Source organism: Eriocheir sinensis, unplaced genomic scaffold (genome assembly GCF_024679095.1).
Source record: "Eriocheir sinensis breed Jianghai 21 unplaced genomic scaffold, ASM2467909v1 Scaffold286, whole genome shotgun sequence".
Lineage (NCBI taxonomy): Eukaryota > Metazoa > Arthropoda > Malacostraca > Decapoda > Varunidae > Eriocheir > Eriocheir sinensis.
In genome coordinates this window covers 52,911-124,553 of record NW_026111594.1, presented here as the reverse complement: position 1 = coordinate 124,553, position 71,643 = coordinate 52,911, and the positions used below count along the sequence as shown (strand labels likewise).

The following is a 71,643-nucleotide window of genomic DNA, read 5'->3' as shown; positions in this document are numbered from 1 at the left end:
ACCCTTCCCGAAGATAGGTGCACTCCTACAGTGATTACAACTAGGTATTACAATCCTATCAGAGCCTGTTGGGTTAGCGTTGTAACGCTGGGAGGTACTTCAGCAGGGAAAGCCAGGCACCCTGCTTGTATTGAGTGGTAGAGTGGTTTGTGTGTCTTTTTGTGGAGTTGTCTTGGTGTGGTTCATGTGTCTTGCAGAAACTTATAAACGTTGGGTGCAGTAAAAGATCACTGTATCACAACTTGATTTTAGGATGGGTTCAAGGACAGGGTGCTAGGATGTGTTTTAGGATGGGTTCAAGGACAGGGTGCTAGGATGTGTTTTAGGATGGGTTCAGGACAGGGTTACTAGGGATGTGTTTAGGATGGGTTCCAGGACAGGGTGCTAGGATGTGTTTAGGATGGAGTTCAAGGGACAGGGTGCTAGGATGTGTTTAGGATGGGTTCCAAGGACAGAGATTGCTAGGGATGTGTTTTTTAGGATGGGTTTCCAAGGACAGGGTGCTAGGATGTGTGTTTAGGATGGGTTCTAAGGGACAGGGTGCTGGGATGTGTTTTAGGATGGAGATGAAGGACAGGATGGTAGAGTGAGGATGTCTCTTTGGGCAATCCTGCATCAGCTGACAACTTCCACCTCAAGTAAATTCAGGTTATAAAATTACAAGATTCTTCAAACAATGGAATTTTGTAAGACATAGCTGCCCCCTTTTGTGTTACATATTTGTTGGTAATATTCCTCACAGTGTCACCACCTCAGAATATTAACAAGTGTGACAGACTGTTTACTGAATCACTGCACCAACACTCTGGCACTTATTACTATGAATTTTCACCATTTTCAGGAATTTGGACAACTATATTTCAACTTACAAAATCCCCGTTATGCAAAAATAAATTTTATACTGGGATTTTTTCAAGACCAATTCAGACTCCTGGACTTCCACAACACCAACAGCAACACTCAAGGCACTCCATCCACTTACAAATCCCCTGCACTGTCAGAATCCGGACGCCTAGATTTCAGTGTAATTTCACTCCTTAGTAAACTGAGGCTAAACGTAGTGATTTCTAAGAACCAATTCTTGACTAACCGAACTTCACTATCTGGAGGCAACCTCAGCACTAACATCCAGGCCGGAGCGCTTGGTGGAAGCCCCTCTGACAGAGTCGCCGTTCACCAGAAGCGCTTGCTCAGCGGCAGACTGCTGAGGGCCGAGGGCGTTACACATGGCAGGCCAACACACAGGTCCAGAGTGTGGGAGGGGTTTCTGCAGGGAGGAGGATAAAAAGTGGCTTTGATTATGTTGGAGGCGTTGTTGGAGGCTGCATCTTCACCAGCTACCTTCCCTCTAATAACACTTCTGAGCTTTTATTTAATTACTTTATCTGTCAGTGAACTCATCCCTATGAGCCTAGAGAGGCATGAAAACAGCCTTCATTAAAAGCAGGCCAGCAATGCTGCATATCTAAATGATTCTTTACCTGTCAAGGGCAGACAAAAGTACATCAATCAGTGACATAACAAAAGCACTGCATAAGGAGGAGGGAGTAGACACTTTCTCCAGCACCCTCAGCCTGTTATCTCTTTGGCAGGAAGAGGCAACGTGAGGACCTGGCTCCCTTACCGCCCCACTCCTATGATAAAGCTCATCCCACCATGTGGGTGAGGGAGGGCAAGGGTGGTCCCAGGAAAGCTCCTGAATATGCACACGTTAAGGTTGGCCTTAATCCACGGCACGCGGAGGTCTAGAAAGATTGCAGCATACAGACTTACACACATCATGCTTTTGGACTTTTCATGTGAGGAGTTCTAGATCAGATAATCGTTTTGAGAAGCTTGGTTACACACATGATGTCGGACTTTTCCAACATGAGAAATTCAACCTAAGGTAATCCTAGTGACTGGCAGGAGCAAAAAAATGTATATTGGTTACACACACACACACACACACACAAGTTAACTTAGTGACATCAGTAATAATCACCATCATTAGAGTACTCCAGATTCCCTTGGAGAGGATAGAGATTAAACCTACAAACACTTGCACAGCACATTCTGAGGGTGGCAGAGACACTGCTTGAGGAATATTACCAACAGTCATGTAACACAAGAGGGGGCAGCTATGTCTTTGGCAGTCATAATTATGCCTCTGAAACGCACAGTATATTCTGAGGTGGCAAGACACTGTAAGGAATATTACCAACAGTCATGTAACACAAAGAGACATATGTCTTTGGCCAAGCCATAATTATACTTGTCCTGAAACACTTTTGATATATTCCCCGGGGTGGCAAAGTGCCTGAAAAACAGCTGCTGCTATACGTAACTTGCCTGACATGCTGTAATCACGGCGTTGCCACTGCCCCAACAAGGAGCATCTTTGGGTGCGTCTCTTCACTCACCCATGACTGCATGTTTGGGGTGCGTCTCTTCACTCACCTGCTGACTGCCCCATTACTGTCAAGCACAGGTAAGCAGGTGAAACCTCCATGTAGCTGCCCTTCCCATTCCTAAGAGTTACATGAGTCGTGAGTTATGTGAGGCGTCCCCCGTGGCCATACAATACTTATGGTTGTGACTTTTACTATATATATTCTCCATTTTTTGTATTCTATTATTTTCTACCTCCAATATTAACCGGGCAAAATAAGTTTACTCTCATAATTTAATGGTCTTCCTATTTTTTTTTATTTAGCAGCAGAGGGCAAACGCTCAAAGGGCAACAAAAGATGTAAAAAATAAAAATAACTGTTCCGCTCATACCACAGCTTAATGAAAGTCTAGAGTGGCCAATAGAGGTCAATTTCGGGTGAAGAGATGTCTCGATACTCTCTTCTTGAAAGAAGTCAAGTCGGAGGCAGGAGGAAATACAGACGAAGGAAGGCTGTTCCAGAGATTTACCAGTGAAGGGATGAAAGAATGGAATACTGGTTAACTCTTGCGCCATAAAGGTTTGGACAGTATGGGACGAGCTTAGGGATAGCGGGTAAGTCGTGTGCAGCGCTTGGCGCTGTGGGAGGGGAGGGCATGCAGTTAGCCCAAGTTTCGAAGAGCAGTCAGCATATGAAAATTTCGATAGAAGATGAAAAGAGTTGAAACATTGGCGGCGGAATTTAAGAGGTAAGACTATCAACAAGAGGAGGAGAGCTGATGGGACAGCCGTAGAGGCCCTTAGCCTCCACTCTGTCCAGAAGAGCTGCAATGTGAGTGGAGCCCCCACACGTGAGAGATGCATGCCTCCCATACGAGGGCGGACAAGACTCTTATATATAGAAGCATCATCTGTGCAGGTGGGAAGAAGAGACTGGCGGAGACTGTACAAGAACATAACCCAACCTTGAGGAAGCTGATTTAGTGAGAGGAGATGTTGAAGTTTCGAGGTTGAGATTTTTAGTTAAGGATAGACCGAGGATGTTGCTAGTGTTGAAGAGGTGACAGCTGAGTGTTATTGATGAATATGGGAGAAGAGTGTTTGGAAGATTGTACCATCGAGTTGATAGGCGGAGAAAATTGAGTTTTTCAGGCATTGAGAGGACACAAGGTTCCTTTATCCCAATCAGAAATGATATGCAAAGGTCTGGCAGGGTTAAGCGTTCTGCAGCCTCCAGCCTGGAGTCATGTAATTCCTGTTGAGGAAGGGTCTTCTGTTGAAAGAAGTTGAATAATGCAGAGGATTGAGGCCATCCCAGCGTGTAAGTGGACAGGACAGTTTGTTATGGAAAGATCATTGATGAATAACAGGGAACAGAGTGGGGTGATAGGACAGGAGCCCTGTGGAACACCACTGTTGATAGTTCTAGTAAGTAATGGCACAGTCCTCTCTGCCAAGGATTAATTCTAGTTTTTCCTGAAGGAGTCTCATTATGACACCCACCTCATGGCTGCCAGTTCTATTCCACTCATCCATGTCATGCACTGGTGAGTGAGGGCCGGCCACTGCAGGCACTCCAAACTTGTAATAATGAATAGGACCTTGATCAAGCCTATCGTTATGCCACTGTCCAGCTTTCTAATGCAGTGAAGGGTGTTGGGGGTAGGAGGAAGGGAGTGGCTAGAATAATTTTTTCAGGGGTTGGTGATTTTTTTTTTAAATCAAAGAAATCAAAAATCTCATTGATCTTTTTTTTTTTTTTAATTTTCAGATTTTTATTATTATTATTTTTTTTTATAAATATATATCCACATAGGTGATTTGAAAGTCTCCATAGGTTACTTTAAGTTTAAGTTTGGAGGCCTGTAAGTCTGAGCACAGTCAAGGGATCCAGATACATACTTGTTCAATACTTGTTTGTGATTGGTACAGGAGCAGGTTTAGGACAGATAGAGTTGCCTGAAGTTGTCATTTTCATGACAGAATATTATATTATTACCACAGAAGAAGGGCCTACCTCTACTTCTGTTACTGTTTGGTTGCTAACCTTGGTTATTATTACTGATACATTGCCTGCCAAGTTAGTAAAGACTAAGGAGGGAGGAGGATTTTGGGGGAGCATCAATGTGTCAAAACTGGTCCTATCATTTCATCAAATCAGCAAAAACTAAATCCATCAAATTTTCCAGATGTTTCCATTTTGTATCCAAAACAGCTTTTTACCCTTATCTCATCAGTGTAGCAACAAGTTCATATCCATTTCAATGCATCAAAATGATGAAGGCATCAATATATCAATAAATCAAGATGTTATCAAAGCATCAAATTGTTTAAAAGTCATCAGAGCATAAAAAAAAATCAAAGTTATCAAAGCATCAAAAAGAAGTCTAGTCCATGATGACACAATGTGGGATATTACGACTTTGACAATGGTACACCATCAACAACTACAACTGACAATGGTACACCATCACAACTACTGACTATTAATGGTACCTGTCACAACTACCTGACAATGGTACACCATCCACAACTACCCACAACAATGGTACACCATCCGCGCTTCTACAACAATGGTGCACCATCTGTTATTAATACAAAATGTTTCTACATCAGCAACGAAGTAAAGTGAACGTGACACGAGGCTATGATCGAGACTAACTTGGGAACCAAATTCTCGAACTAACAAAGTGATACTCTATTCGGGAGTCCACGAAGGCAATAACCAATGAAAGCCTCAGTCATATACCCCTTGAGGCAAGATCAGAACGGGGAGCAATCTGTACCTTAACGCTTTCCAGGAGCACTTCAGCCCTGAGGTGCTAACAGAAATGTAAAGTGCCATCTATCAATAAGATGCCAGCCAACTACTCCATTATCCGGAATAAGATCCACCATGGGAAATGGACGAGTATATTCATATGCAGTTTTATCTCCAGCTGTGGGCCACACGATGGACAGGCACCTTTAGTTTCAGAGGCGTACCACACTTTCAGAGACAGATACGATTCAGATGATGCTGATGTGAAGCTGCTGTTGACTAAGAAAATCAACCTTCTCAGCTTAACAGAATCGAAATTGTCCCTGCGCTGTGTGTCTGGCACCCCCTAGAGAGAACGATCTGCTTCAGGCTATTGCAATAACTTGCAAGGTCTGTGTAGGCTGCAACAGCGTCATGAAACCATGAGGTACATCCATGTCCCTATCCTGCAGAGGGCCAGGTGCAGGAGTGATTAGAAATATTCACTCAGCAAGATATATGAAATACTGCTGCTTCATTTCTAGTTTTTGAACGCTGCTGATTAATTACAACCCCCCAGTCTTCAGAGGGAAGAATGACACTCTCAATTTTATGGTTCTTAGGTTATTTATTGTAAAAAAAAAAGTCACTTGAAATAAAGACTGATATTGATATGCTTATCTTGTTGTGCTACCTTAACACTCTTATACATCTGCTGGACCCTGAACATAATGTGTGTCGATGTTTTGCTAAGATCTGAAGATGTTTTTTGACATTTGGAAATATATGAAGTTTTGGATGCATTGGAGGTTGATTTTATCCATTTTTGATGCTTTGAAGCCATCTAGTGTTTTGATGATTTGATAACATCCAGGCAGTGTAAGCTTTTTTATAACTTGATAAGATGACAGCTTTTTGGATGCTGTGAAAAGAATAGTCTTTTGGCGTTTTGATAGGCTGACACCTTATGGAATAGTTTGATGCTTAGAGGCGCCCGATTTTTTTACCAAGTAAAAAAACATATAGTGAGTTGGCTGACATTAGAGCAAGAGGATATTGATATAACAATGTAGGATTATTTATTTATTTATTTATTTATTTTTTTTTTTTGGGGGGTATATACCGCGAAGAGAATAAATGAATCAATACATATGAATAGGTTGTTTTACTTTACCATCTTTGGAGCACATCATTTAACTTATGGAAGACTTTTAGTTAAAAAAAAAAAAAAAAATATTGATTTTTTTGTAAAAAAAATCAATTATTTAATCATTTTATTAAATAAATTTGATTTGAAAATCATTGCCAACTCTAATAATTTTCCACTATATTTTTATACTTTTTTATCGTGGTAAAATGCGCTTTAAATATGCCTTTTGGTCTTATTAGAAAGCCCAATGGTGCTGGCTGACTGATTGATAATGGAGAGTAGTAAAACAGGAGGAGGAGGAAGAGGAGGAGGAGGAGGAATACATAGGAAGAACAGACACTAGAAGACCTATCGGTCTATAGCGAAGTCGTGGTTCCACTACCCGCTACTACTAGTAATGTCTACGTGTGGTAGAGACCAAGGTTTAGAGAAAGATAGAAGGCTCCTTCCACCCACCTCTCCCTCCGGCAACGATGCAGGAAATAGTTAGAAGAAGACACCATGTACCTTTAAGGAAGAAAAGGGACATGGAAATTTTACACAGTAAAGAGAGAAATGAAAGTACTACCCCATAACTTACACTACTGGTAACCCTAAGCTGTGGGGAAATGACTTCATTACATAAGACATAGAACATGAGAAACACAGGCAGACTTGAAGAGGCCAAGTGGCCTACACAGAGACAGCCCCAGAATCCCCCTAATGCTCACGATGGGTGAGGTTGGAGGCTTGATCACTCGTTTTACCGGCAGTACTAGGCACGCACCAGTAACCTGTCATCTGCCTTACTGCACCACCTCCTCCATCTGTCATGCGGACATTAACTGTTGCTTTACTCTTTTGTTAACTTACGCTACTTTTAATCCTAGGTTGTGGAGAGAATAATTGGATTTAGGTTGAGGGTCTTGCTGCAATCTGTCTGAAAACAATGCGAAGAAGGGTCAGTATAATCTTATATCTGAAGTACTTATCAATGAAGACTTGAAGCTATTGATACTCTGTGCGCTAACTACTGACGGTAAGTCTATTCCAGTGATCGACGACTCCTATTATTGAAAAAACTTTTGCGCACCAATGTGTTACGTCAGTTTCCCTTCAACTACTTCATACCGTTGCTGCGATGTTTATTGTGTTGGTGTCTCTCTGAAATAGACTATCTAAGGAGGAGGAGGAGGAGAAAGGGAATAAAAAAAGCATTGGTGTGTGTTCCTATCCTAACAAATGCTGGCAGCAGGGTGACAGGTGAACATAATTGCTACACACTGGAGTCTGAGGCAGAAATTGCATTGCCAGGTGACATGAAGGCAAGGGTGGGTGAGGCATGGGGCACGTTACCACTCACCATCCAGGACTGCCTGGGCTGGAGGCATACTTGGCACATCCTTGTAGTGGGGCAGCAGGAGGAACCAGTGGGAGGTGTGGGGTGGAGGCCGACCACCTGGCAGGACATCTTAGCAGGGAGCTCAGCGTGTGGCCTATGAACCTTGTGAGTTGGAGCAGCGTTGGAACACTCTCTCCTCATCGTCCTCTGTCCCTGTGGTGAGGTGCTGGCCTGGCTCTCTTCCTCTGGGCTGAGTCTCTGAAATGGGAAAGCAGCATTCATCAAGGCATTACTATAGGAGACAATGCACGTACAGAGGAAGAGTGCAGTCCTTTACAAGCTTCTTTCAACAACAAGGGAGGCAACAATGGACAAAAATCACATTAACAACGACAAAAAAGCTGCTGGACGCTGCTCTCACCAAGAGAAAAAAGAGAATGAGCACACACCAATGTTTCAGGGCCAACATTTAGGACAGAATGGTTTGAAGGACTGGCTCCTTTTCTAAACACCCTCCCCTCTTCCTCTTCCTACATCTCTTTCTCTTCCTATCCCTGCTCCTCCTTCTCTTCCTGCCCCTCCTACTTCTTCTCCTTCTCTTTCTCTCTCTCTCCTCCTCAACTCCTTACCTAATATATATGCTTTGAAGAGGAAGAAAGGAGGAAGAGAAGGGATAAGGAAGAAAGGAGGAGGAGGGAAAGGAAGAAGAAAGAGGAGGAAAGGAAAAGGAGAAGGGAGACAGGGAAGAGAGAAGAGAGAGAGAGGAGGAGGAGGAAAAGGAATAGTGAATGCATCAACATAAAGCCTGCTGGACGCTGCTCTGACAACAGTAAGAAGAATGAGAGCTGGAAGATAGGCTGGCTGTTAATTTCCTCGTTTTCAATATTTTCAGAGTTTTATCATCTATTTTGTTTTTTACAGTTGAGCACAGTTGTTCATGGGCCAAATATTGTATACATTTTATTCTTCATTGTTCATTTTCAGCTAAATCATTCGTATTCATAATCTACACAGATGGATTACAATGTGTGTGTGTGTGTGTGTGTGTGTGTGTGTGTGTGTGTGAGGATGTGTGTGTGTGTGTCTGTGTGTGTGTGAACCAGAGACACACAGTGGCAATCCTGCAGACTCCTAATGTTCTTATGACTAGAAGTATTTACAGGACAGAAGGAATTTACTTCAGGGCACACAGGGACAGGATGAGAACACACAATGATATACAAGGACAAGGAAAATGGACATATGCACAAAATAGGATACGTTTAAAACATGTCCCTTACTTGGTTGGCGGTCATGCACGCCCACAGCCCTTAGTGCATGGCGGGCGGTGACGTGCAGGCTGTGGGCGTGGTCCACCCTGGCGGCTCCCTCCTCCACGCCGCTCGATGAGTTGCTGCCACCACCACAGCTGCTCCCTCGCCAGATGGTAAATGTCATCGCCAACTGCAGACGTAATTTCATGCAGTATATACGTACATAAATTCTTGGGCTATATTATGTCATATATTATATAAAGATTTCATGAGATATAATGTCATGTATTATTTGAACATTTAAACTTAAAAGCCTGCAAGATGTCAGTCAGTCTACACATCAGCAAATATTGTGGCCCAGTTGTGGCGTGGGTTGTGAGAGGAACACCAAGTAGTGACACAACTTTGCAGAGGTTTGAATGTACTATTTATAGTAAACATATAGTGGTAAAACAAAATGGTTTAGTTTAGTTTGATTTCCAAGAGCTGAAGCAAAAAGTGTTACAAGCCAACTTGGGCTCCTTTCCTCCTCCTTTTCCTTCTTGTACACAGTTATTATTATGAGAGACAAATCAGGCAGAAGGAGGAAGGCTGACACTGTGAGCTTCCACTCCAGCAGCCCACACACACCGCAGACCACAAGAAGGAAAGCTAAACAATGAGAAAACTAGAAAGAAGCTGAGATACTGTAGAAGATCATACAAGTGGAGGACAGAGAGACAAGGCAACAGATATCCCAAAATACACCTCTCCTCCTCCTCCTCCCCTTACATTCCTCCTGGCCTGGCACCGCCGCCTCCCCGCTGTGCCTGCCACCGAGGTTCTCCTTGGCCCAGAATGACGGGCGTGGGCATGGCCGTGATGGGGCAGCTGATTTGATGCAATGCAGGGCCGCACGCCGCCCTCTGCCTCTGCTACTCTGTGGGGAGGCCTGTGTTAGCATCCCTAACATTGCTGTGATGCGTTACAGTTGGAAACTCTTCTGCAATGGCCGTCCCTGGTGGCAGCTCCTAGGAGCAGGCGTCTATGAAATGATGATGATGTTCCAGCACAATGATCCTCACCAATCTGGCTTTGTCTGAAGTCTTGTTCCTTTATTTGAGACCTATCAAGCAGACAGTACAAGTGAATGTTACAATTTTTGATGGGAAAGACAAGTGGAGTACCCCAGGGCAATGTTTTAGTCTCATTATTTGTGGTATATATTTATGATCTTACTGAATATAGTGCAGTTTTGACTGGACAGATGTTATGAAAAAAAGTGGTGCAGCCCAGGGTAATGTTCTAGAGGCAGTATTACTTATGGTATCGTATATAGTGTGTGTGTGTGTATATATATATATATATATATATATATATATATATATATATATATATATATATATATATATATATATATATATATATATATATATATATATATACTTAATTACCTTAGAAGAATGGTAGTAGTTTTGACTGGACAGATGTTATGTAGGTGGTGTGTGGGGGCAATGTTCTGGAGGTGGTTTCATTATTGTGGTTTTCTTACCTACATTTCTTACCTAGATGGGAGAACCCCATCTAGAGATCAGGTGTTACGCCTACAACCAAGACAGCAAGTAGATTGTCTTACTTTAGATGATGATCTGATGGTTGGCTAATGTAGCATCACCAAGATATACACAAACCACTGCCATAACACTCTTGAGCAAGTGGCAAGACAATGCAGTCAGGTTGGCAATCCCGAGAGTGGAGACACAGCACAGCACAGGACACAATTTTACAATTCAAAAGTCATACTCAACAACCCAAAATCAATAGAAAATCACACAAAATTTGACCAAAAGAGTGTCGAGAGATGCTGTTTAAAAAGCATTAATAGGAATTCTACCAAGACAACTGATTCTGAGTAAATTATTCCAAATGCTAATGACCCCGCACTGAAGACATGAGCTCGAACATCAGTGTTGTAACAGAGGCACAAAAAAAGCTTGTCTGTTTGTGATTTTAGCAAAAGAGGTGACCTAGAATTGGGACAAAAGGAAACCCTTTCAGAATGTTGAACACCATAATGGGATCAGCTCTGATCAACCTTCCTTTAATGAGTCAAGACTCAATCTAGCCCGAGACGTTCACTACTATGGTAGATCATTGGAAACCGGCAATTTTCTTGGTCCATCTCCTCTGAACATTTTCTAAAAGCCTGGGTCATGTCACCTAACATAAACAGTGAACCAAACCACAGAGGCAAAAGTCCAAGATAAATTGAATATGAGAGAGAGATGAAAACTGCCTTCATGAAATCAGCAAGGGTACCCTTTAAATACAGTAACCAATGCCTCCATGCACTTGCCAGTGATTTCTCTCTCACATGCAGTGAAATATGGAGAGATACTACCTTACCCCCAAGATATTTATAGTTATCTCGTACATCTTGAATGGCTTGGTTTCTACTATACAACTCAGGTAGAGAGGGGACTTAAGCAGGGCATCAAGGAGATTCCTACAACAGTTCGTTCTTTGCACATTTACCAACTAGAAAGATAAACCCGTAGACACATACTCACTTCTTCCTCTGGTTTTCTCTCCTCTACACTAAGCATACTGCACTACTCTCCCCTGCCGCCTGACAGCCGCTGGTGATCCTCCAGCTTCCGTGTTGCAAGCGGCGCCCGTGCTAATGTTTACCTTCCCTGCAGATGATGACGATGATGTACGTGGGTTGGCGCCCTTTGTGAGGCTGAATCCCGTGACATTCCTGTCTCGTTTCCGTTACAGTTTGCGTTTGCTTATTCAGTATCAGTAATATTTTTTTGTATAATTTCCATTGCTGGTTCTGCTCAAAGGGTTGTTTGTACGGTAACGTAGGGACTTGATGGTCAGTAAATTGCGTGAGTGATAATTAAAGAATGAGGTTAATGGTAATTGGGGCAGTCACTGAGGAAGACAGGCAAAGCCTCCAAGAGGATTTGCACAAAATTTCTGCTTGGTTGGATAGATGGGAGATGCCCTTTAACGTAGGAAAGTGCCAGGTACTTCAAGTTGGAACAAAAAATAAGAAGTTTGATTATGAAATGCGCGGCGTAAAACTCACAAGCGTTCAATGCGTTAAGGACCTGGGGGTCAAAATCACGTCAAACCTCAAATTCTCACATCAATGCATCGATGCAGCAAATAAAGCGAACAGAATGTTGGGCTTCATTAAAAGAAACTTTTTATTCAAGAATAAAGATGTAATACTTCCGCCCTACAATAGTTTAGCCTTGGAATATGCGGTACAGTTTTGGTCTCCCCATCATGCAAAGGACATTGCTAAACTAGAAGGTGTTCAGCTTCGAGCAACGAAAATGATCCCTTCCTTGCGCAACAAATCCTACGAAGAAAGGCTTTCCACCCTTAACATGTTCTCTCTTGAGAAACGTCACCTGCGAGGAAAACTGATCGAATGTTTTAAAATACTTAATGGTTTCACGAATTTAGACAGAACAAAATTGTTTATGATTGATGACACTTTGCGAACGAGGAACAATGGCATAAAACTCAAATGTAGACAAGTAAATTCAGACTGCACCAAATTTTTCTTCACCAACGTTGTAGTGCGAGAATGGAATAAGCTCTCACCGTCAGTGGCCCAGTGTAACACGATTGACTCCTTTAAAAACAAGCTTCCTTGAACTTAATATCAACTTGAGTAGAAAAGCAACGTTTTGGAGCAATCTGATTAATGTAGAATCATTTACGTTTAAGGACAGATCACCTAGTCTGGACCATGGGGTCTGTGTGGTCTGATTTTCTATGTAATTCTCTCTCTCTCTCTCAACTATTACTCCTCCTCCTCCTCCTCCTCCTACTACTACTACTACTACTACTACTACTACCACTACTAGGAAAATTCAAATCAGGATCTTCTTTTTTCTCATACAACTGCTACTTTTTCAGCTTTAACTCAACGGCTACTCCACTTAGAGTAACCCCCTTTTACCCACACCTGGCCACACCCTTGTCCTAACACCACACCAAGTTATAATCTCCTAACTTGTAGACTTTTAGCAGGAGAAGCAAAAAAGTTGACATATATTACTAGGAAAATTCAAATGAGGATATTCTTTTTTTCTCATACAACTGCTACTTTTTCAACTATAACTCAACTGCTACTCCACCGCCAGTAGCCCCCTTTTACCCACACCTGGCCGCACCCTTGTCCTAACACCACACCAAATTATAGTCTCCTTAATTGTATAGTTTTAGCAGAAACAGCAAAAAGGTCAACATATATCACTCAAAAAACTAAAATCACACCAAATTTTTTCATCACTATCTCTAACATAAACCATTTGAACACCACCACTACTACTACTACACCCCCATTGACCACCCTTTCTCCTTCTCCTCCTCCTCTCTTTCTCTTCCTCCTCTGCCTCCTCCTTCCCTCCAGGACTTACCAGCCCTGCATCGTGCCATCTCCCAAGTGGTGCCTTTCCTTTGTTTACTATAAATGTTAGGAAATGTTACACTCATTGAGGAATGTACTGTTACAAATGATATTATATGAATATAATACAGGAATAATACCAAACATATAAAAATATGCCTCCCCAAAAGCTAGGCCACTGCACAAGATGAACATGTGTTAGGCATTGCAGTAAAGAACATAGGATGCATTAGGCCATTCATTGCATCCCTACAAAAGAGCAACTTATAAAAACATGTGTTAGGCATTGCAGTAAAGAACATAGGATGCATTAGGCCATTCATTGCATCCCTACAAAAGAGCAACTTATAAAAACATGTGTTAGGCATTACAGTAAAGAACATAGGATACATTAGGCCATTCATTGCATCCCTACAAAAGAGCAACTTATAAAAAGAGAAACCAGTAAGACAGTTGTTGTTGTTGGTGCGGTGAATGTGGACCTCTGGTAACACAGTGAGCCCCTTCATGTGTGTGTGTGTGTGTGTGTGTGTGTGTGTGTGTGTGTGTGTGTGTGTGTGTGTGTGAGGTGATCCCTCATGGTCACAGCGTCACTGCCTTCAAAACTCCTGCCTTCTGGCTTTTTTAGAAGCAAAGCCGTCGATGACATGGTCGTGTGATGGCAGCTGTTTGCCACTCTCCTGATTGATGCTGATTATTGCAAGTCCACTGAGGCCATATTGTCCCATGGGTGGTAGGACTTTATGAGCTTTAGCTCTGAAAAGCTCCTCTCTGTTGAGACCACAGTCACTGGGAGAGTGCCGGCAGTCTGTAGAGCAGTCCACAGATTGCCGTAAAGTTCTTTCAGCTGATTTTTGTGGATGTTGGAGAGAAACCCCAGTGCAGTCAAGTCATCCGAAGGCACGGGCGACAAGTTGTTGATTTCAAGAGCCCGTGCCTTTCCATCAATGTGGTTTTTATTCCCAGTGCTTAGAGTGGTAGAGAGCTGCTCGCGGCATTGCTTGGACAATGCCTCACCAGCCAGTCTTATAAAGTTGAGCAGCAGCACTCCAAATTTGTCTCTGATTTCTGCCAGTGTTTGAAAGCTTTCCTTTAATGAGTCAATGGTGGTGTCCACAATCACGTTAAAGAATTCAGTTGGTAACCTCTTGATAGCCTGGGGCTTCATAGGCAAATTGTTTATCTGTGCCTCTTAAGCATAGCATTCATCTGGTCACATACAGCAGCAAAGCTCTGTATCTTCTCACTGAGGTTGTTGCCTTCATGAGGAGGTCAAGTGCTACATCAAGCTGCAGGAGCCTGCTCCTTGCTTGGCCCCATTGTCATACGACTGTCCTCTGCAGTTGTCAGAAGGAATACTCAGGCCTGTTCAGAATCAAAGATGATAAACAAAGACCTGTGTTGTTTGGGAAGCCACAAGAAATGCTAGAAAGTGTTCCTTGAGTTCCAGCGCTCCATCAGTGTTGACGGTCCTTGTGACAACCAACATCTGGCTTGCGTCAGGAGTACCATGACTCAACAATACTTGGACCGTTTAATCTCAGCCACCACGGAGTCCAACATTTTCCTAGGGATTGAAGCAGTCAGCCCATTTTGTATCACATTTCCAAGGTAACCGGAATGACTGGACTGCCCACGATGCTTCTTCCTGGCAGGATCAGATTTGGCAAGCAGCTCCGGCCACCTCTTTTAAGACATTTCCATTGTGTTGTTGTGTTAGTAGACAATGCAAGATTTCTCTCGGCTAGAGATTGTACGATAGAGATCAGGCAGGTCAGGACATCCCTCTTCTCTGCCTCTGTCCTCTGGCATTGATCCATGGTCGTGCCGAGGCAGTTCCAAATCCTTCCATGTTGTCATGTGGCTGTGTTCTGGAGTGCTTTCATGACTTTTCAGAAGTGTGCCTGTGTTTGTCCAGTTAGAGAGTCCCTCTGCCATTAATTTAACGTCCTTTCTTGAGAATAGCTTGCAGCAAAGTACATGTTTCTTCTCAGTAGGTTAGCCAAGTTTTCCCCATTCGCAGGAAATCAACACTTTGCTCTGTGAGCGTTTATCTTCTTCAGCTTTCTTCTTTGTTCTTTGCTGGGCACCAGAAGGGTGTATTGTCCTTTTCCACGCCATGTCGCCGCCACTCCTCACTCCACGCTGAGCCTGACACGGTGACGCTGCGTACAGCTTGTTGGAGGCAAAGCACTACATGTACGTTCTGGAGGCCTGATCCAAATTTCAGGAGAATATGGCAAAATGCTTGAAAATATATGAATTTCTGGATTAATAAAGAAAATTCAGTAAATCTATTGATACACAACACACATTTTAGTAATAATAATAATAAAAAATAATAACAATGGCAGCTTGGGGGGCCTATGCAACTGTTTGCACATAACAAGAAACATCCCTGAGTCTAGGCCATCTTGAGACACATGACAGCCACGGTATAAATCAACACAGAATGATATGTTGTACAGAAAGTCTCTTTAGCAAGGCAGCATGTACGTATGAGTTTTCTGAGTCAACAAGACCTGCAGTGAGTATTTTGTTAGGACAAGTACAGCCAGCACCTTAGATCATGACACTCAGAGTGTGTTTGGACGAGAAATAGAAGAATTGACAGCTGCAGTGCCCTCTGTAGAATAGATCATAATGAAGAACCCAAACTTGGCAATAGATTTAACACATTGCAATTATCAGCTGTAGAAAACCTTCATACAATAGACTGATAGATACATAGATTGTTACATGCTTTATTCAACAACTTCATAGCTTGCAGTAATAGATAGGACATACAACATAGATATTATTATTATTACCAATTATTTATTTATTTATTTTTTCAGCATACAAGGACATTGAGGAAGAGGAGGAAGAAGAAGGAGAGGAGGAGGAGGAGGCGGATAAATAATTAGTGAGAACAAAATATCAATGAAAAATAAGAAAATGAGAGAAAAAAGTGAGAAAATGAAGGATAGTGAAAAGTGAGATAGTGAGGAAAAATATTTACTACTGAAAAAAAGAAAGAGAGAGAGAGAGATACAGAATAAAGTGAGAAAGTGACTGGACTACTACTACTACTACTACTACTACTACTACTACTACTACTACTACTACTACTACTACTACTACTACTACTATCACTACTACTACTACTACTACTACTACTACTACTACTACTACTACTACTACTACTACTACTACTACTACTACTACTACTACTACTACTACTACTACTACTACTACTACTACTACTACTACTACTACTACTACTACTACTACTACTACTACTACTACTACTTTTTTTTTTACGGGCCTCCATCTATTAGAGTTGCGTTGTGAGCGGTATATTCTCTCATATCCTTTCACAAAACAATTCATTGGCCCCACCCCGCCAATGACTGTGGCCGACAACCATCCTTATTTAATATTACAAACCTTACTAAACATATTATTTTTAAGCTAACCGAGCTTGTGGTTGATACGACTATCAACCACCGTCGCCTCAAAGTCCAGGTCGGCAATGTGGGTGGTTTTGGGTGCAGGTGACCTGGTTCCTCTCAGGCAGACCAAGGCTGACCTCAGGAGGGAGAAGGACAGCCTGCATCTCATCCAGGCGACCACACTGCTTCTTGGCTGCTACTACTACTACTACTACTACTACTACTACTACTACTACTACTACTACTAACTCTTCGTCCAACCTGCAGGATGTGTGAAGAAGAAGAGGAAGAAGAGGAAGAAGAGGAAGGCTCAGGAGGAAGAAAAGTCCCTCACTGCATTGAGACTCAAGGTAATATTGATTAATTTTTCATTTCTTCCCAATGTTTTTTTTGTGTGTGTGTTTATTTGTTTGTTCCTTCCTTCCTTTGCATACATGTAGGAGGGGCAGGAAGGAGGGAGGAAAGGGAAGGAGAGAATGAAGGAACAAAGGAGGGAGGGACACAGATAGATTTGTAGGGATCTCTCTCTCTCTCTCTCTCTCTCTCTCTCTCTCTCTCTCTCTCTCTCTCTCTCTCTCTCTCTCGATAATAGATAGATAGATAGATTTGTTTTGTGTGTATTTTTGTCTCCTGGTAGATAGATCCCTAAGACACACTTGCTGGTCAGTAAGTAACATTATGGAAAACTAAACTAAAAAGACCCTTAAAACAGCATGATAAGACGTGACCTTTCTTGCCTTATAGTGCAGCAAGTGGTTGTTGTTGTTGTGTTCCAGTGAGGGACTCCTGGAGTGTACAGACAGACCTTTCTTGCCTTATAGTGCAGCAAGTGGTTGTTGTTGTGTTCCAGTGAGGGACTCCTGGAGTGTACAGACAGACCTTTCTTGCCTTGTAGTGCAGCAAGTGGTTGTTGTTGTGTTCCAGTGAGGGACTCCTGGAGTGCACAGAGGGGAAGGAATAATGCTGTCTTCACCAGAGAGTGCTAAAGGGAGGGGTTGGGTTAAGCTTTATTATATATATAGAGTGATTTACCAAGATAACCTGGTGTTTGGCAGTAGGAGGGAGTTGCTTTAGAGCAGCGGCAGGCAGGGATGTAAGGTCACCATGCATTGTTTGGCCGGCGTTGGCTAGCTGAGGGTAACAATAATTTAGTGAGCTTGTGCCTTACTGAAAAACTGTTCTTGCCCAAGAAAAACAATAAAGTGCAGCTGTTTTAGTGTGGGAAGTGTCTCCTGAGGAGTCAATAATAGGGGCTGCAGACAGTACATTTCCAGCAGTGTTTGGTGCACCCACAAAAAGAGCTTCCACAATGCTAAAAAATGCAGGTCACTCTTACACAAACTGTACCTAATGAAGGATTTCCCTTACCTGAAAGCATCTTATAGTAGGTCATCTTTACATAAACTTATTACAAATACATCACCTTCATCATCATCATCACCATCGTTTAACGTCCATTTCTTCCTTGTGGTGGACGGGGTATGAGCCTCCTCCTCCACTGTCCATTTCCTCCGTGATGTTCAGCCTCCTCATATCTTCCTCCACCTTGGCCTTCTCTTCTGCCTCAAGGTTCAGTTCAGGATGTGTTCTTCTCCTCACAAACCACCTTAATCTGGCCTTACTCCTCCAGGCCACTCCTCCCTACCACTTCTTCATTTGAGATTCCATCCTGCCATGTGATTTTTACCTTTACCGGTGTGCCATATCCTGCAGGACGTCGGCAACCATGACACGCCACATCTCTCTATCTCGCGTTCTCTGCAGGACTTGCGCGATGTTCATTCCTGCCTGTAGATGTTTTCTCATCCAATCCAGGTATTTCTCTATTTGTCGTCCTCTGTCTCTAGTGCCTTCCACCATGCCGGTCAGAACAGTGTTCTCAAGTTCGTCTCTTCTCATTACATGCCCTACAAATTGCAGCTGTCTTCCCCTTATTTCACTCATCAACCTTCGCTGTTCTTCTGCCATACGTAAGATTTCGACATTTGTCTTCCTTTCCGTCCACGAAACCTTCAACATTCTTCTCCACAACCACATCTCCATAGCCTCCAATCTCTTTTCCATGCTCCTACTGATCGTCCATGTCTCACCTCCATATAACAATGTTGACCAGACATAACATTTTATAGCACGTTTCCTGGTTGGTATACTCAATTTCCTGTTTGTTAAAATATTCTTCATGTTCCAGAAACTTGTTTTTGCTATAGCAATTCTTCTCTTGATTTCCTTCTCCGATCTGCCGTCTGCACTCAAAGTACTTCCCAGATAATTAAATGAATCAACTTGTTTAATAACGTCTCCATTAATCCTGATGTCTATTCTCGGCCGTTCTGCTTTCTTTGAAAAGACCATGGTTTCCGTTTTCTTGATGTTAATAAGCAGTCCTTTTTCTCTACTTGCCGGTACCAATATATTTAACAGATATTGTAATCTTTCTTCTGAATCGGCCAAAAGCACTGTGTCGTCAGCGTATCGTATATTTGTGATGTTTCTTCCTCCTATACTTATTCCTTCACATTTGTCTATTTCTCTCATTATAATTTCGCTGTAGATGGAAAAGAGATCAGGCGACATCACGCATCCCTGTCGTACACCTCTTGATCTTAATGCTGTCAGTTTCGTCGGTTCCTACCTTTATTACTGCTTTTTGGTTCCAGTATAGCTTCTTGATGATGTTAATATCCTTTTTGTCAATGCCACTTATGCTTAAAATGTTGATCATTTCCTCATGTTTTATCTTGTCGAATGCTTTTTCATAATCTATAAAACATGCAAATACGTCCTTCTTTTTCTCAATTGCTCTTTCCACTAAGTTTCGCAGTACAAATATCGCATTTCTTGTGCCTTTACCGGCCACAAATCCGTATTGTTCTTCTGCTACCTCTCTTATTTTACCTCTTATCCTTGCCAGTACTACTCGTAGAACAATTTTGCATATCTGGTTCATGATGCTAATTGTTCTGAACTTGCTACACTCTGATGTTCCAGGTACTTTTGGGATTGTAATAAAGGTAGATTTCGTCATTTGATCCACAATCTCTTCCCTGTCATAAATTTTATTTGCTAAGCTGGTCAATACGTCCACCCCGATTCCCCCAAGGCCTCCAGCATCTCCACCGCCACTCCATCGTCCCCCACGGCTTTGCCACGCTTCATTTGTCTTATAGCATTTTCTACTTCCTGTCGGATTATCGGAATGCTGGGTTCTATTGCGTCATCCTCCTCTAAATCAGGTCTCTCATCTTCAAACAGATCCTCCACATATTGTTTCCATCTCTCTTTAATAGACTCTATATCCATTAATACAGTTCCATCTTCTGCTTTTATTGCTGTACCTCTCTTACTTTTTCGTTTGCCTGTCATTTCCTTGATCTTCTCATACATTCTTTGTTGGTCACGCCTTCCGAGGTCTTCCAACTCCTCACACTGGGTATTAGTCCATTCTTCCTTGGCTTTGTTGCAGAGTTTCTTGACTTCCCTATTCAATCTGTTGTATTCAATATCATTATTCTTATTCATCCTCCTTTCTTCCATTTTATCCAGAATTGTCTGGGTCATCCACGGCTTTTTCTTGACATTTGGGACATGTTTGCTGTTTCCTTCCGCAATAGCCTCCTGGATGTTTTGCCACAATCTCTCCGGTCCATTGTCCATGTCATCCTGTAATGCTTCATACTTATTTCTAACTTCAATTCTATACATTTCTTTAACTTGTGGATCTTTCAGTATCTTCAAATCTCTTCTCTGTTTCACATTAGCTTTTCCTGGAATTTTAAGTTTAACTTTGATGGTGGCTATTACTGGGTTGTGATCGCTATCACAATCAGCACCAGGGTATGTTCTTATTTGCGTGACTGCTCTTTTAAACCTTGAGTTTATTGTGATGTAGCCATGTGATTGCCATCAAGTATCTCAGCATTCTCACACCACACTAGTGCCTCCAGCTGTTTCCTGCCAGCCCAGGTCTCTGCCCCGCACACACACACACACACACACACACCTGTGCTGCCAGGTGGGATATTCTGGTTCACTAGTAAGCCTGCCAGTTCCCTCCACTCTTCCAAGCACAAGCTGTCCTGCCTCTCACTGCTGCCAGGCGGGATATTCTGGTTGACTAGTAAGCCTGCCAGTTCCCTGCACTCTTCCAAGCACAAGCTGTCCTGCCTCTCACTGCTCCTCTGTATGACATCCCCAGGTGTCCACTACAGGGCGTCACCATCCACACTTCCGCCTCTGTCCTCCAACACAAGGGAAGGCTGCACCAGCTCCATGCACGTCTCCTACACCCGAACACCTCCCATGACACCACCTCCTGCACACTCCCTCTTCACGGATATCTCCCGCCACTCTCCATTCCTATCATCGCCACGACCTTTGTCTTTTTCACCCTCAGCCCTCTTCCCCGCCCTAAACTCCTCCTCCCATTAACACCAGGTTATACAACAGCTCCCTCTCTTCTTGTGTTAGAATGTTGTGTTTGTAACAGATGTGGATTCTGAGATATTGGCAGTTGAATTTAGAGCTAGAGTTAAATTGAGGTCATTTTTGGCATGATTTTTAAGTTGAAAATAATTAAACCCTCCTGAACTATAAGGTTATGAGCACTGCCAGTTACAGGCATTGTAGGTGAGTGGTAGGAGCATCTTGTGTCAGAATATTGTGTTCCTGACTGTTGTAGATTCTGAGATATTGGCAGTTATTAGAGTTGTAGTTGTCATTGAATTTTGGATATTTTTGTGTTGGAAAGTTTTTAGCTAAGTACAGATATTTCATGAACTATAAGGTTATGAGCACTGCCAGTTACAGGCGTTGTAGGTGAGTGTAAGGAGCATCTTGTGTCAGAATATTGTGTTCCTAACTGTTGTGGATTCTGAGATATTGGCAGTTATTAGAGTTGTAGTTGTCATCGAATTTTGGATATTTTTGTGTTGGAAAGTTTTTAGCTAAGTACAGATATTTCATGAACTATAAGGTTATGAGCACTGCCAGTTATAGGTGTTGTAGGTGAGTGTTAGGAGCATCTTGTGTTGGAATCTTGTGTTCCTAACTCTTGTGCTTACCGAGATATTGGCACTTGAAGTTGACACACACACACACACACACACACACACTAACTCTGCGATGGTTCTTGCAGGGAAGGAGCCGAGATGAGACCAGACTCAGCCCTCCAGTGAGCCCAGGTGACCACCAGGGGGACACCCACGCACCTCATGGCTTAGGGGAAAATGCATGAAGGTGGTGGGTGAGTGAAGCAACGCACCCCCTGTGTATGCTCAGGTCCCAGGCTACGTCAGGTCAGGGGCTGCCTCAAGAACAGGTCATTTCTTTCCACACTTTCCTCCATTTTTCTCCTGTTTTCTCTACCTCTTCCTCTTTCCTCCTATGCCCAAAAAATTGCTTAATCTTTCCTCTTCCTCCCCCTGTCTTCTGCTTCTTCCTCCTCCTCTTCGTTCCTCTCCCATCTCCACTTTTATCAAGGTCTGTGTATTTCTCCAATGTGATTTTGGTGGTTTCATTATTTCCTCCTCCAAGTTCAAGTCCATTTTTCTCCCTTTTCCTTCCTCTCTTCCTCCTATACCAAAAAATAGCTTAATCTTTCCTCTTCCTCCTCCCATCTTCCTCTTCCTCCTCATCCTTTTCATTTCCCTGTTATCTCCACTTTTATCAAGGTCTGTGTATTTCTCTGGCATAATTTTGGTGGTTTCATTCATTTCCTCCTCCAAGTTCAAGTCCATTTTCCTCCACTTTCCACAACCTCTTCCTCCTTTTCTCCTACACCAAAAAATAGCTTACTCTTTCCTTTTCCTCCTCCTCCTTTTCATTCCTCTCCTATCTCCACTCTGTGTGTTTCTCCAGTGTAACTTTAGTGGTTTTGTTCATTTCCTCCTCCCAGTTCAACTCCATTTCTCTCCCTTTTCCTTCCTGTCTACCTCCTTTCCTCCTATGCCAAAAAATAACTTAATCTTTCCTCTTCCTCATCGTTTCCTTGTTATCTCCACTTTCATCAAGGTCTGTGTCTTTGTAAACTTTGCAGAATGGACGAAAAAAAAAAACAGAAATTGCTTGTTTATTTATTGAGCAAACTGACACTTCTTGCAGAGAGAGAGAGAGAGAGAGGGGGGGGGGGGTTCCTTATGTGTCTGTGGGGGTTGTCAACACACTGGGGGGGGGACACCCTGTGGGGCCTGGGAGCTGAGAGAGAGAGAGAGAGAGAGAGAGAGAGAGAGAGAGAGAGAGAGAGAGAGAGAGAGAGAGAGAGAGAGAGAGAGACACACACACACACACACACACACACACACACACACACACACACACACACACACACACACACACATTCTTGGCACTAAACTCTGCCAGACTCTTGCAGGGAGGGAGACAGAGACGAGACCACTGAGCCGAGGGAACCAGTCAGGCCTTCAAGATGCTGCCTGGATGCTGGGGGAGAAGAGTCCTGTTGGGGAGAAGATGGAGGGAGATTAATTGAAGGGCAGAGATGAGAGAGAGAGAGAGAGAGAGAGAGAGAGAGAGAGAGAGAGAGAGAGAGAGAGAGAGAGAGAGAGAGAGAGAGAGAGATGGAACTAACTGTCTCTCTCTGTATTTCTATAAAGAGAAGACTAATAAAGTTTGGAAATATATATTACAACGGATATATTTAAACCTACTACTCTTCTTCTTCTTCTTCCTTGTTTCTTTCCTCTGTCCACCAGTGAACTATTTGTATTCTTCCCTTCCCTTCCCTTCCCTTCCCTTCCCTTCTCTTCTCTTCCCCTCCCCTCCCCTCCCAAGATGCCGCCTGGATGTTGAGGGGAGAGAGAGGATGAGATGGCTCTCTCTCTCTCTTCTTTTCAATGGACCTTATACACTTTTACGTTACTTTTTTTTGTGAGAGAGAGAGAGAGAGAGTTCCAGCTTCCAGTCCCTTGCTGAGCTGAGTGACCAGACAGCACCAGCCAGTCAGCCATAGCCCTGAAAAGATATATGGTGGTTAGGTCCCGGTAGATTGTGGTAGAAATTGTGGTTGAATGTCAGGTCTTGTGTTGACATTCTGGGGTTACAGAGTTGAAAAAGTTTTGAACAAGTTGAGTTTTTGGGGTTGAACTTGTGATGACTGATGATTGAATTGTGGTAGACTGGTAGAGGGATGTTGGGCAAATATTGTGTGGTGGTTAGACCCTGGTAGATTGTGGTAGACTGGCAGAAATCATGGTTGAAAGAGACAACAGTAACCTACCACATATCAGCAACTTCCTGTGCCAGCCTCCATCAGTTACACGATCTGTAATAATAATAATAATAATAATAATAATAATAATAATAATAAGAGTATATAAAATTAATCTGTATTTTCTCATTCCTGAGAGAGAGAGAGAGAGAGAGAGAGAGAGAGAGAGAGAGAGAGAGAGAGAGAGAGAGAGAGAGAGAGAGAGAGAGAGAGAGAGAGAGAGAGAGAGAGAGAGAGAGATACCTCCACATCTGAAAAGGAAAAATCTATAATCTTCCTTCCTCTTCCTCCTCCTCACACACACACAAAAATTCTGACACACCAAAGTTATGACCTCCGCAGCAGCAGCAGTTAGACGCTGAATTATAGTCACAAGTTATAATGTGCGTCGTGCCAAGTCCCTGCTGGTGAGCCTGGTTCAGACCTTCACACCAACCACCTCCCAAGGCCAAAACGGAGGTGGGTTGAGTTCTAATGTGTGTTTCCTTGTTTCACGGTACAGAGGAAGGGTCACACACCTAACCCGGGAAATGCCCACAACTCCTAGGGAAGCCTTGTCAAATGTGTGTTTCTTTAGGTTCACAGTACAGAGGAAGTGTCCCACTACCACCAGGGTCACACACCTAATCCGGGAAATGCCCACAACTCCTAGGAAAGCCTGGTCAAATACGTGTTTCTTTAGGTTCACAGTACAGAGGAAGGGTCACAAAACTACCCCTGGAAATGCCTACAACTCCTAGGAAAGCCTGGTGAAATGTGTGTTTCCTTAGGTTCACAGTACAGAGGAAGGGTCACACTACCACCAGGGTCACACAACTACCCCGGGAAATGCCCACAACTCCTAGGAAAGCCTGGTCAAATGTGTGTTCCCTTAGGTTCATGATACAGAGGAAGGGTCAAACTACCACCAGGGTCACACACGTACCCCGGGAAATGCCCACAAATCCTAAGAAAGCCTTGGCAAATGTGTGTTTCTTTAGGTTCACGGTACAGAGGAAGGGGCACACTACCACCAGGGTCACACACCTACCCTGGGAAATGCCCACAAATCCTAAGAAAGCCTTGGCAAATGTGTGTTTCTTTAGGTTCACAGTGCAGAGGAAGGGTCAAACTACTACCTGGGTCACAAAACTACCGCTGGAAATGCCCACAACTCCTAGGAAAGCCTGGTCAAATATGTTTCTTTAGGTTCATAGTACAAAGGAATGGTCAAACTGCCACCAGGGTCACAAAACTGCCCCTGGCAATGCCCACAACACCTAGGAAAGCCTGGTCAAATGTGTGTTCGCTTAGGTTCATGGTACAGAGGAAGGTTCACACTACTACTAGGGTCACAAAACTACCCCTGGAAATGCCCACAACTCCTAGGAAGGGCATGGTCAAATGTGTTTCCTTAGGTTCACAGTACAGAAGGGTCAAACTACTACCAGGGTCACAAAATTACCCCTGAAAATGCCCACAACTCCTAGGAAAGCCTTGGCAAATGTGTTTCCCTTAGGTTCATGGTACAGAAGAAGGGTCACACTACCACCAGGGTCACACAACTACCCCTGGAGATGCCCACAACTCCTAGGAAAGCCTGGTCAAATGTGTGTTTTCATAGGTTCACAGTACAGAGGAGGGGTCACACTACCACCAGGGTTACAAAACTACCCCTGGAAATGCCCACAACTCCTAGGAAAGTCTTGTCAAATGTGTGTTTCCTTAGGTTCATAGTACAGAGGAGGGGTCACAAAACTACCCCTGGAAATGCCCACAACTCCTAGGAAAGCCTTGTCAAATGTGTGTTTTCTTAGGTTCACAGTACAGAGGAGGGGTCACAAGACTACCCCTGGAAATGCCCACAACTCCTAGGAAAGCCTTGTCAAATGTGTGTGGCAGTCGAAATGTGGGCCGAGAGAGAGAGAGAGAGATAATGTTCCATAATAGACTCGGAGCAGAGTGAGGATGACTCATTTTCTCGCCGGCAACACACGCCTCAGTGAATAAGTTACCCGAGTAATACGTTCACCTGGATCACAGTCTGTTCACCCCAGGACGGCAATGAGTCAGTATTTTTTAATTATTTTTTTTTACAGCAAAGGAGACAGTTAAAGGGTGTTAAAAAAAAAAAAGCCTGCTACTTACTGCTTCTGAATAGAGGTAAAAGGTCTGGTGCTCGAGGTCACATGTTGCCTCCTGCCCGGGGTCGCCTCAGAGCACGCTGCATCCCGCCTCAACGCTGCTGCTGCTGCTGCTGCTGCTGCAAAAGACGGGTGAATAGATCGTCGGTGGGGATCATGTTTCTTAATGGTCCCTCTGAGCGAGAAAAATGAGAAAAAATCACCCCTCACACAAACCATTTCATAATATATATCAAAGCATTTGTGATCAGTTTATGCATCATCTATTTTGGGGGGTATAATTATATCATGGCACAAATTTTGCCCGTCGCTGCTGCTGGGTTAATATGCTTGCTTGTATATCACTTGAACACAATGCATGCTTTGAAGAAGTCTGAACTAGGCTGTGATACACACACACACACACACACGCACGCACACAGTACAGAGGAAGGGTCACACTACCACCAGGGGCACAAAACTAACCCTGGAAATGCCCACAACTCACCCACAGCCCACAACCCACGGCCCGGTAGTTCAGTGGGTAGAGCGTCTGCCTCACAACCAGAAGGGCCGGGGTTCAATTCCCCGGCCGGGTGAAGATGAGTTGGGTCTTTCACGTGTAGCCCCTGTTCACCTAGCAGTGTATGCGACGTCAGGCAAGGAGTTGTGACCTCGTTGTGGCGGTGTGTTGTGTGTGAGTGGTCTCAGCCCTGCCCAAAGATTGGTACTACGAGCTCTGTGCTCTTCCGTAGGGGAACGGCTGGCTGGCTGATCCGCAGTAGACCAAGAGCTGAATTACACACACACACACACACACACACACTTTCATTCCATTCTGTTGTAAATATCTTAAATAATGTTTAGTTTGCGTACATACATGGCTTAATGATGCTACTGTAAGAATTCTAGTATAGTCAAACCATTTCATATAGTCTGGGCGTTCAATTCCGTGGGTCCTTTCCTCCCCTCTGCTCTGCCACACAGTCCCAACACCTGTCCCTTCCTCTCATATGCTACCATTAAGAATCATGATCCCCACTGCTACCGGGTTAAATATACAGGACTAACATGCCAGGGACTCACCGAGCAGGCTGTGTTGGGGAGGTAGTCCAGGCCACACTCTTCCAGCATGTCAGTGGCCATGGACAGGGGGATGTCACTCACTGCCGCCAAGTACATCAACCGGTACAGCAGGTCCGGGGATAAGATCTTGACCTTTGGGGGGGGAGAGAGAGAGAGAGAGAGAGAGAGAGAGAGAGAGAGAGAGAGAGAGAGAGAGAGAGAGAGATTCAACATTACTATTTCTGTTATATTAATTTACAAGATGCATTCAATAGGTTGTCTTAAAATATATAGATTTTTATATCCTGTATATGAGAGAGAGAGAGAGAGAGAGAGAGAGAGAGAGAGAGAGAGAGAGAGAGAAAGTTGATCCATACCCCCTTCCTCTTCATTTCTATCTCTTTAACTCTTCTTTCTCCCTCTATTTACTGCTCTAACTCGACTCTCTCTCTCTCTCTCTCTCAAGAACTTTCCGTGTATATTCTTTTCTATTTGTCTTGTTCAAACCTTCAGTGTTTGAGCACCCACCTGTGACAGTGTTCAACATGTGGTATGCTTGTTGCGCTGCAGGGTGTGGACAGGGACGTCCTCATCCCAGTCCTGGCTGGGAGCATCATCACTGTATAGGTCATGAGAGTTAATACAGGTAACTCTAGATTTATGCGAGTTTGGTTTACGCGTTTTTGAAATAACGCGTGGTCCAAAATCAAAATAAATGTTTAATTAACACATTTTTTTTCTTTTATACGCGATATTTTCTGGAGTGTCCTTCAGATGTCTCAAGCAACTGGACTCACACGGTCACACAGCTGAGCTCAGTTCTTCCCGCGCGCCACTTGAACAGCAATACAGTACCCACGCTACTCAACAACAACAACAACACCCTCGCTGCAGTGCTACCACGAGGGGCAGGGCAGCCAGAGGAGGAACCACGAGAGGGAGAGGAGTCAGAGTGATACAGGAGGCAATACAAACCTACCTCTTGTTGGATTTACTACAGTGTTTTGGATTTACGCAATGACCTCTTCACAATACTCGCGTAAATCCAGAGTTACCTGTATATGCAAAACATCGTAAATCAACACACTGGGAACTATGGGAGGCCTGCACCCCGTCACTAACACCTCACCTTGGACAAGAGCTGCTTCAGATTCTCGGCAGTTTCCTCAAGGCTGTTCCCGAATTCCTCCGATTCACCCAGCAGCTTGTGAGTCTCCAACGAGTGCTTCCTGGCCGAGGCAGCACGATGGCTGCGGGGAAGGTTGAGGAAGGGAACAAATTAAGGATTGGTGTGAGTTGCATTGTTCTAGTTGCTGGTATTTCCATGTGAGGATGAGGAGCAGTGATCACAGGGATTATATACTTTCTCTTTTTTTACAGCAGAGGAAGCAGCTCAAGGGCAAAAAAAAAAAGAAACACTAATGAAAAAAAAGCCTGCTATTTGCTGCTCCCACAAAAAGCGCTCAGAGGAGTGTCCAAAAGAGAGGTCAATTTAACCCAGTAGCAGCAACGGGCCAAATTTGTGGCTTTACCGTGTAGCAGTGACGGGCCAAAATTTGTGCCATGATATAAACCCCCAAAAATAGATGATACATAAACTGATCACAAATGCTTTGATATATATTATGAAATGGTTTGTATGAGGGGTGATTTTTTCTCATTTTTCTCGCTTGGAGGGACCATTAAGAAACATGATCCCCGCTGCTACCACCAGGTTAAGGAAAAATTGGATAAGAGTGGATATGGAGACGGGACAGCACCAGCATAGCTCTTTTCCCATATGTCACAACTAGGTAAACACACACACACACACACACACACACACACACACACACACATGTATGCATACACTCGCACGCACACACCAGACACCATTGCCCATCCGGTACATGTCCACCAAGTCGGCAATGTCCCTCTTCATCTCCTCGGCCTGGTGCTTTTCCTCCCGGGCCGCCTCGTACAGGCACCACAGCGGCACCCCTCGGCACTCCAGCCTCTCCCTGCTTTCTCCGGTCATCAGCTGGTACTTCCTCCACTGTTCCTTCGGGAGTGCCTGTGGGAGGGGGGTAAAGAGGGTACATTCATCACCCCGCTCAGGTTATAGCTATTTGCATCGGGGAAAAAAAGCCTGGAAAATTCTGCTTAGCCCCTTGACTGTGGATTTCCTACCAGAAGACATCACCAACTACAGGAATGGAACAAAAAGTGGCTGCTACAATTCAATGAAGAAAAATGTAAAGTCCTGCACCTTGGGAGGGGATATCCAGCACACCAATACCACATGGGAAACACTCCACTATCCACCACAGAGGCAGAGAAAGACCTGGGAGTGTATGTTACCAGGCTACCAGTGAAGGGATATCCAGCACACCAGTTCCACATGGGAAACACTCCACTATCCACCACAGAGGCAGAGAAAGACCTGGGAGTGTATGTTACCAGGCTACCAGTGAAGGGATATCCAGCACACCAATACCACATGGGAAACACTCCACTATCCACCACAGAGGCAGAGGAAGACCTGGGACGATATGTTCCCAGGCTACCAGTGAAGGGATATCCAGCACACCAATACCACATGAGAAACACTTCACAATTCACCACAGGGGCAGAGAAAGACCTGGGACTATATGTTCCCAGGCTACCAGTGAAGGGATATCCAGCACACCAATACCACATGGGAAACACTCCACTATCCACCACAGAGGCAGAGAAAGACCTGGGAGTGTATGTTACCAGGCTACCAGTGAAGGGATATCCAGCACACCAGTACCACATGGGAAACACTCCACTATCCACCACAGAGGCAGAGAAAGACCTGGGAGTGTATGTAACCAGGCTACCAGTGAAGGGATATCCAGCACACCAATACCACATGGGAAACACTCCACTTTCCACCACAGAGGCACAGAAAGACCTGGGACCATACGTTACCAGGCTACCAGTGAAGGGATATCCAGCACACCAATACCACATGGGAAACACTCCACTATCCACCATAGAGGCAGAGAAAGACCTGGGACTATACTTTACCAGGCTACCAGTGAAGGGATATCCAGCACACCAATACCACACGGGAAACACTCTACAATTCACCACAGGGGCAGAGAAAGACCTGGGACTATATGTTTCCAGGCTACCAGTGAAGGGATATCCAGCACACCAATACCACATGGGAAACACTCCACTATCCACCACAGAGGCAGAGAAAGACCTGGGAGTGTATTTAACCAGGCTACCAGTGAAGGGATATCCAGCACACCAATACCACATGGGAAACACTCCACTATCCACCACAGAGGCAGAGAAAGACCTGGGACTATACTTTACCAGGCTACCAGTGAAAGCCAAATCCGTGCCAATCGCAGCGGACGGGTTAAAAACTAGGTAAAAAACTGACTCTCAGGGCAAAGTTGGAATATGAGAAACTGATTAAAAACATACAATTCATCTAAGACCTGGAGTAGTGAGCACATCCCACATGATCTTGAACCCCTGAAGGGCGGGTGTTTTGACCACAAGGGCTCACTCAGGGGGGAGTTTGGGCCACAAATAGCTGTTCTTCAAGCACTCATAATCCTTGAATTAAACATCTTATGGATATACATGTAATACCATGATATGCAGCATACAATGAACTCAATGCAGCCTGATATGTGTGATGCCTGAGCGGGCCAAGCCAGACCTATTGCTTGGCTGAGCCTAGTGGACGGGACAATGTACTGGATGGGGGACTCACGCAAGCTAATTCATTATATAACACATGAAAGTCTACTTTTTAGGTGTGCATATGTTGTACATATCTTATGCTCTGTTTGGCTGGCTATCTTGGTTAGACTCTCTCTCTCTCTCTCTCTCTCTCTCTCTCTCTCTCTCTCTCTCTCTCTCATATACAGGATATAAAAATCTATATATTTTAAGACAACCTATTTCTCTCTTGAAAACATGTATGCGTAAAAAAACATATCATAATTTTCAATGGGAGTGTAACATATGAAATGCATTTATTTTTTCTAATGTTTACCAATATTCTGATACAATAATAATGGAAGGCGTTGGTTGGTGCCACTGGGAGTCAAGGGTGCAAGCAAGCATTTTATGGAGTGTATGTTTTCCGACTTGTGCTGCCCACCTGTGCCTGTGAGTTCCCGGCCTGGCTGGCTGTTTTTTTTTATTTTTTTTTTTTTTTGGGGGGGGGGTTAATGCCAACCCTGAGGATTACTAACAAGTGGAACAGCCTCATTGAACATGTAATCACCAGCACTAGTGTGAATATGTTTAACCCGGTAGCAGCGACGGGCCAAATTTGTGGCTTTACCGTGTACCAGCAACGGGCCAAATTTTTGCCATGACATAACCCCCCAAAAATAGATGAAGCATAAACTGATCACAAATGCGTTGATATATATTATGAAATGGTTTGCGTGAGTGATGATTTTTTTTCATTAATTCGCTTGGAGGGGCCTTTAAGAAACATGATCCCCGCTGCTACCACCGGGTTAAGAACAGATATGACCAGGTTGAGGTTGAACAGAAACAGAGAAGAGGCACCAGGCCCTTATGACTCTCTTGCCTCTTATACCTTCACTGGGTAAGCATCTTCACTCAGGGTCGGACTGGCCTATGTGCCCGTGTGCCAATGTACTTAGTCGTGTTTCTTATTTATCTGGTCCCACTTCCGCCGAAGCGCTCTGCAGGACCCACATATTTTAATTCATTAAATTTTCAATATTGATCACAACTTATATGCTAAGTTAACTGTCAATGGCACATGGGCCCCCCAAGGTACATGTGTAGTGCGGCAACTATGCCTGATGAACGAGCCTCCCATAACCCACTTAGCCAGCGGGGTACCTTTTCGGCCGACTCGGTAAGGAGTGGCTCTCCCGTCACGTTGGTTGCGGGTTCAATCCCAGGCAGCCGGCGAATACCCACACCTTGTCTTGATTAATTTCTCGTGTGTTTCGATACACGCAGAGGACGTGTTGGGAAATAGAGGAAATAGAAAAAGAAAATCCCGGGGCATGACACATGGGCCCCTGGACTAAACCCATGCCAATGTGTATTATTTGAATATTTTGATATTTTAGCTTATATGGGCCCGGGCCCCCTCCAGCCACTAGATGGCACGGCCCCCTTCAGCACCCCAGTCCGACTCTATCTTCGCTAGGTAAGCACGTCAGCGCTGCCATGAACCCGCGCCATGAACCCTTGAAGCTCGATTGCAAGTCTTACGTAACAGTGCCACACCTCGCCTAATCGCCCTTACCGGAGCACCCGGCAGCCCACACAACCCTGATGACAATGAGAGTGTGGTAACTGCCCCACAATAGCCACTTTTAAAGCGCGTTATGACAGACACCTTGATTTGATTAAGATACTGGCTAACTAGTCCTAAGAGGTGGGGGACATCATAAGAAGTCCTCTTAATTCCCTATTATTTATTCCTAGATAAGACAGGCACGGGGGAAGGAAGGAGGGAGGGAAGAATAAAGGAGGAACCAGTAAGTGCCATGCGGCACCTCACCTGCCACTCCGCCGTCACCAGCTTGGCCATCACCTTTCTCTTGAGCCGCTTCTCCACCTCGGGTTTCTCGGCCATCATGAAGTAGAAGAAGGCGTTGCGTCTCTTCTGCTTGCCCATCGCTGCCCGCCAGGAATACTCAGGTGGTAGAGGAGGAGGGAGAGCACGGCCGTACGTCCAACCTCGCTGGTGGCGGACGGAGCACTGACTGACTCGCAGAGTCGCAATTTCACAGCCAGCGTTACCATATTGTCGTACTGGGCATAGCTTTTTCTTCTGCTTGAGGCCCAAAACTGCCGAGCCTACACTGATAACGATATACATTCACAATTAGAGTTCAGATGGTTAATTATCGATGTTTATCTGCAATTGTTATGGGTCAGAAACAGGAAAATGCGATGTTCTGAGTACGACAATATGGCAACGCTGCTCGCAACGTTGCCAAAGTGTCGTACTCAGCTGCTCATTTTTCCCGATTTCAGGCTAAAAAATGTCCCACCCACAAAACTAACGATACTTAGATTTCCCAACAAAAACTCCTAATGTGTTCAGATGCAAACCTTTCCCTGAGTTGTGCTATAGCAGTGTCCGAAAATGGGAGAAAAATAGCTCTTCGATAGTATTCCTATGATTGATGATTGATTGATATAGTTTATTGTTGCAAGTAAAACAACAAAGGAGAAGGGAGGAGCATGCCATTTGGTGTTGGAGGGTTTGCCTTAATTATGTTTCTGATGACCACTGATTGCTTCATTTCATACTCACCACTGTCACCAGACAAGTTCACTTGCTGCCTCTACAGTATAATTATATAGTCCTCCAATCACTTTGACTGTACCTTACACCTAAAATCAAGTAATTGAGAGGCAAGAAGGAGAGAAGGCACACTTACGACTTTCGTGCTCTCCCAATCTCTCTCTCTCTCTCTGCCAGAGCCATCCCAATCTCGTATTCCTCTTCTTCCTGTCACCCGCTACAAACACCCGTCCGCCAGTTGACAGCTTGACATCGCAGCACTCTACACACATTTTTATGAGCCCATCATTTAACGCCTTACTTTTTTTTCACTCAGAGCAAACCTTATATCCTACCATTAACTCAAACCAAAACCAAAGGGGAAATAACTCGGTCACTCGGTGTCACTGAACTCTCAATTACACACACACACACACACACACACACACACACACACACACACACACACATTCGTAATCGTAATACTAATATACATATTCCTATTATCTTCCCGTAACATTTATTTATTCATTATTATTTTTCTTTGCAAAAGGGGGGAGGCATGCCCCCCCGGTACGCCACTGCTTAGAAGGCTTACGGTGCGTCCTTTACCTTTACCGAGGTGCCAGTCTTAAGACGTCGGCGATCACGGACCTCCATCTCTCCCCATCATCAGCCATTCTCGTAACTTCTGCCACACTGTGTCTTCCATCCATGTCTTGTAGCAGGCTATCCATAAATTTAATTATTTGACGTCCTCTTGCTCCTCTTCCTTCCACTCTTCCAAGCAAGCAGTCACTTTCTAGTCCTCTCCTTCTTAGCACATGACCCAGAAACTTTAGTTGTCGCCTTCTCATACTTTTCGTTAATTGCCTATCTACTGCTGCTCTTCGCAGAACTTCCTGGTTTGTCACACTGTCTGTCCAGGGAATTCTCAACATTCTCCTTAAACACACATGTCCGCCGCGTCTATCTTTTTCTTTGTATTTGCCATAATTGTCCATGTTTCGCAACCATATAGTAAAGTTGACCACACAAAACATTTTAATAATCTCAATCGCATTTCCATATTCATACTCAAATTATTCAGCAGTTTCCTCATATTTCCGAATGCCATCTTTGCTATACATATTCTCCTGCCTATTTCCTTCTCACTTCCTCCGTCTTCACTAATCATGCTCCCAAGGTAATTAAATTTTTATACTTGCTCAATAAGCCTTTCACCAATCCGTATCCCCACTCGAAATTTGCTTTTTCTTTGTAACCACCATAACCACCGTTTTACTGCCATTGATTTTTAGCCCTTTTCTCTCACAACTCTCCTGTATCCTGTTCACCAGTGCTTGTAGTTTCTCCTCTGAGTCAGCCAAAAGTACAGTGTCGTCTACATACTTTATATTGTTAACATTTCTACCTCCAATTAAAATTCCATCTATACCTTCCAATTCTTTTATCACTCGTTGATCGTTTAGAGCAGTGGTATTCATTGCGCGGCTCGCGAGCCGCTGGCGGCTCGCAATGACTCAATTCACGGCTCTCGAAAAATATATAAATTAATTAATAAAAAAAATACATAGAAAAATAATTTAATAATTTATCAAGAAAGATATATATTTTCATGAGGTGAGATGGAAGACAAAGTCACAGTAAGCGACAACATTCTAACATCCATGACAAGAGTTAAGCAACAGCTAGCACACTTCCGCTCATCACAGCATTAGGTAAGTGTGGTCTTTATTTTGCTATTAATAACAAGACATGTAGGCTAATATTACCATGTCAAATTTTTCTCATTTACTATATTGCACTTGCAGCCCAGTACTACTTAATTTAATTAGTTGAGTTACGCTAACTTGCAGTAGCTGCGGCTCTCTAAATCAATGTGTTTAACCAAAGTGGCTCTCTTGCAAAAATTAGTGAATAACACTGGTTTAGAGAAAAGAAGTCTGGCGACAGGACACACCCCTGTCTGACTCCTCCTGTAATCTGTACCCAGTCTGTCTCCTCCTATCTCCTCGTCCCTATGCTGTCAAATTCCCATCTTTGTTTTTTCATCTCTTCCGCTGGTAATCTCTGGAACAGCCTTCCCTCGCCTCCTGCCTACAACTTTAGCTCTTTGAAGAGGTGAGTATCGAGACATCTCTCCTTTCGAAGTTGACCTCTCTCCTGGCCTCTCATTATTTTCCCTCTGAATCTCAAGTTGTTGTTGTCCTTATCTTCTTTCTCCGTTCTTGTTTTTTGTTCTTCTTTATCCGTTGATCTTCGTATCCTTCATTTACCTTTCTTGTTGTTCCTCATCTTCTCCACCATATAGATGGTTCTTGTTCTGTTCTTTTTTTTTTTTTTTTTTTTGCTTTTGTTTCTACTATTTTGTTCTTTGTCTTCCATTTCCTCTTTTTTTTCTTTTTCTCTTGTTTTTTTTTTCTTTTCATGTTCGTCTTCTGGTTGTAGCGTTATTGTTGTTGTTATTGTTGTTGTTGTTGTTGTTGTCATTTGAGCAGGTTCTAGCGGGCTTTTTTCTCTTGAGCTTCCTCCCTTGCTATAAAAACAAACTTTGCAGACAATACGGAAAAAACGACGTAGCCGGCACTCACGTGATCAGTAAATTTCTGTGCATAACACTAGCATGTCTGCAATGACACGGGGAGAGAGAGAGAGAGAGAGAGAGAGAGAGAGAGAGAGAGAGAGAGAGAGAGAGAGAGAGAGAGAGAGAGAGAGAGAATTTACATAGATTTACATAGAAAATCAGACCACACAGACCCCATGGTCCAGACTTGGTGGTCTGTCCTTAAACCTAAGTGATTTTACATTAATCAGAAGACTCCAAAACGTTGCATTTCTACTCTAGTTGATATTAAGTTGAAGGAAGTGACGGTCGAGCTTATTTTTGAAGAAGTCAATCGTGTTACACTGGACCACTGATGATGGGAGCTTATTCCATTCTCGCACTACAACGTTGGTGAAGAAAAATTTGGTGCAGTCTGAATTTACTTGTCTACATCTGAGTTTTACGCAAAGTGTCATCGATCATAAACAATGTTGATCTGTCTACATTCGTGAAACCATTAAGTATTTTAAAACATTCGATCAGTTTTCCTCGGAGGCGACGTTTCTCAAGAGAGAACATGTTAAGGGTAGAAAGCCTTTCTTCGTAGGATTTGTTGCGCAAGGAAGGGACCATTTTCGTTGCCCGACGCTGAACACCTTCTAATTTAGCTATATCCTTTGCATGGTGGGGAGACCAAAACTGTACCGCATATTCCAAGTGGGGTCTGACTAAACTGTTGTAGAGCGGGAGTATTACATCTTTATTCTTAAATAAAAAGTTTCTTTTAATGAAGCCCAACATTCTGTTCGCTTTATTTGCTGCATCGATGCATTGCTGTGAGAATTTGAGGTTTGACGCGATTTTGACCCCCAAGTCCTTGACGCATTGAACGCTTTTGAGTTTAACGCCGCGCATTTCGTAATGAAACTTCTTATTCCTCGTTCCAACTTGAAGGACCTGGCACTTGTCTACGTTAAAGGGCATCTCCCATCTATCCGACCAAGCTGAAATTTTGTGCAAATCCTCTTGGAGGCTTTGCCTGTCTTCGTCAGTGAGAACCGAGTTACCAATCTTTGTGTCGTCTGGCTTAAAACTACCCACATGCTGTCCAGAAGACCACCTATCAACCCGGACTCTAGATTCTAGGATTAAAGATGAGCTCCGGGAGGGCAGCATGAGCCAATGCAAGATGGCGCCACTATAAACACTCGCCTGGGCGCAGAAACGGCTGGGCCGACCATCAGGACCCCGGGATGAAGCCTTGGGCCGACCATCAGGCCCCACCGGGAAAAAGCCTACCGGCGCTATAGGCCGCGACCAAAAAAAAAAAACAAAAAAAAAAAAAAAAAAAATTTACTAATGCGGTTATTGAGTCCAACAACCACGTCGTTGATGTAAATAATGAAGAGCACTGGGCCAAGAACCGAGCCCTGAGGGACGCCACTAGTGACCGGCGCCCACTCTGAGTCAAATCCGTCAATCACTACTCTTTGTTGTCTGTTGCTCAACCAATTCGCGATCCATTGGTTTACCTGACCGTCAATACCTATTTGCTTTAATTTGTAAAGTAATTTATGATGCGGGACTTTATCAAACGCTTTCTGGAAATCAAGATAGACTACGTCCAGTGATTTGGTTACGTCATAAACAGTGAAGAGGTCGTTATAAAAGGTTAATAGATTTGATAGGCAGGATCTTTTGTTTCGGAAGCCATGTTGTGAGTCCCCAATTAATGAGTGGCTTTCAAGGTAACTCACAATTTTGTCTCTAATTATGCCCTCAAGTAGCTTACCTACAACCGAAGTTAGACTAATGGGCCTGTAATTACCTGGTACTTTTTTGTCTCCTTTCTTAAAAATCGGTGTCACGTTAGCCTTTTTCCAATCTGAAGGGACAATGCCTTGTCGCAAGGACATATTGAATACGGTTGTGAGGGAGGAGAGTATTTCGCTCTTTGTTTCTTTCAGCAGAGTTGGATATACTTTATCAGGTCCAGGACTTTTATTTGTTTTAAGTGATTTGAGGGCTTTAAGGACTTCATCGGGTTTTATTTCAAAGTTAGACAATGCATGCTCGGGATTTACATTAGTACTGGTGTTGGTGGTGGTGGTGGGAGGACTGTTATTATTAAACACCGAGGAAAAGTAATTATTTAATAGGTTTGCAACGTGTTGGCTGTCAGTCACTAGTGCACTAGTGCACCGAGAGAGAGAGAGAGAGAGAGAGAGAGAGAGAGAGAGAGAGAGAGAGAGAGAGAGAGAGAGAGAGAGAGAGTATGAATGATACATGAAGCTGCTGCATATATTTATTTTCTTGGGGCGGTTATTGTAGAACACTATAAGGATGCTACTGTTCCTCGTTTAAGTTTTATCAGCCAACTTGGCTTACCAGTGATATGATTTTAAACAAAGAAACATCGTGGGCAAGAGGCAAACTGAAAGGGTTGCAGGTGTAATAATGAATTCGTGCCCGTATAGATACATTGGAGTAGTGATTGCATCGTCCACGGAGTGAGCGAGAAAATCCAGGAACGTTTGACTTAGATGACGGTATACTTGATAGTGACACCGCGGCTGCTGCTGCTGGTGCCTTGATAAGCTGCGTACATCTCATTGGTCTCGGATGTCAGAGGTGAAGACACTACCCTCTTGCCGCAGATAATTAAGCTGGTGTCTGACGGGTACATCCTCTCACTCCTCCCGTTCAGAAGAAGCCAGTCAATTGCACAGTTCCTTGTCCCTCGAATCCTTGATGTAACTTCGTCGACCTGCACGCGACTTCCAGAAGGAGCCTATGGACAAAAAAAAGAAAAAAAAGAAAAGAGTTGCGTTAGCTTACTTAGAGGTAGATATGGAACGGGCCTCTGATGTTTCACTGGCGACCTGCTCGAAGAAAAATGGGTGTTTGAAGGGGGATGAGCAAGTGATAATGTTATAAATCACTGGAGTGTTGGAGGAAGCAAGCGCATAGTACGTGTGGAGGACTCAAGTTTAATGTAACCTTTTGTGGAGTTGGTGGTGATTGTTTTAACCCCTTGAATGCGGATTTCCTACCAGAAGACCTCACCAAGCTACAGGAATGGAACAAAAACTGGCTGCTACAATTCAATGAAGAAAAATGTAAGGTCCTGCATCTTGGGAGGGAATATCCAGCACACCAATACCACATGGGAAACACTCCACTATCCACCACAGAGGCAGAGAAAGACCTGGGAGTGTATGTAACCAGGCTACCAGTGAAGGGATGTCCAGCACACCAATACCACATGGGAAACACTCCACTATCCAACACAGAGGGAGATAAAGACCTGGGACTATATGTTACCAGGCTACCAGTGAAGGGATATCTAGCACACCAATACCACATAAGACATGACCAAACAAATCTCTTGTCGACACCCCCGCAGGAGTGGCATTGTTGTGGAGAGAGACACATACTAATACCTTTCTTGTGTTACATCAGTTTTTACCTGGATTCGGTATTCGCAGTATTTTTCAGCTGGAGGGGAAGTTATTGTACCAATCTGACCAACAGCTGCAGTGATTATCTGTGGATGGATACCATTGTGATTATGATACCAGGCTTGAGGGTGCATCGAGCAGGGATTATAAGCAGCTCTCGTATGTGCTTGTACGATGGGTCGAATTCAAATACAAACTATGTTCCATAATTTATCTTACTATTATTAAACACAAAAAAATATATACAATGGATGATATTATACATCTACTGTCAATATGTCCATCTGGCGAGAATCTCAACTTAGCAAGCAGCACAGTTGTATATTGCCGAAGTAGCGAGGCTCAGATAAATCCACAATGTTCCTTAAGGGGCTACTATTACGCTGGGCAAATTTTCCGTGGATCTTCAGTCAAACCACGATTTCCGCTGGCGTGGTTCTTATTTGTTTCGTGTTATATGATGATGGTGAGTAATACCGTTTTCCTTCGGTGAAATCTACCGTAGCTTTGGAAGATCGTGGACACGTCAGACAACCACGGAAACATGAGAACCACGCCAGCGGAAATCGTGGTTTGACTGAAGATCCACAGAAAATTTGCCCAGTGTAATAGGGTGGTATTATAAGACAGTTTCACTTCTCACATCAACTCTTTCTAAAGGTCAAAGAAGGTGTCAGTCGGGTTCTAATGAGTGGTTCTTTAGGCTCATGCTACTGAGGAAGGGTCAAACTACCACCAGGGTCATAAAACTACTCCTGGAAATGCCCTAACTCAAACGAAAGCCTTGTCAAATATGTGAACTTGGGCGACGAAATGTCTTAAAATACGGCCCATAGTCCCTTTACCTGGTGGCAACTTAGTAAGTAGCACAGTTGTGTATTGCCGGAGAAGCTCAGATAAATCCACAACGTTCCTTACCTGGTGACAACTCGTGGTTGCAGGCGTGAAGGAGATGTTGTAGCCCTGATAGGTCCTCGTGGGGTTGGTGAAGAATCTCGCGTTGAAATTGAAAGATGGCGATGTAAAGACCTTCCCTGATTGAGATCCACACAACCTGGTGATTAAATTAAGAACAAGGTTTTATATATATATATATATATATATATATATATATATATATATATATATATATATATATATATATATATATATATATATATATATATATATATATATATATATATATATATATATATATATATATATATATATATATATATATATATATATATATATATATATATATATATATATATATATATATATATATATATATATATATATATATATATATATATATATATATATATATATATATATATATATATGTGTGTTTTTTTTACGTCTTAGCCTATAGCGCCGGTAGGCTCGCTTGAGGGGCCTGGCTGGTGTTCGGCCCCAGCCCATAATGGCGCAGGCAAGTGTTTATAGTGGCGCCATCTTCTCTTGGCTCATGCTGCCCCCTGGAACTCCTTCTTGATTCACTTGGACGGTTTCCTCTAGAGTCCGGGTTGATGGGTGGTCTTCTGGACAGCATGTGGGTAGTTTTAAGCCACTCGGCGGTGACTGAAAAATCCCAAGTGGTAGCGTGGGGATTCGAACTCGCGTCGTCCATCACGTGGTGAATGTGGGCCCAGCATGCTACCACTCAGCCACAGCCTACCCAGCGTCGTCTGTAGTGGCATCGTCAACGTTACCAGATTGTCGTACTTGGCGTATTATTTTTGACGATTTCTGACCAAAAAATATCGTACCCACAAAGATAACGATATGCATTTATAATTATCGTTAAATGCGGTAATTATTGCTGCTCTTTTTTTTTTTGCAATATTTATGGGCCAGGGGTGGGTTTCATCAAAGTTCCCAAGTCCTTGGAAGTGTGCTCAAGGAGTCCCAAGCGTGCGAGAAACCTTGGGCATGTTTCACGAAAGCTCCCAAGCCTTGGAACTCTGCCTATCTCGCTCGCCGCCTTGGGAGGCCGTGCGGGGTCTCCCAAGCGCTCCCAAGGAAGGTTCCAAGCGTCAGACTGTAAACATGGCAGCCCGTGAACAACCCCGCCAGCACCGACCAAGAAACTTTCGCCCGAGAAGGGACATCTTTAACGAGTACGATGACACTGAGTTCAAGAAGAGGTACAGGGTGGATCGTGGCCTGTTGTTCGTCACTGACTTGGTGCGACACGTGACTGGCAACAGGACTGAGAGGAGCCGTGCGGTCACAGCGGAGCTGAAAGTTGCGTTGACTCTGCGATACCTCGCCACCGGGAAAATGCAGCAGTGCAGCGCAGATGACTTTGGAGTTTCCCGGGCCACAGTCAGCAGAATCATTACCCAGACCGTGGATGCTCTCGTGACACAAGAGAATATGAGGCGGTTCATGGGCTTCCCTTTAAACAGGGGGGCGCAGCAGAGAATGAAGGCGGAGTTTGCCGAAATTGCTGGTTTTCTCGGTGTGGTGGGTGCTGTTGATGGCACCCACGTAAGATTAGTGGCCCCACATGAGCACGAAGACGTGTACGTCAGCCGCAAGTACTACCACGGCATCAATGTGCAAGTGTTATTTGATGCACAGTACAAGCTGCGGGCCATGGTGGCGAGGTGGCCAGGGTCTACTCACGACTCACTAAATGTTTGTTTACACCGTGGTACCGTTGAAGATGCAGACGGAACAAAAATACGTGCACATATTCCTTACAATGAAGATACTATCGCTGTATTTCAGCTAAATATCAATTGTTTATATTTATAATTCCATAATTATACATAAGAAGTGTTATTTAGATTAAATGAAGACATATTTGACGTCAAAGCGACGCGGAAGATTGGCAACGCTGGTTTCTCCCAAGACCACCCCCAATCCTACTTGGAAGTGCTTGTGGCGCGGTGATGAAACACGCCCAAGAAATTCTCCCAATTGCGCGTGACGTCACCACGCCTAGGAGACCAATATGATGAAACCCACCCAAGAAATAGGAAAATACAATGTTATGCGTACGGTAATTTGGTAACGTTGGGCATCGTTCCCATCTCTCGTTGCCAACCAAACATGTGAATTAAGTATGGAAACCCACTCCGCTCTTCCTCCTTAATATAAGAACATAAGAACGTAGGAGTCTGCAAGAGCCGGTAGGCCTGTACGAGGCAGCTCCTTTGAATCTAAGCTCCCGTGTATCTAACCCCACCTAATATCGCTGTCCATGAATTTATCTAATCTATTTTTGAATGTGACAATTATATTGGCACTCACCACATGACTGCTAAGCCTATTCCACTCATACACCACCCTGTTAGTAAACCAATTTTTGCCTATGTCCCTGTTGAATCTGAATTTATCCAGTTTAAACCCATTACTTCGTGTCCTACCCGGTTCTCTTACCAACAAAACCTTATGAATATCCCCCTTATTAAAGCCCTTCATCCATTTATAAACCTCGCCATAACACCATAACTCTCCGTGTCGAGGGACAAAACGCCCAACCATTCCACCCACCCCAGTCATTAGCACTAATGCAACAACTACCCATTAAACAAGCGGACCATCCCTTGACACCTACCCTTACCTGCCGCTGTATAAGGGGGGAGCTTCGTGGTGCAGTGGTTAGCACACTCGGCTCACAATCGAGAGAGCACGGGTTCGATTCCCGGGCGGAGTGGAAAAATTGGGGCGTTTTTTTTCCGATATCCTACACCCCTGTCCACCCAGCAGTGAATGGATACCAGATATTAATCGGGGGTTGTGTCCCGTCTCCTGGGGTCTGTTCCCTTCTCCTATAATCCTTCCCCCTCCTGTCTCTCTCCGGCATATGACCACAGATGTTGCCTTCTCCTATAATTCCTTCCCCCTTCTGTCTCTCTCCGGCATATGACCACAGATGTTGCGCCGACTAAACGAAACTTTCCAACTTTTCCGCTGTATAAAGCATCACCTGTTACTCTATGTCTTAAGCATGCACACTGACACCTTTAGTCACTCAAGCAACAAACCACACACGCTACTCACGTTGTCGTTCGATTGTACAAGAATGTTAACTCGACGCCGTCCACACATCTTCTCACCTCTCCCTGCAGCGTGAACGTTTCCAGTTTCAGTGTCAACATGGATCTCGTCTGAACAAGCAAAGGAACACTTCTATAAGCCCTGACTTGTTTGCCTGTATGCGGGTTTGCTACAAAAATAACGGAGCATTTTATTCATTTCATAAACCCTGAACTCTTGGGCGCACCTTTTATCACTCCACTACTACGTCGAGTGGAATTATTATCGTGGACACTGTGATACTGCCCGAGTCAGATTGTTAGTGGCGTGTTTCGAGGATATATAACTATAGCTGTGTGTGTGTGTGTGTGTGTGTGTGTGTGTGTGTGTGTGTGTGTGTGTGTGTGTATGTGTGTGTGTTTACAGCAGAGGAGACAGCACAAGGGCACACAAAAACGGAAATAATAAACAGAAAAATAGCCCGCTACTCGCTGCTCCTGTAAAGAGTCCGAAGAGGTGGCCGAAAGAGCAGTCAATTACATGAGAAGAGGTGTCCTGATACCTTCCTCTTGATTGTGTGTGTGTGTGTGTGTGTGTGTGTGTGTGTGTGTGTGTGTGTGTGTGTGTGTGTGTGTGTGTAAAATGCACTTTCTTACTTGGAAGTCTTTTTTTTTTTTTTTTTTTACGTGTACGCCTATAGCGCGGGTAGGCTCTCTTGAGGGGCCTGGATTGTAGTCGACCCCAGCCCGTCATGGCGCAGGCAAGTGTTTATAGTGGCGCCATCTTCTCAGCTTCCAGGAAATGCGAGAGATATATAGTGTATGCCCTGACTACTTAGATATACTCAGCGTCAAGGCGTTTTATAACAGTAATTCTTGATTTGAACAATAACATGGAAACGCAAGCGAATAGGAATGGCAGACAGAACAATGATCTTAGGCAGTGCACTAACTCGGCTTTCTTCTCCTCTGGTATAGAATATCATGTCTCGTAATATCATGGGCGCTTTGTGACGCTGGAATGAGCTATTACTAACCTCACCCACCACGGCCAGAAAAGTAAGGCACATACCGAAACTCCTCGCACTGCGCAGTTAAAGTTATTCGGGTACTTGGTGATCCCGAAGCCTGGGAGGACCAGTAGAACACTCCGTTGAAAGCCTGAATTAAACATCTTGGTGGTTTAGGGCTGGTGGTGGCGGTGTTGGTGGTCGGTTTAGTAGTGGTGGCTTTTGCTCTGGGGGTGGTGGTGGCTTTTTTAGTGGTGGTGGTGGGTTTTTTAGTGGTGGTGGTGGGTTTTTTAGTGGTGGTGGTGGTCGGTTTAGTAGTGGTGGTTTTTGCTCTGGGGGTGGTGGTGGTGGTGGGTTTTTTAGTGGTTGTGGGTTTTTTAGTGGTGGTGGTGGTGGGTTTTTTAGTGGTGGTGGTGGTGGGTTTTTTAGTGGTGGTACGTTTTTTAGTGGTGGTGGTGGGTTTTTTAGTGGTGGTGGTGGTGGGTTTTTTAGTGGTGGTGGGTTTTTTAGTGGTGGTGGTGGTGGGTTTTTTAGTGGTGGTGGGTTTTTTAGTGGTGGTGGTGGGTTTTTTAGTGGTGGTGGGTTTTTTAGAGGTGGTGGGTTTTTTAGTGGTGGTGGTGGTTTTTTTAGTGGTGGTTTTTGCTCTGGGGGTGGTGGTGGTGGGTTTTTTAGTGGTGGTGGTGGTGGTGGGTCTTTTAGTGGTGGTGGTGGTGGTCGGTTTAGTAGTGGTGGTTGTTGCTGTGGGGGTGGTGGTGGTGGGTTTTGTAGTGGTGGTTGTTGCTGTGGTGGTGGTGCTGGTGGTGGGTTTTGTAGTGGTGGTGGTGGGTTCTGTAGTGGTGGTTGTTGTTGCTGTGGTGGTGGTGGGTTCTGTAGTGGTGGTGGTGGGTTCTGTAGTGGTGGTGGTGGGTTCTGTAGTGGTGGTGGTGGTGGGTTCTGTAGTGGTGGTTGTTGTTGCTGTGGTGGTGGTGGTGGTGGTGGGTTCTGTAGTGGTGGTGGTGGGTTCTGTAGTGGTGGTGGGTTCTGTAGTGGTGGTGGAGGGTTCTGTAGTGGTGGTGGTGGGTTCTGTAGTGGTGGTGGTGGGTTCTGTAGTGGTGGTGGTGGGTTCTGTAGTGGTGGTGGAGGGTTCTGTAGTGGTGGTGGTGGGTTCTGTAGTGGTGGTGGTGGATTCTGTGGTGGTGGTGGTGGGTTCTGTAGTGGTGGTTGTTGCTGTGGTGGTGAGTTCTGTAGTGGTGGTTGTTGCTGTGGTGGTGGTGGTGGTGGGTTCTGTAGTGGTGGTTGTTGCTGTGGTGGTTGTGGTGGTGGGTTCTGTAGTGGTGGTGATGGGTTCTGTAGTGGTGGTGGTGGGTTCTGTAGTGGTGGTGGTGGGTTCTGTAGTGGTGGTTGTTGCTGTGGTGGTGGTGGGTTCTGTAGTGGTGGTGGTGGTGGGTTCTGTAGTGGTGGTGGTGGTGGTGGGATCTGTAGTGGTGGTGGTGGATTCTGTAGTGGTGGTGGTGGGTTCTGTAGTGGTGGTGGTGGTGGGTTCTGTAGTGGTGGTGGTGGTGGTGGGTTCTGTAGTGGTGGTGGTGGTGGTGGGATCTGTAGTGGTGGTGGTGGGTTCTGTAGTGGTGGTGGTGGTGGGTTCTGTAGTGGTGGTGGTGGTGGTGGGTTCTGTAGTGGTAGTGGTGGATTCTGTAGTGGTGGTGGTGGGTTCTGTAGTGGTGGTGGTGGGTTCTGTAGTGGTGGTGGTGGGTTCCGTAATGGTGGTTGTTGCTGTGGTGGTGGTGGTGGTGGTGGGTTCTGTAGTGGTGGTGGTGGGTTCCGTAGTGGTGGTTGTTGCTGTGGTGGTGGTGGTGGTGGGTTCTGTAGTGGTGGTTGTTGCTGTGGTGGTGGTGGTGGGTTCTGTAGTGGTGGTTGTTGCTGTGGTGGTGGTGGTGGTGGGTTCTGTAGTGGTGGTTGTTGCTGTGGTGGTGGTGGGTTCTGTAGTGGTGGTGGTGGGTTCTGTAGTGGTGGTTGTTGCTGTGGTGGTGGTGGTGGTGGGTTCCGTAGTGGTGGTTGTTGCTGTGGTGGTGGTGGTGGTGGGTTCTGTAGTGGTGGTTGTTGCTGTGGTGGTGGTGGGTTCTGTAGTGGTGGTGGTGGGTTCTGTAGTGGTGGTGGTGGGTTCTGTAGTGGTGGTGGTGGGTTCTGTAGTGGTGGTTGTTGCTGTGGTGGTGGTGGTGGTGGGTTCTGTAGTGGTGGTTGTTGCTGTGGTGGTGGTGGTGGTGGGTTCCGTAGTGGTGGTTGTTGCTGTGGTGGTGGTGGTGGTGGGTTCTGTACTGGTGGTTGTTGCTGTGGTGGTGGTGGGTTCTGTAGTGGTGGTGGTGGGTTCTGTAGTGGTGGTGGTGGGTTCCGTAGTGGTGGTTGTTGCTGTGGTGGTGGTGGTGGTAGGTTCTGTAGTGGTGGTTGTTGCTGTGGTGGTGGTGATGATGGGGTTTTCTGCATTGGTGATTCTGAAGAGAAACAAAAATAAAGGAATCGTTAGGACGTAAAATATTTGCGATCTACGAGTAAACACAGGCTGATGAAGGTACAACGCAGAAGGGTGATTCTACTCTTCACTGGTCCTGAGACTCTCCCCTCCCTCTTTTTTGTCACTTACGTGCATCCCGGTTGCGGCACAAAGGTGAGTTGGGCAGACCATCCCCTGCGAAGATTATTACTTATCGCCCTGAAGTATAAAATCATCTCTTGACCGGTTCCGGTGAAGGTCTGGCCTGCAGTGATGTCCGTGCCACAATACCTGCCGAGGATTGGAAGAACTTGAGTGGTCACGGTCACCATCGTGCAAGTTTAGTGGCACAAAGGAATATCACAAACTAAACTTGTTACGTAATAATTAGAAGTGAATACGCCTTGTAAGAGTAACAGTGGCAGCCTTGCTCGCCGTCACGGGGCAGGTAGGCGGTGGCTGAGTGGTAGCGTGCTGGGCCCACATTCACCGCGTGAAGGACGACGCGGGTTCGAATCCCCACGCTACCACCTCGGATTTTTCAGTCACCGCCGAGTGGCTTAAAACTACCCACATGCTGTCCTGAAGACCACCCATCAACCCGGACTCTAGAGGAAACCGTCCAAGTGAATCAAGAACGAGTTCCGGGGGGCAGCATGAGCCAAGAGAAGATGGCGCCACTATAAAAACTTGCCCTGCGCCATGACGAGCTGGGGCCGACTTCCATCCAGGCCCCTCAAGAGAGCCTACCGGCGCTACAGGCGTACACGTACATAAAAAAAAAAAAGCCAGAGCGAGCAGGGTCTTTGTATACTCACACTTCACCGTTGTACAAGTTGTCGGTTCTGATCTCCAGACCATCAAAGTAGCAGCACGTCTCTGTAGTCGAGCCGCAGTAGGGACTCTTTTCGTACAGGTAAAAGTCTGAGAAGGTCACTCGGGGCACGTGGCAAACGGGAGCTGCAATCCACTTGACGCACTGGACTGCCGGGGCAGGGAGAACGGAACAGAGGGTGAACAGACAACACCACAAAGGAGCCGCCCACCCACACTGTGTGTGGCTTCTGTAAAACACACACACACACAAACAAATCTCTCTCTCTCTCTCTCTCTCTCTCTCTCTCTCTCTCTCTCTCTCTCTCTCTCTCTCTCTCTCTCTCTCTCTCTCTCTCTCTCTCTCTCTCTCTTTTCTTCTTTTCTTCACCAACGTTGTAGTGCGAGAATGGAATAAGCTCCCACCTTCAGTGGTTCAGTGTAACACGATTGACTCCTTTAAAAAACAAGCTCGACCGTCACTTCCTTCAACTTAATATCAACTAGAAAGGAAATGCAACGTTTAGGAGCCATCTGACTAATGTAGAAGCACTTAGGTTTAGGGACAGGCCACCTAGTCTGGACCATGGGGTCTGTGTGGTCTGATTTTCTATGTAAATCTATGTAAATCTTTCACTCACTGTTTGGGTAGTTGCTTGGATAGCCCGGCGAGGTGAGGAGGCCTTCCTGAGCTACTTTCTCAGTGCAGGGATTCGTCAAGTCGTCTGTGGAAGACGAGGTTTGGTGTCAACAGTTATGCCAAAACAGCCGGATTTTGCATAATCCACTAGAAAAAGAACAATTATATAGTCACTGGATCATTCCAATTTTTCAAAATGGTTCGCTGAGCAATAGATATGATTTAATGAGGAATTCTTGGACTACACTGTAATTGAAGGTTGAACTGTTATCCTCTTTTATCCCAAGAGCCAAGCTATCGTAAGGTGCTTCCTCACTACAGAGGAACAAAGAGAACAAGTATTCTGAGAGCTCCAGAGACAAGGTGTGTGTGTAGAGGTCCTGGAGTCCTCAGGATGACCCGTTGTGTGTGACCCGACGTCCTTGAGGTGTTGGAGGGGTCACAGAAACACAGGGTCAGTTAGTAGATCCTTGTTAGCCGAGGAAGATGGTACAAAGTGAGGAGCGCAGTGACTGCTCCTTGGCAAGAGGCTGGCGCCGTGGCGACTGACTGACTGAGGTGCCAGCGTGCAATAATTACAACTATTCCCCATACATATCCTACACCTCCCTTCCCCCTACACGCTCATAGCGGAGTCTTGAGCGGACATCTGACGTTGGCGGATTCTCTCGGACCGACGACGAGGAGGTGGGGCGCTGGGCTCATCTGGTGTCGCTGGAATGTCGCTGGGGAAGTACACTGGCCGAAGGAAACGGCGGTTTCTCCACCACACCCGGCCACTGGGAAGCTTGACGTGGTAGTCGCGTGATCTTCCGATTCCCATGACGGTGCCCACCTTGTCCCAGCGGAGTGACACAGGATCCTGGACACGGACCTGATCTCCTATTTTCAACTGGGGTAGGGAGCGGGCATGCTGGTTGTAGCGATCCTCGGCGTCCTGGGCACGTTTGGCGGCGCGACGGTCGCAGGCCTCCGTACTGGCCTGCCACTTCTTCTTGAAAGATTCAGGGTGGGCAGGCACACAAGAGCGGAGGGGGTGCCCATAGAGTACCTGAGCTGGAGAGCGTCCGGTGTGGGTTGGGGTGTTGCGGAGTTCAAGTAGACCCCGGTCGAAGTCTTCGCAGTCTATGTTGCCGGTTGGGGCCACCTTCATGATGAGATGTTTCACGGACTTTACAGCTGACTCTGCATGACCGTTAGACTGCGGGTAGTGGGGAGAAGTCACGACGTGGCGGACTCCCCAACGATCCAGAAAGGCTGCGAACTCACGACTGGTGAACTGGGGTCCTCCATCAGTTCTTAGACGGACGGGGACGCCCACGTCGCGGAAGTAGCAGCGGAACTGGCGTATGGTTGCGGCAGACGTTGTGTCGTGGCCACATGGGATGACGACGGGCCAGCCAGAGAGGCGGTCGGCAATGACAAGGAAGGACTTCCTGCCACTGAGAAGAAATCCGCCGACACGGACTCGAAGGGCCTGTTTGGGTCGTCGTCGTTCATGAGTGGTTCTTGCTGCTGGCTGGGTTGAAGCACCTGGCAAGGCTCACATGCTCGGACAGTGTTGGTGATGTCAGCGTTGATGCCAGGCCAGAACACTGTTTGTTGTGCACGTCGCTTGGTGGCTTCCGCACCGCGATGACTATCGTGCAGGCGGGCCAAGACTGTGCGGCGTAGAGCAGCAGGAACCACGATGCGTGCGCCATACAAGACTAGGTCTCCATCGCTGTAGAGGTCTTCTCTCACCTTCCAATATGGGAGCAGCGAGCTGTGGAGGGAATACCTGTTTGTCGGGAAGCCATTCCTCACAGTCCAGCAGTTTGACGTAAGACGGGTCGGTGCGAGCTGCTGCCTGGAAGTCCTCCATGACCTTGTCGTCAGCTTGGTTCGGAGAGTCAGCGAGAGTGTGTACAGCATGGAGTGTTACGACGTTGCGGATGGAGATGCTCGTTTCACTGCTCAGCATGTTATCTTCATGGCTTGGGTGGCTGACTGGATACCGTGATAGGGCATCCGGTATGCAGAGCTGCTTTCCTGCTCGCCATTTTGCTGAGAACTGGTACGGTGACAACTTCTCCTTCAGCCGCTGTAGTCTTGGGTTTTCCACCGCATCCAGAGTGTAGCTGTTGAGGATCGGGATGAGGGGGCGGTGGTCAGTGACAAGTTCGAAATGCTGCAGACCTGACAGGTAGAACTTGCACTTAGATGTAGCCCAGGTTACAGCCAACAACTCCAACTCTATCGTAGCGTAGCGGGTCTCAGCATCAGTCAGGAATCTGGAGCCGCACTGGATGAGTCGGAAGTGTCCTCCCCCGTGGTCTTGTAGTAAGGCGTAACCTATGCCATTGAGCCGGGACGCATCTGTCTGCAGGACGGTAGGAAGTGAGGGTCAAACGTTGCCAGTATGGGTGGACTGGAGAGGGCCGCCTTCACTCTTCGGAAAGCCTGATCGTGGTCAGGTGTCCACACGAAAGTATGCTTGGGGCTCATTAGGGGGCGTAAGGGTTGTGCAACGCTGGAGATTTCTGGCGAGAACTCCGCCAGCTGGTTTACTAGGCCCATGAAGGACCTTAAGTCTGTAAGGTTGGCAGGAGTGGCGAAGTCGATTATGGCCTTGATCTTCTCTGGGTCAGCTGCAATGCCCTCCGCTGAGAGGACGTATCCACAGAAGGATACTTGAGGTGCTGCAAGGGTGAACTTGTCTGCATTGAGGGTTATCCCATGTTTTCTGCACCTGGAGAGTACCTCGTGGACACGGTGCAGGTGTGTGAGGTAGTCTTCGTCATACAGAAGTATATCATCCACGACCTTGACTAGGTTTGTCATGCCCTGTAGTGCCATGTCACCCCGAAGGCAGAACGCGTCCCTGTTGCGACGAAACCCATAGGACCACGGCAGTAGCGGTAGCGGCCGTATGGTGTTATGAAGGTGGTTAGTGGTTGATCTTCTTCTGCCAATTCAATCTGCCAGTAACCACACAGGGCGTCGACTGTTGTGTACCAGCGCGCCTTCGGGTCCACACTGCGGATTGTTGCGAAGGGCGTTGGAGAAGGGTGCGCTGGGCGTGAGACTTGGCTGTTGAGCTTTGAAAGGTCCGTGGTGATCCTCACACCGCCGTTGGGCTTGGCTACAGCTACTAGCGGGTGACACCATGGAGATGGATCCTCGCCTGCAGGGGTGATGACGCCTTGGGTAACCATTGCGTCCAGTTCGGCCTTCACCGACTCCCGGAATGCGAGGGGAATCAGACGAGGTGTGGATGGCGAAGGGCTTGGCGTCCTCCCTCAGATGGATCTTCATGGGTGGTCCCGTCATCTTCTTCAGTGGCTTCGTCTTGAGGTCCTCCTTAGTCAACAGTACATCGCTGAACTCCCTCAACAAGTATTCCTTAGCTTGCGAGGGGGTGGTGTCACTGGTGAACGGAGGGTTTGGTGCCACGCGAGGGGGTGGGGCAGCTGTAGGGTCAGGTGTTGGGGTATGTGTCATCCCCGGGTTGCTGGTGTTGCTGTCTACCCCACGCAGAGTGTGGGCGTGTGTCACCTCGATGATGGGCCTCGGGAACTCCTCTGAGATGATTGCCAGCTCTTTGCAATCCTGGTACGACAGTAAAGGTGTTGGCACTTTTTCATGTACGTCGATCCATGTTGTCGTAGTTTTGGCAGCAAAAGTGATCTTCCCCTTGAAGGAGCCAATGGCCGGGGCCATTTCCGAGCCATCAGCTGTGTAGCGTCTAGCTGCTGGTGGGGGCTGGAGATCATGCCTAGACAGGCCCAAGCGTTGCAGGTGATTCAGGCCAATGAGGGTAACATCAGCGCCAGTGTCAGGGAGCATTGGTAGGGTTCCCGACACGTTGCCATAGGAGATGGTGACGCTGATAGGCTGTGGAGATTGAGTTCTTGTTCGTGAGGAAGAGCTCACCCTCTTAATGTGGCTAGGACGCTGACTGGATGTGTTGCTGGAGCTGCTAGAAGGTCGTGTTGTCCCTGTGTTGGCGTGAGGAGGCTGCTTGCCCTTCTGCTTCTGAGGATGTTTCTTTTTGTTGGTCGGGCAACACTGGTCAAAATGTCCTGCCTGTGCACAGATTCTGCAAGTGGCTTTCTTGGCTGGGCATCTTACTGTCTTGGCCCAATGTCCTTTCTTTCCACAGTCATTGCACACCGACTCTGCTGCTGGGCACCGTTGATCCTTATGAAGGCGACCGCAGCTGTTGCAGGGGGAGTCCGGTGGCTTGACAGTAGACTTGTGGAGTTTGGCCTTGTCCTGTTTATACCTGGACGTGGCTCTCACGTTGGCTGGAGGTGCTGAAATGGCTGATGCAGTAGTGCGGGTGGCCTCGTACGCGTAGCATTTCTCCACAAAGACGTCCAAAGTGCTTGTGGGCTCGAGGGCGATGAGGCGTTCTACGAGCTCGTTTCTCGCACTCCCATCAGGATGACTTGCTTCAGCTGTGTCTCCTCGCAGTCCTTGCATTTGCCTTTACATATTTCAATGGCCTGAGCTGCGTTCTTGAGTCTGAGGTAGAAGGCATTAAATGTCTCGCCTGCCGCCTGTTTACAGCTGAAGAGCTCCTGCCGTCGCAGCGCCTCGTTGGTTTGAGTCCTCACGTGTGTCTCCAGTTTGTCCAGGACGTCCTTGACAGGGGTTGCGTCGTCTGGAGAGATGTGGAGTTTATGCTGCAAGGTTTGTTGGATATCAGACGAGAGGCACATACGTAGCTGAATGAGCTGCTTGTTGACTGGCAAGCTTGGTAGGTCCACCATCGTAGAATAGTCCACCCACTTGCGTCTCCATTCTTTGAAGGCTTGAAAGTTACATCTGGATGGAGGGTCGGTGGGGGTTCACGACTGCCTTTGGTGGGGTGGCTGCGTGGGCGAGGTGAGGATGGCGGTATGAGGGAGTCGGGTCCCGTCGTCTGGCTCGGTGGTGTTGGGGCAGGTGCGCGCTGTACACAGTTGTGTGATGAGGTCACGAAAACGCGCAGCTTCCTCCTCCGCACGTCGCTGTTCACGCTCCAAACGACGTTCATCCTCCAAGCGCCGACGTTCCTCTTCCTGACGGCGACGTTCCTCTTCATCCTGACGGCGCTGGTCCTCATCCCGACGCCGTCTGGCCTCGTCCTCTGCTCGTCGCTCCTCCATCCACTGTAGAAGGGCTACGATGTCCGTGGAGGCGGGAGGTTGGGGCGTTGGCAACATTGTTTTGGCCTCTGTGGTTGGGGATGCCGCTGCTGCTGCTGGGACATCAGCTGATGTCGCCTCCTCTTCCTCCTTTTGGGTCTTCTTTTTCTTGCCAGGCATAGCGAAGTGTTTTGGGCGCCACGCCTATAGCAGGGGTAGTCTTGAGTCGTCGAGGGCAGTGCAGTTGTGAAAAGTGTGTGTCTTAGTGGGTACGTGCTGGGAAGTGTCAGTGTGTGTGGGCTTTAATGACCTTGAGCAGCAGTGGTGGTGGCGGGTGGTGTGGGGGAGGGGGGCCAGCTACCGCGGGCAGCGCTCCCAAGTGCCGCGGGCAGTCACGGAGTTACACTAGTGGCCTTGCTGCCTCCCCAGAGAGCGGGTATGTTACGGCCCGCTGCGGTACTGAGAGGCAGGGTTCCGTCTCCCAGTTTACCACTCAATAAATCACGGCCAATGACACAGCACCACTACACTGCTCACAACACGACACTTCACTGCACTGCACGCACTACACTGTCTTCTCTTCTGCCCGGTCGTGTGCCGTCTCAAGCTCGTCCTGCGTCCATCTTGTCCCCGGCGTTACTCGTCTGCGCCATGTGTGTAGAGGTCCTGGAGTCCTCAGGATGACCCGTTGTGTGTGACCCGACGTCCTTGAGGTGTTGGAGGGGTCACAGAAACACAGGGTCAGTTAGTAGATCCTTGTTAGCCGAGGAAGATGGTACAAAGTGAGGAGCGCAGTGACTGCTCCTTGGCAAGAGGCTGGCGCCGTGGCGACTGACTGACTGAGGTGCCAGCGTGCAATAATTACAACTATTCCCCATACATATCCTACAAGGTGTGCAAAGGGGCGGCCAATCACCGTAGTAGTCTCCTGTCACTGTCTGGCAGTTGGCCCCTGAGGTGCCCGAGGTACACACACAAGCGCAGCTTTTTCCATAAAACCCGCCGTTCTGGCAGAGGTCGGCGTTCACTCCGCAAGCAGCAAACCACTTATCTATAAAAAAATGAAAAATGTTGATTATTTTAGTTGGTGTCGACGGTCAAATTGTTTAATACTAGTACCTTACCATATGCATACATGTTTGTTTCCTATCGCGATGGGATTTTTTCATCATCCAATTCAAAGTGCATGGTAAGTGCATGGATACTTCGCCGATGGAAACGGTTCGAAAAAGTAATGGTGGTTGAAGCCTGGCGAGTGTTAAAATAGGAGCGATATAAACATTATTTGTAAAAAAGATCAATTCCTACAATAAGTCCGAGTAAGCAAACGTGCTCATTTTTCAGTATAGGAAGGAGTTCAAGTCACAGACAGGAGGGAATACAGACCAAGGAAGGCTGTTCCAGACATTATCAAAGAGAGGGACGAAGGAATGAAAATGCTGGTTAACACTTGCATAAGGGATTTGGCTCGGATAGGGGTGAGCAAGAGTTCAAAGTTGTGTGAGGCCGCGGAGGGGAGGAGGCATGCAGTTATAGTCTGTTCAGAGCATGAAGTCGGTTCAGGGTGGAGCTGGTATCGTCGCTTACCTCAAGCCATCCTGCCAAATCAACCTTTGTACATGCGTCTTTCTCTTATTTCCCATCCCTGTGCTATTTGTGATATTTTATATATTCTGTATATAGTAAAGGAAGCTACATAGTACAATGAGTGTCGATGTTTAGGATTATAACAACGATTTGTATAAATTCTATGACATGTGGCAACGATTTTTTCCCATATTGCCACGTTTTGGTGGTGGTGGTAGTGGTGGTGGTGGTGGCGTGTCCCTTAGGTCCCTCCCGGGTCGAGAGGGAGAGAGAGATAAACAGGTGGGTTGTGGGTGGGTAAGTAGGGAGACGGTGCTAATCGGATAATTGGCGGTCGAACTGGCATTGCCGCACTCATGGGAATTCAGGAATCTGCCACACCTTGAACCGACTTCATGCTCTGAACAGACATTTTATTTTATAGCATGCCTCCTCCCCTCGCAGTCAGGATGAAAATATCGGTAGGAAACAGAGAGGCAACACTGCTGCGGAATGTAAATGATTGGAGACCAGGGGCGTATTTAGGACCTTGAAACATTGGGGCTATTGGGCGCATTTTAAAACATTTCGTCGCCCAAGTTCACATATTTGAACCCTGGTGGTAGTTTGACCCTTCTGTGCCATGAACCTTAAAAAACACTTATGAAAACCAGATTGATCCCCTCTTTGACCTCTAGGAATAGTTGATGTGAGAAGCGATGGTGTCTTAGCCCAGCTCAAAATGCTGGGTGGTTGGAGCGCGAGAAGCGCGGATTTTTTAGGGTAATTCTGAGGCCTCTTTGACAAACATTAGGGACAATTTGTGTTATTGTATTTAGCAGTAACACGGAAAATATGGGAAGTGTGTCATAACAAGACTTTCAAGGTAATGATCAAATTATGGTAGAGCATAACCACATTTAAGTGGTTAAGACTGATGTATCATACATATAAACCTCAAATTAAAATTTATTCTTTCAGATACGTTTACTGCAGAGAACAGGGCACTAAAAACTGATGAAAAGCAATTGGCCGTGTTTACAATATATCATAGAAAAATAACGAACATTAAGTGAGCATCAAGTATTTAGTAATCAGAAACTACCATTTTTCACAAATTCATATAGTATTTTATTAAACTTATTCTGTTACCAAGGAGATTGAAAACTACAACTCAGCGCTGTTACACTTAACTCTCTTGTTTTTTTGCCTGGAAAAAAAAAATTGTACGTGGAAATTAGAACTCCAACACATTCAATATAAACCCCCTTTTTTTTTTTATCAATAGGAAGATTAAGCAATTCATTTTGTAAATTATAGTAATATTAATGGCAGCCACAACTTAAGGGAAGAACTGGATAAGGGAAACTGGATAAAAAAATACTGTACATGTGCCGTGACTTACTTACATTAGAGCTTCATTGTTTGTCGCTTCCACTGACACGCCTTTCTTTAAACCCGGTAGCAGCGACAGGCCAAATTTGTGGCTCTACCGTGTACCAGCGACGGGCCACATTTTTGCCATGATATAAACCCCAAAAAATAGATGATGCATAAACAAATGCGTTGATATATATTATGAAATGGTTTGCGTGAGTGTTGATTTTTTCTCATTTTTCTCGCTTAGATGGAAGGGCCTTTAGGAAACATGATCATACCACGATTTCCGCTGGCGTGGTTCTCATATTTCCGTGGTTTTCTGACGTGTCCACGATCTTCCAAAGCTACGGTAGATTTCACCGAAGGACGACGGTATTACTCACCATCATCATCATCAGCAGCAATAACAAGGATCAAATGAGAACCACGCCAGCGGAAATCGTGGTTTGACTGAAGATCGACGGAAAATTTGCCCAGTGTAATAGTAGCCCCTTAATTACTCATATATCATACTCACTGATGCAGCCGTACATAGTGTTGGCCAATAGTATGTCCCTGTGAGAGAGTCCCGTGCGCTGGCCGATGAGCTCCTGCGCCAAGGGATATAGGGTGGCGATGGTCGTCTTGCCGTTGTTGGTGAAGCCCTGAAAAATGTGTCAAGGTGAGAGTCTGCTGCGGGGAGTTAAGGGCCAGTTCGACAGTCCAACACTCTGAGCCGATTTCACAGTCCAACACAGTGTCTTCGTAACAGCCCGAACCAAACTATAGAATCCCATACAATCCAAAATGGTGAGGTCTTCGATGCCACACTAAATACACAAGACTTCTCCTGTATAGTTTCATAAAATTTGTGAACTTAAATATAAACACCAGACACTATACAAGGAAATTTCGAAGGCTCTGGTATTGGTTTGGGAGCTTACGAACCCATCATGGGGAACTGTGAAACTGGCCCTCTGTCACTGTAAGCGCCCAAACCAAACCATATCCACTACAATGATCCGCTATTTCTACTCATTACATGATATACTAATTAAGACATTTCCTGTGTAATTTCCTAAAATTCCCTCCACCTTTTTATATCAATTAGAGCTACAAGGAATTTTCGTCGTATTTTGTGTTTGGTTGGGGAAAAGGAAAGTTTGGTTTAGTCGGCGCAACATCTATAGTCATATGCCGGATAGAGACAGGAGGGGGAAGGAATTATAGAAGGGAACAGACCCCAGGAGACGGGACACAACCCCCGATTAATACCTGGTACCCATTCACTGCTGGGTGGACAGGGGCGTAGGGTATCAGAAAAGCCGCCCAAATTTTTCCACTCCGCCCGGGAATCGAACCCGGGCTCTCTCGATTGTGAGCCGAGTGTGCTAACCACTGCACCACGAAGCCCCCGTTTGGTAGGGGAGCTCGCAAACTTACTGTATTGGACTGTAAAACTGGCCCTAAGACGACGAGACGTTTTACAATAGGGGAGCGTATAGTCATCATGGTAAGAAGGAAACCATACTCATGCAAAGTCCCTCACCGTAGAGCCGTAGTGCATGTCGGATGAGTAGTCGTATGGTATGCCGTAGGTGTTGACCACTGACGTGCTGTACTTATTGAAGTTGTTTTCCTTGCCAGTTTGGATGTTGCCATAATTGATGACCACATAGTCGTCACGGTCGGGGCGACTCTGCTCGTGCACGAACCCAATGGCGTGGCCGATCTCATGGGCGACGGTGCCGAGCTGACCCGCGTCGAGGAGAACGATGTTATTAAGACTTTGTCAAGCCTCTGGCAACTAAATTACTACACACACACACACACACACACACACACACACACACACACACACACACACACACACACACATAATAGCTACCATTATTTTTGCTATTGTTATTCATCATTATCTCATCTATTATTATTACTACTTATTATTTAGTTATCAATGGTAATGTTTTTGTGGTGCTGTCATCTTCTGTGCAAACAGCTGCGACTCCTGAATTTCATTTCCTTTCGTATGGTTTCTTAATAGAGGAAGGTTTTAGGAGAAGACTTCATGGGAAGGTTTAATGCAAGGAATCAGTAGAGGCATGGAAAGACAGTTAAACCAAGTGGCATAAGTTTTAAATGTTGAGGGAACAGAGTATGTCATGGGAGCAGAACCAGTGTAGAGTGAGCGGTATTGGGGAGTGCAGTATGGTAACTATATAATTTATTGTGTTACGACATAATATTACCATAGTGTACTTACTTCTTTGCAGCCACTTCCAATGGAAATGTCTTGTCCATTCTGGGCCAACATGCCGACATACGACCAGCATCCAGACCCTTCAAAAAACCTGACGTGCCGTTGAGCGAGGTTGGACGTGAGCTGGAATCTGATGCAGGTGTTTTGCTCCCAGTGAGCAATCGCTGCATTTATGGCAGCCACGGTGACGGCTGAGTCCGAGGTGAAAACCGAAAACAAATTTTTTTTCTATGGTATAAAGAAAGAGACTGGCCGTGTTACTGAACTATCGTATACAATCGAGAATTATAGTTCAGGTTCTTTTGAGTATGTTAACACATCTCGATAGTAGGCCAAATACTCTTCGGTCGGCATTACAAGACACTTTCGCTTCTCACATCATCTATTTCTAAAGGCCAAAGAGTGGGTCAGTCGGGTTTTAATGAGTGTTTCTTGAGGATCACGATACAGAAGAAGGGTCAGACTACCACCAGGGTCATAAAACTACTCCTGGAAATGCCCACAACTCTTACGAAAGCCTTGTCAAATATGTGTTTTTGGGAGGCGAAATGTCTTGTAATACGACCCTAACCTATACGCTCGTTTTTGTCTGTTTGTGAATGGAAACATAATTTTTACATACAGTCGGTAGTGTCGAGGTAGTAGGGCACGGTGGGGAAGCCGCCCTGTTCAGGCCAGCGCGCTGAGAGTTCTGCAAGGGCCTTCCTCTCCCTGACCGCTCGCCACTGGCTCTCCGTCAAGACCATGTCTCCTTCAAAGACTTGGTGGCCGTTCACAACACTAGGATTGGTTTCCATGAAGTCTCGTGTCTTAATGAAAAAAACAGAGGAAAGAATAAAAGAATATTCGGAATAGCTGACAGGAAGACAAGAGTGATGAAACTATGTATTGCGGAGTACTTACGTATTCATTGTAATTTTATTCAGACTCACCAGATCTCTCATTTCTGCTTTGCCATCCGGTCCCTCGTGTCCTTTGTCATCACTCCCCTATAGAGAGAAAAAATATATTTACATTAGTGCAATATAAAGGTGAAGTTAAAGCTGGGTGCATCCACTATAGCTGAGCGTGGCTGCGGTGCTCAACTCCATCGCTTCCTTTGAGCCTTTGGTGGGAAGCTAAGTCTATATACACCAAGTCAAGTCATACGCAGGTTTGTGGGAGGAGACACGGCCGAGGCGTGGTTTATGCGTGACACTGCTTGGAGCCAAACTATAAGAGAATTATAGAGAATGTAGAAACAGGGATTTAGAGAAAACGAGGAAAGGCGGACTAATTTAAATCAATCACTTCAACATGCCCTCCCTCACACCCCACACCGCCGTTTGTAGGCATTGAAATTACAGTCACGCACAATAAAAACACATATTTTTTCGTCAGTGGCTTGCCTGAACACGCTGTGAAAGAAGGCGAGAATGCACAACCAGAGTGCACACACGGCCCCAACTTAGTCACCACTGAACTGGCGAGTATTTTTTTTTTGGCTCCAAGTGACGTCATCCCGCTGCTCCGCCCCAAAATCGCCTCCTGCGCGTACCGGTCGCAGTTTTGAAGCAGAGTGACTTGACTTGGTATATATAGACTTAGGTAGGAAGAACTCATTACCGGGGACACGGGCCAGTATGAAGCCCGGTATTGCCACAGTTTATGTTCACCAGGTGTGCCCAGGTAATCATTTCTCGATCAGCCCGAAAAGAAGGATGAACAGCTGGGTGGAAAAAGTTGGAAAGTTTCGTTTAGTCGGCGCAACATCTGTGGTAAAATGCCGGAGAGAGACAGGAGGGGGAAGGAATTATAGGAGAAGGGAACAGATCCCAGGAGACGGGACACAACCCCCAATTAATACCTGGTACCCATTCACTGCAAGGTGGACAGGGGCGTAGGGTATTGGAAAAGCCGCCCAAATTTTTCTAATCCGCCCGGGAATCGAACCCGGGCTCTCTCGGTTGTGAGCCGAGTGTGCTAACCACTGCACCACGAAGCCCCCAACAGCTGGGTGGGTTGAACGCGTTCTGTCCGGGCTGGGGTACGAACCCGGGTCCGCAGATTCATAGCTAAGCACGCTAACCACTGCACCTGTAAGTGGAGTTCAGAGAAATAAGTAGGTGAGGTTATCCAGTGCCACACAAAGGTTATATGTGCACATTAGGTTTCTCCTTTGCCTTATCTGCTGCTTAGAGTGATCCCTGGTGGATAACCCACTGCAGGGCCTGAGGCTTCTCCGCGACAGTAGGAATTTGATTTGTCTGATTATTATTATTATTTTTTTTTTACATCTTGGTCTATAGCGCCGGTAGGCTTTCTTGAGGGGTCTGGTGGTCGGCCCCAGCCCATGGACGCAGGCAAGTGTTCATAGTAGCGTCAACTGATCTTGGTTCATGCTGACCCCCGGAGCTCATTTTTTAATTCCCTTGAAAGTTGTAAAGTTTGGTTTAGTCGGCGCAACATCTGTTGTCATATGCCGGAGAGAGACAGAAGGGGAAGGAATTATAGGAGAAGGGAACAGATCCTAGGAGACGGGACACAATCCCCGATTAATACCTGGTACCCATTCACTGCTGGGTGGACAGGGGCATAGGGTATCAGAAATTTTTTCCACTCCGCCCGGGAATCGAACCCGGGCTCTCTCGGTTGTAAGCTGAGTGTGCTAACCACTGCACCACGAAGCCCCTATTATTTCCCTTGAACAGTTCCTCTAGAGCCAGGGTTGATGGGTGGTCTTCAGGAAAGCATGTGGGTAGTCTTACGCCACTCGTCGGTGACTGGAAGATCCCAGGTGGTAGCGGCGGATTCGAAGCACATCATCCAGGACGCGGCGAATGCGGGACCGGCACTCTAACCACTCAGCCACCGCCTCCCCCTCCTTTGTGCTGTTTGTGATTCGTATATGAATGATATTTAACTAAGAGTAAGCTGATAGGACGGTTATTTCTTATGTTAGATCTTTCCTTACTTTCAAAGCGCTTCGACGGTCTAGGGGTTAGCACGCTTATTTTTTTTTTTTTCTACGTCGCGGCCTATTGCGCCGGTAGGCCTCTTCCCGGTGGGCCCTGATGGTCGACCCAGCCCGTTCTGGCGCAGGCGAGTGTTTATAGTGGCGCCATCATAAATTGGCTCATGCTGCCCTCCCGGAGCTCATCTTTAATCCTAGAATCTAGAGTCCGGGTTGATAAGTGATCTTCTGGACAGCATGTGAGTAGTTTTAAGCCACTTGGCGGCGGCTGAAAAATCCCAGCTTGGTGGCACCGGGCGGGGATTGAACTCGCGTCCTCCTGAACGCGGCGCCATCACTCTGTCGACTCAGCCACCGCCTCCCCATGAATCCGCGTACCCGGTTTCAAATTGACTGGGCAGTCGGCGCACAACCCGCCAAGCTGTTTATTCTCCTTTTCGAGCCCAATAATTGGGTACCTGGGAAGGTAAATTGTGGTTAACCGTGTAGTAGCGACGGGCCAAATTTGTGGCTTTACCGTGTACCAGCGATGGGCCAAATTTTTGCCATAATATAAACCCCCAAAAATAGATGATGCATAAACTGATCACAAATGCTTTGATATATATTATGAAATGGTTTGAGTGCTGATTTTTTCTCATTTGTTTCGTTTAGAGGGACCTTTAAGAAACATGATCCCCGCAGCTACCACCGCGTTTACCTGGATGTCATACTGGCCCGAGGTAATGGGACCCCCCCCACTACTGGCACAAGGGCCAAGGTGACGGCCTCCTCAGGTAGGGCGATTTCTCCTAACGTTGCCTTTTCTGTGTATATTGGTGCCTGCATGTCCCAGTTTTATGGATTCTTTTATGATGATTTTATGAGAAAAAATCGATGTTTTTATACCATTCTCCAGCTTTTATTTGCAAAAACTCGACACTCATTCCATCTTTCTCGGAAGTTTTCCACACCCGGGGTGCGACGCGCACCGCGGGTGTGCCCCAATGACTGATTGATACACAGCAAGGTCCGAGGGGGGGGTGCTTCCTGAAGAAGTCATTTGTGTCCTCACACTCTGTGTCCTCTTTCTGTCTCAAATATCACCAAGGAGTAGCTGAGCATACTCTTAACATCTTTTCTTTCATTTACTGTTGTCATATCCTTTAAAAGGTTACAAGATATGTTACATTATACAAGTTCTTAACACTGCCTAGAGCTTCCGACCTTGGGCAGGGATGAGAAGTGTCTTAATTGGATTCCACTTCAGGTGACGGCCAAAAGAGGTGTCTTGATGGATCCTGTTGTTATTGTATCCATTTTTTTTAACGTTCGCAGTCCACACGGATTTACATTTTGTTGAGCATCATTTATTTTGTTAACTTCGTCTTCTTTTCCCAATCGAGGCATACGTTGTTAGGATACTGCCGATTATCTAAGTACCGGTACTGGCGGCACTAAGTGTACTGGGCCCGAATTTACAATTAATCTTAATCTTTAACTTAAAAGTTCCAATGAATCTCAAGTTTAACTTATAGCTGAGCTTAAATGAAAAAAAAAGTTCAACTTCACTCAACAGCTGATCCAGTATGAAAATTTGTCCTGGCAAAATATGTATTTTTCAAATTGCAGAATTGCAACACTTCAGTGATTGAATATGTAGTAATACTACTTTATCAATGTTATATGATGATATACTTCAGAAATATGGGCATAATAAGGTAGTATTTATAAAATAAAGGTTACGTTTATCATCCGCGCAAGGTGATATTCTTTTTTTTTTCTCTTGAATGTAAACACGGACACGCGTTCCTGTTCGTCTTCCTCATTCCTGCATCACCCACCCTCTGACGAAGTAATCATGGAAAATATTGCCGCTTTCACTTCTCCCAAGAGGAAAAGGGGAGTGAATTGGAGAGACTGCCACACTCTACACATAGTAGAGGGAAGGGAGTCAACAGATACCGTCTGCAAGGGTAGCCACTGTCCCCTAATAGATGACATGAATCCGGTGGTATACGATGATCCTCAAACATGCGTTTGAGGCCACTCTCACGCCAAATACGAGCATCATGAGTGGACCCAGGCCAATTAGCTACAACATTAAGAATATTATATTTGGCATCAAACACTAATTGTGTGTTTATGCTATGGAAATTCTTCCTGTTGACATGGTCTGCTTCATATTCCCTGGGGGCCAGTATCCCGACATGCGTGCAATCTATTACACCAACAATGCCAGGGAAGTTTACAGCTTGCACAAATTCTTGTTGTTTCTCTCGGATTTCAGGGACGGTGCGAGGAAATCTAATGAATTGGACAAGTATGGCTGGTTGTGTAAGTGCCTTGAGGGTATCGGTGATCGCTTTGCTTACTGACGACTGTGAGGGACCAAGATCATCACTGTTACACATCTGCATTTTCCCCGTTGCTAAATGACGCAGTGTAATAATTACTTTCATTTCGGGTGTCAATGCAAAACTCCTTGAAGTAGGGCTTTGTAGGGCCCCTCTCACCAAATCCGTTACGAACAGTACTCCTGCACGATCCAGTCTGTAGCGTTTCAATAGTTCTGCGTCACTCAATGTAACCAGAACGTCTCTTCGCTCTTGAAAAGTCTTCTCTAGGCGCTGACGGGCTTGTTGACGTTTGGCCATCTTGGCGACTGAGGTTCGACTTAGGCTCCTTAATACGGGTTTGGGCCCGCCTAAAATATTCCGTCAGCTAAGATCAACTTATGAGGGATAAGATGAAGAATAAAGTTAAACTCGCCTTAGTCAAACTTAGCGGTTTAAGATTAATTGTAAATTCGGGCCCTGGTACTGAAGTAATACTCGAAACTGGAGCCACCAACAGGTACCGGTACTGGTACTGCCGGTACCTGAGTTTTCCGAACTGGTATCACCGGTATTCAAATTAACGGACTATGCGGATAATATATATCATATAGATCTCACGGAGTAGTCGCTGATTTGACACAGTCATTCCAGCGACACACTTATAACCAAAGCCCGCCTGTTCAAGTTACTGTTCAGTGTTCATGCCTTAGAGAAAGACAGGAAGCACAAGGGACTCAAAGATCCGGATCTTAGTCCTTCTACACAGGTATCGACAACGCCAGACACTCGCGCTGAGCGTGGTCATAACACCGTGGGCCAGGCCAAGCAGCCATAAAACTTTCTAGCGAGACTCACCGTTGTTCTGAACTACTCTACCAAGATATGTGAACTTTTCCTCGATCTCAGTGTCCTCGCCACACGCATGAACAGACTGTACTGCTTCATGTAGCAAGCCTCCAAACACCTGTACCTTGGTCTTGGCCCAGGAGACCTGAAGTCCCAAGTCATAAAAGCAGTACTTAATTAACAAAAGTGAAAATATTGATTCTGTACTTACGTCAAGAATGATTGGAGTCGCCGCACGCTCCTCGTCCTGTTGGAAAGAAAGAGGCAGTGTATCTCTCTCTCTCTCTCTCTCTCTCTCTCTCTCTCTCTCTCTCTCTCTCTCTCTCTCTCTCTCTCTCTCTCTCTCTCTCTCTCTCTCTCTCTCTCTCTCTCTCTCTCTCTCTCTCTCTCTCTCTCTCTCTCTCTCTCTCTCTCTCTCTCTCTCTCTCTCTCTCTCTCTCTCTCTCTCTCTCTCTCTCTCTCTCTCTCTCTCTCTCTCTCTCTCTCTCTCTCTCTTTGTGCAAGTGTATGGCGGTGTAAACATTGGCGGCGAGCTCCTACCTTAAAACACCTACAGTACAGTAAGGAATACTGATACACGCAAGTAACATGCACCTACGGGTACGTGGATACACGTAGATATCGTCTTGCCACAAAAGAAATAAAGGGTCAATTTAACTTAGACAAATTTTAAGAGTGAAAAGTTACAGTCTACCCCAAGAAGACCCCTTGACCCTGTGGCCATTTTCCGCGCATGCGCTAAAGCAAGGTCGAGGTATCCATGGTAACCAGGTCTCCATGGTAACCAAGGCGAAATATTCCACCATCCACAGCCTCCTTAAGCAATACATCAACATCACTGCAACTGAATACCACTATGGACTCTGCACTACTGCAGACTATGCTCGAGTCGCAAGAACGCGCCTTCAAGACCGCACTGGAGATTGTGGACAAACAAATGAATGACCACATAAATAAACTCGATGCCAAGATATCCGATTTGACAACTAGCCTGGAATTCACCCAGCGTGAGGTTGACGATCTCAACTCAAGCAAGAAAGAGTATGAAAAAGAGAAGCAGGATGCCAAGGCTGAAATTGAGAAGCTAACAGAGCAAGTTGAATCATCGCATTTGAAGATCAGAGAACTTGAAGAGAGATTAAACTATCAGGAAGATTATAGCAGAAGGAGCAACGTGCGAATCAGTGGCATGGAGGAGCGTGGAGCCACTGAGACATGGGAGCAGACGGCGGCTGCCGTGACGTCACTCCTGGAGGAGAAGATGCAGCTGCCGGGACTCGTGTTGGAGCGAGCCCATCGTGTTGGTGTGCGCCGCGACGCCAGGCCTCGTCCCATCGTAGCAAGATTCTCTCGTTACTGCGATCGAGAAGCTGTGATGAGGAACTCCAAGAAGCTGAGGGGCACGAACATATTCGTGAACGATGACCTCTGTGCAGCGTCACAAGCCGTGAAGAATGCTCAGATGCCTCGACTAAAACAGGCAAGAGCACAAGGGAAAGTGGCATTCTTCCGTCACACCAAGTTAATCATCAAAGACAAGACCAGCGACGTTGGAGTTGATCGGATGCGGCAGTCGACGGGGACCACGGGGTGTGGCTGGCGCCGGGGTACGGGCGGAGCCGGGGCCTGCTGCTGCTGCTGCTGCTGGGGTCGTCGTGGAGGTGGCGGGGGCATGGGCTGGCGCCGGGAATGGTCCCTTCCCCACCCTGCCCGCGCCTCTTCGTGATGGTCCGGCCCCCTGCTCGTCTCCTTCCACTCCTGCTACAACACCTGCTGCCTCGACACAGAATAAGCCGGTGAAGAAAAGTCTACGAAGTGCCGTGAGAAAATAACTCGTCACTCGTAGTGTAAATAGTGTGATATAATATCAACATCTATATAATGAATATAAACCAATACCTGCCATTTCATAATTTAAATGACATAGAATTTACTAATATGATAATTATGAACAATCACAACTACCCACTTAGCATTTTAAATACATTAACATATGATTTTAGTGAACCGATACTGCCAGAACCAACATGTGGTTATGTTTTCTGTAATGAGGACTACAAGAAACTTTTCCTCCAAATAGTTTAAAAATATTGTCTTATAATATAAGTAGTGTTCCTCAACACCTGGACTCGTTATTTGATGAATGTTTAAATTAATCTTCTGTCACGTTTGATGCTATCGGGTTATGTGAAACACGTCTAAATGATGTCATATGTAACTTATATAACCAGAGTAACTACTTTTCATACTTTCAGAATAAGTCAACACAAGGGGGAGGCTTAGCTATGTATCTGCATAACAAGTTTCAAGGAGAAAAGATTACTAACGCTTGTTTAAAACTACCACACCTTGAATCACTATGTATTAAAATAATCAAGCCTTCAAATTTCATAATATTTTTTTTTCAGACCACCCAGTGCATCACTCAATGATTTTTTTTAATCAATGGAACAAATTTTAGATTATGTATCTAATCCTAGTTTACCATGTTATTTAATGGGAGATTTTAATGTTAACCTGTTAAATGCCAATAACAATACCATTTCATACATTAATATTTTCCATTCCTACAACTTCTTTCAAAGTATTTTAAAGCCAACCAGAGTAACCTCTACCTCTGCAACATTAATTGATCATATATGGTCAAATGACATTCACAATTATATGAAAAGTGGTATATTTTATTCATCAATCAGTGACCACTTCCCGGTATTTGGTCTTTTTTCTACACTTGCCCTTAATAATATATCATATGTGCATGTAACAAAGAAAATTATTACCAATGATAAAATTGCAACTTTCAAAGAAGAATTACAAAAATTTAGGTGGGATTTAGAACTAGCTAATACTGAACGAGCTAAAAATATATTTAATTTCTACATGGACACATTCAAGAGACTATATAACATTAATTTCCCAATAAAATCATTTTTGGTTAAAGAAAAACATTTTGGCAAGCAATACATAACTCCAGGTTTAATAAAGTCAATAAAACATCGTAACAAGTTACAAAAGTTATACGCAAAATGGCTACTAACCTATGAAACAATATTTAAACGATATAGGAATACGTTGACATCAATAATAAGGACAGCCAAAGATAATTACTTTAAAGAAAAATTTAGTGAACAATCAGGTGACTCTAAAAAAACATGGAAAACTTTACATTACTTAATGGGGATAAATGGATCTAAATTGCCAACTTCAATGAATTTTCAAGATAAAACTGTATCTAATGACAGCGATATTGCAGACGAATTTAATAACTACTTCACGAATATTGGTAGCAAATTAGCTTCAGATATCGGTCCACCCTCAGTTTCATTTGAGTCCTTTCTTCCAGACCCAGTCCCTTTCTCATTCTTTCTTAAACCCACAACAGAGCAAGAAATTAAGGATGTTATAAATAATATAAAAGTTACGTCTCCGGGGTTTGATGACATCAATATAAAAGTACTTAAGGAATGTACTACTGAAATTTCTCCATTTTTAAAGTTCATTATAAATAAATGTTTTACAGAGGGTTACTTTCCTAAACAATTGCAAGTAGCAAAAGTGATACCAATATTTAAGAAAGGTGAACAATCTAATTATAATAATTACAGGCCGGTTTATATCCTTCCAAGCATTAGCAAAATATTTGAAAAATTAATTGCCATTAAATTGATTGACTACTTCACAAAATTTTCACTTTTAATCGACTGTCAGTATGGCTTTAGATCCAATTACTCCACTGAACTAGCTATTCACCAACTTTGCCAAAGTATTCATGATACATTAGATAATAGAAGTAATCAAATTACAGTATTTTGATACCATATCCCATCACATTTTGCTGCATAAATTAAGTATAGGTATACGTGGAAAACCTCATCATTTTTTTTAAAAAGCTATTTGTCCTCCAGAACACAATTTACAGTTTACAATAACAAATCTTCTTCCTATAGTACGGTCAGGTGCGTTATTCCACAAAGGTCTATTCTGGGACCAATTCTCTTTTTAATATATGTCAATGATATAATATATACAAGTATTAAACTATTTTTTTGGTTGTTTGCAGATGATACCACAATATATGTACAGGGTCACAACATTAAAGATATTATAGCAATTCTAAACAAATGTAGTAGGTAGGAAGACACCTACCGAACGGGCGCAAGCCACTCCCGGTGAGGTATATATGGGAGGTGAGAAGGGAGCTGAAGCCCTCCAAAGACCCTTCCCTTGTCCTCACTAACCGTTTCCCTATTGTCTCACCAACACCGGAGAGTAGTTCAGCATGCTCGCTAAAGACAGATCCTCTCTTTATCCACACCACACTACATTCACACAACATATACACCTTTTCCCAAAATTAAAATTTCAAAATGGCGCACCTACATCAAGCCTCGGAGTCCCCGCCTGGGGGGGGGACCACAAATTCCCCCAGGGAGGACTCCCCTTCTGGCTGCCGACCCGAGAGGTGTCTTGATAACTCCTCGAACCCCTTTCTTCTCAATTTCTGCAACATTCGCGGTCTTCGCTCTAATTTTCATTCTGTGGAACATCATCTCTCCTCCTCTAAACCTCATCTTCTCTTCCTTACCGAAACACAGGTTTCTGAGGCTACTACCAGCAATCTCTACTCTGTTCCCTCCTACTATCTCTATCCTAAATTTCAATCCAAAGCTGGATGTTGCGCCTACGTGCGCAACGACATCACTTGCTCTCGTGCCCACAACCTTGACTCTTCTGAATTTTCTACCATCTGGCTAAGACTTCATTGTCATTCTATTACTAAATACATATGTGCTGTTTATCTCTCACCTAACTCTACCAACTATGTAAAATTCTTTGACTATTTGAATTCTAAAGTGGAGCACATTTTGACCCACTCTCCCTTCGCTGAAATCTCCATCCTAGGAGATTTCTATGTTCACCACCAGCTTTGGCTTTCATCCTCTTTCACTGACCATCCTGGTGAACAAGCCTACAACTTTGCTACCCTCAACGACCTAGAGCAGTTGGTCCAGCACCCTACACGTATTCCCGACCGTCTTGGAGACCGGCCCAACATTCTAGACCTCTTCCTTACCTCAAACCCTTCTGCTTATTCTGTCAAACTGTTCTCTCCGTTGGGCTCCTCCGATCACAATCTTATTTCTGCATCCTGTCCTATCGCTCCTGTACACCCTCTGGACCCACCGAAGAGGCGATGCTTCTGGCATTTTGCTTCAGCTCGGTGGGACGACCTGAGGATGCACTTTTCCGATTTCCCGTGGAATGATTATTGCTTCCAGGATAGAGACCCCTCTGTGTGTGCTCAGCGCATCACAGAGGTGATTGTCGCTGGAATGGAGGCATACATTCCTCGTTCTTTCTTTACTCCTCACGCTAAAAAGCCTTGGTTTAATCACGCTTGTTCTCGTGCTGTCAGTGATAGAGAGGCAGCTCACAAAAGGTACCAGAGCCTTCAAACTAATGCTAATTATGAACTTTACATTTCTGCCCGAAATCGTGCCAAATCTATTCTCCGACTAACCAAAAATTCTTTCATTAATAGAAAATGCCAAAACCTTGCTTTCTCTAACTCTTCCCGTGACTTATGGCATCTAGCCAAAAACATCTCCTCCAACTTCACTTCTTCATTTTTCCCTCCACTCCTCAGTCCTGACGGCAACACTGCCGTCTCATCTATCTCTAAGGCTGAATTCTTCTCTCAAACTTTTTCTAAAAACTTCACTCTGAACGATTCTGGGCATATTCCTCCTACTCATCCCCCCTCTGACTCCTTTATGCCTGTTATAAAGATTCTTCAAAATTATGTTTTCTATGCCCTCTCTGGCCTCAATCCTCAGAAGGCTTATGGACCTGATGGAGTGCCTCCTATTGTCCTTAAAAACTGTGCCTCCGTGCTCTCACCCTGCCTGGTCAAACTCTTTCGCCTCTACCTGTCAACATCTACCTTTCCTTCTTGCTGGAAGTATGCCTTCATACAGCCTGTGCCTAAGAAGGGTGATCGCTCCAATCCCTCAAACTACCGTCCTATAGCTTTACTTTCTTGTCTATCTAAAGCTTTGAATCAATCCTTAACCGGAAGATACAAAAGCACCTTTCCATTCTGACCTTCTATCTGATCGCCAGTATGGGTTCCGCATGGGGCGTTCTACTGGTGATCTCCTAGCCTTCATAACTGACTCTTGGTCATCCTCTCTTAGCCGTTTCGGTGAAACCTTTGCTATTGCGCTGGACATATCAAAAGCTTTTGATAGGGTCTGGCACAAATCTTTGCTTTCCAAACTACCCTCCTACGGTTTATATCCTTATCTCTGTACCTTTATCTCCAGTTTCCTTTCTGACCGTTCTATTTCTGCCGTGGTAGACGGCCACTGTTCTTCCCCTAAATCTATTAACAGTGGTGTCCCACAGGGTTGTGTTCTATCTCCCACTCTTTTTCTGTTGTTCATTGATGATCTTCTTTCCAAAACGAACTGTCATATCCATTCCTACGCCGATGATTCCACTCTGCATTACTCAACTTCTTTTAATAGAAGACCCACCCTACAGGAACTTAACGACTCAAGGCTGGAGGCTGCAGAACGCTTAGCCTCAGACCTTACTATTATTTCCGATTGGGGCAAGAAGAACCTGGTGTCCTTCAACGCCTCAAAAACACTGTTTCTCCACCTATCCACTCGACACAATCTTCCAAACAACTATCCCCTATTCTTTGACAACACCCAGCTATCACCTTCCTCAACACTAAACATCCTCGGTCTATCCTTAACTCAAAATCTCAACTGGAAACTTCATATCTCATCTCTTACTAAATCAGCTTCCTCGAGGCTGGGCGTTCTGTACCGTCTCCGCCAGTTCTTCTCCCCTGCACAGTTGCTGTCCATATACAGGGCCTTGTCCGCCCTCGTATGGAGTATGCATCTCATGTGTGGGGGGCTCCACTCACAGCTCTTCTGGACAGAGTGGAGTCTAAGGCTCTTCGTCTCATC

General features: G+C 45.4%; 2 protein-coding genes, 1 long non-coding RNA gene and 1 other non-coding gene across 10 annotated transcripts; 1 reads left to right on the top strand and 3 right to left on the bottom strand.

Moving 5' to 3' along the window:
* Positions 1 to 16,149: 16,149 nt before the first annotated feature.
* LOC126991461 (uncharacterized) lies at positions 16,150 to 23,320 on the top strand. The gene is made up of 3 exons (XR_007745523.1): positions 16,150 to 17,033; positions 21,818 to 21,977; positions 23,051 to 23,320. It is a non-coding gene; the product is annotated as an uncharacterized LOC126991461 (long non-coding RNA).
* A 251-nt stretch (positions 23,321 to 23,571) lies between these two features.
* LOC126991458 (uncharacterized) lies at positions 23,572 to 32,776 on the bottom strand. 7 transcript variants are annotated; one of them, XM_050850215.1, is made up of 7 exons: positions 32,600 to 32,776; positions 28,938 to 29,125; positions 28,202 to 28,322; positions 27,079 to 27,225; positions 26,033 to 26,141; positions 23,915 to 23,959; positions 23,572 to 23,649 (listed from the first exon to the last, which is right to left on the bottom strand). In XM_050850215.1, exons 1-5 carry the CDS (start codon positions 32,714 to 32,716, stop codon positions 26,121 to 26,123), a joined length of 594 nt encoding a protein of 197 aa, XP_050706172.1. In that variant the 5' UTR covers positions 32,717 to 32,776; the 3' UTR covers positions 23,572 to 23,649; positions 23,915 to 23,959; positions 26,033 to 26,120. The 7 variants fall into 7 exon arrangements, with proteins under 7 accessions (XP_050706172.1, XP_050706173.1, XP_050706174.1 ...); XM_050850216.1 differs by having other exon boundaries at positions 26,033 to 26,147; positions 27,094 to 27,225; XM_050850217.1 differs by having other exon boundaries at positions 26,033 to 26,144; positions 27,094 to 27,225.
* Positions 32,777 to 56,786: 24,010 nt separating this feature from the next.
* LOC126991467 (protein SpAN-like) lies at positions 56,787 to 59,511 on the bottom strand. Its single transcript, XM_050850224.1, has 5 exons — positions 59,473 to 59,511; positions 59,163 to 59,349; positions 58,544 to 58,731; positions 57,830 to 58,033; positions 56,787 to 56,945 (listed from the first exon to the last, which is right to left on the bottom strand). Exons 1-5 carry the CDS (start codon positions 59,482 to 59,484, stop codon positions 56,802 to 56,804), a joined length of 735 nt encoding a protein of 244 aa, XP_050706181.1. The 5' UTR covers positions 59,485 to 59,511; the 3' UTR covers positions 56,787 to 56,801.
* A 1,624-nt stretch (positions 59,512 to 61,135) lies between these two features.
* On the bottom strand, positions 61,136 to 61,209 carry Trnav-uac (transfer RNA valine (anticodon UAC)). The gene has a single exon. It is a non-coding gene; the product is annotated as a tRNA-Val (tRNA).
* Between the last annotated feature and the right edge of the window lie 10,434 nt (positions 61,210 to 71,643).

Excerpts from the sequence above, each read along its gene's own strand:
- LOC126991458 (XM_050850215.1), bottom strand. The coding sequence starts at position 32,716 with ATGGGCAAGCAGAAGAGACGCAACGCCTTCTTCTACTTCATGATGGCC. Across the intron at positions 29,126-32,599 it reads TGGTGACGGCGGAGTGGCAG|GCACTCCCGAAGGAACAGTG; the intron begins GTGAGGTGCCGC and ends CCCCTCCCACAG. Across the intron at positions 28,323-28,937 it reads CGGATGGGCAATGGTGTCTG|CCATCGTGCTGCCTCGGCCA; the intron begins GTGTGTGCGTGC and ends CCTTCCCCGCAG.
- LOC126991467 (XM_050850224.1), bottom strand. Across the intron at positions 58,034-58,543 it reads TTGGAAGTGGCTGCAAAGAA|CTCGGCACCGTCGCCCATGA; the intron begins GTAAGTACACTA and ends GACGCGGGTCAG. Across the intron at positions 56,946-57,829 it reads ACATGCACTACGGCTCTACG|GGCTTCACCAACAACGGCAA; the intron begins GTGAGGGACTTT and ends CACATTTTTCAG.